Here is a 72,089-nt window from a genome sequence, read left to right as displayed (position 1 = left end):
GGTCGTCGGATTAAGAAAGAGAAAGAGATAGAGATAGAGAGACAGAGACAGAGACAAAGGTAGAGGTAGAGATAGAGACAGAGATAGAGACAGAGACAGAGATAGAGACAGAGACAGAGATAGAGATAGAGACAGAGACAGAGAGATAGAGATAGAGACAGAGACAGAGAGATAGAGATAGAGATAAAGAGACAGAGACAGAGATAGAGATAGAGATAGAGACAGAGACAGAGAGATAGAGACAGAGACAGAGACAGAGACAGAGATAGAAATAGAGATAGAGACATCACAATCACTGCTTTCTGAAGCTGGTTGCTAAGCAAGCATGAGGACCTGGTCTCAGAACCCCAGCACCCACACATAAGGAGAGCATGACAGTTCCGATGGAGCCCCAGTGCTCAAGCTCAGACATAGGAGGATCCCTGGGGCTTGCTGACCAGCCAGTCTAAACGAGTTAATGAGCACCAGGGTCAGAAAGAAACCCTGACTTTCAAAAATAAGTTTCATAAGCAACTGGAGAAGATACTTGACATCTATCTCTGGCACATACATACATGGGCAGGCATGTATACACACATATGAATACCTACACAGAAAATAAATGAATGATATATGGTAATAGATGATGGATAGACAGACAGACAAATAGATGATAAAATAATTGATGCTCAAATTTTTCAAAAACTCTTACTTTGTTACATATGTGTGTGTGCATACGTACAGATATATATATATATATATATATATATATATATATATATATATATATATATATATATATATATATATATATATATACATAACTGCTTGGGAATTCAATATTTGCAAGATAGTTACAGGCTCTCTTACAGTTTCTGGCACCCCTGAGGCTTATGGCAAAGTTGCAGAATCCATTCATTCTATTTACATATAGTGCTTCAAAAGTTTAGCTTTCATAGGTGGAAATGCATAGGTCACTGCTAATCCCAACTAGAGGTAGAAGAGAAATTTCCCGCAGGAACTGGCCAAGAAGGACTTAAAGAAATGTTCAAAGTTCTTGGTCATCAGGGAAATGAACGTCAAAACGACCCTGAGATTCCACCATACACCAGTCAGAATGGCTGAGATCAAAAACTCAGGTGACAGCACGTGCTGGGAAGGATGTGCAGAAAGAGAACATGCTGCCACTGCTGGTGGGGTTGCAAGCTGGTGTACAACCACTCGAGAAATTAATCTTCTGGCTTCTCAGAAAACTGAAAATTGTTCTACCTGAAGACCCAGCTACACCACTCTTGGGCATGTACCCAAAAGATGCTCTACACATCACAAGGACACATGCTCCACTATGTTCACAGCAGCCTTATTTGTAATATCTAGAAGCTGGAAACAACCCAGATGTCTCTCAGCTAAAGAGTGGATAAAGAAAATCTTTATTTAGACAATGGAATACTATTCAGCTGTTAAAAACAAAGACATAATGAATTTTACAGGCAAATGGGTGGAGCTAGAAAACATCCTGAGTGAGGTACCCAGACCCAAAAGGACATGCATGTTATGTACTCACTGAGAAGTGAATATTAGCCCAAAAGTACAAAACACCTAGGATAAAATCCACAGACCTTAAGAAGTGTAACAAGCACAGAGGGCTTGAGTGAGGAAACTTCAATCCCACTGAGAAAGGGGAGGAAAATAATCAAAGGAGTCAGAGAGAGGGAGGGACCTGGGTAAGAGACCGGTGGGGAAAGGGGAACAGGATCAGGTATGGAGGGGGACAGGAGAGAAGCCCACAGGCCATGAAAATGAATGAGGGTAAGTAACCTCGGAGTGAGAGAAGGGGGAACCTCTAGAAAATACCAGAGACCTGGGAGGTGAGAGACTCTCGGGACTCAATGGGGCCATCCTTAGCCAAAATGCCCTACATTGGGGAATGGAAACTGAAAGAGTTCACCTCCAGTAGACAGACAGGGCCTCGAGTAGAGGGATGGAGTTACTAACCTACAGTCAAAATTTCTGACCCAGAACTGTTCCTGTCTAAAAGAACTGCAGGGAGAAAACTGGAGAAGAGACAGAAGGAGACGGGGTTCGATGATAGACCCAACTTGGGATTACTCTCATGGGCGAGGGGTATACCAAGGTCTGATGGTATAATGTGCTTAGACAGGAGTCTAGCATGACTGTCCTCTAAGAAGCCCTACCAGCAGCTGACTGAGACAGGCCCAGATACTTACACCCAACCACCAGACTGAAGTTGGGGATTCCTATGACTGAATTAGAGGAAAGGATTGAAAAAAAGTGACCCCATAGGAAGACCAGCACTATAAACCAATCCAGACCCAGAGACTGGGCCACCAACCAGGCAGCACACATGGGCTGGTCAGAGGCCCATTCCCTAGCACATATATAGCAGAGAACTGTCTGGTCTGGCCTCAGTGGAAGAAAATATGCCTAATTCTCAAAATACTTGAGACCCCAGGGAAAGAGGGGATCTTGTGAGAGAGAACAGCAGGTGGGGGAAATTGGGATGAAGAACTGTGGGAGAGGGTAACGGGAAAGGGGACAACAGCTGGACTGTAAATAAATAAAATAATTAAAAATTAATTATTTTTAAGAAAAGAACATTTTCTACTAAGATCCTAGGAATTGAGTAGCATTAAAATCACTCTGTGCACTTGGTAAATATTTACTGTGCAGTAGGGCATCAGGGGCACTCGGTTCTTGAGGAGAAGTGTCAGGATAAATGAGTTGGGCAATACATCTCTTTGTAGCAGACCTACACATCTCCCAATTTTAATCGACACACTTGTGCTTTGCTAATATTGAGTTCAGGAGCAACTTGTCAGAACAAACTAGCATCCCAACACAGCAAACAGAACACAGACGCTCTCAAACACCTCCCCTAGAAGAGAGAAGAAATTAAGTCTCATCTGTCTCACCAGGGCTGGATGGTTGAAGACCTCCTGTGGAAAAGTTGAAAAACAAGAATGGAGATAGGCTATGAAACCAACTCCTAACGATTTAGCATCACACCCATAGATCAGGTTTCATTCAACACTCATCGGAGGGGTTTCTCTTTACCGTGATCAACACAGAGACCTACAACTGATCAAGACACCGAGAATTAGAGGCTATAAAACACTCAGTCTTAAATGGAACATCTACATCACACCGCTTCACCCAAGGGATCCTGGTAAAAGAGAGGAGAGAAAGGTTATAAGACCCATGGGAAAGAGTGTTTTCTGAATGTAACAGATCAACTGCAATATGAACTCACATACGTGGTCACAACATGCATAAAATTTACACAGGCTCATGCCAGAGAAAGGTCCAGCACGGAGAGAAGTGGACACAGAGACCCACCTCTAGCTAAGTGGTTATTGGAAGGTGGCAGCTACCTAGTGAAGAAGAAGGGGTTTTCTGTGAGATTGTGTCCCTGGTAAGTAGCCCAGCCTCTGGAGAAGATCACACATCCGGGAGTGCAAGGACAGTGCAAACAGAAGGACTTAAAAGAGAAAAGGACACAAGGGTGGGTTGGCAGGAAAGAAGAGATGGATTCTGGAAGAGTAAGCAAATGTGAACAAAGGTGCTTTGTATGAAATTCTCAAAGAAATAATAAAACAAAGAACGTTGGGAGTCACTTGAACATAGCCTTGAGATTGTGTGATGTTTTCATTCTCCCTTTTTGAAAAATGAAATGTTAAGTCCAAGCAAACATTCAGTGGTAAGGGGTTTAAGTCTGTGGATGAATGACCATGGAAAATAGTAAGGAAAGATGCATGCAAACAATCTCCCAAAGACTATGGAATGCAAAGATCTCCGGCACCTTAACGGAGAGAAATAAGGTTTTGCTGTGCTAGCCAGTGGTTTGCCATGGAAAGCTTTTTTCTAGTGGGTGATGGTGATTTTACATTAAAGAGTTTATAATAGCTGAGTAGTACTCCAGTGTGTAAATGCACCACATTTTCTGTATTCTTTCCTCTCTTGAGGAACACATTTATACAATGCAGGACTCAACTATTAAAAACAGTGACTTTGTGAAATTCTCGGGCAAATGGATGGAACTAGAAAATATCCTGAGTGAGGTAACCCAGTCACAAAAGCACACACAAGGTATGTACTCACTGATAAGTGAATAGTAGGAAAAAAGCTCAGAATATCCACAATACAACTTACAGACAATATGAAGCTCAAGAAAAAGGAAAACCAAAGTGTGGATGCTTCCGTCCTATTTAGAAGGGGGAACAAAATAATCCCAAAAGGTAGAGAGTAGGAAGGATTTGGGAGGAAGAGATGGGGGTATGGGGTAAAGGGAGGTAGGATAAGGTATGGGAGGAGACAGGGAAGATATATAGAGGGTCAGAAAATTGAACAGAGATGTGTAGTAATGGGAGATAGGGAACTGGGGGCAGCCACCAGAAGTGCCAGATGCCAGGAAAGCAAGTGGCTCCCAGAATCCAACAGGAAGGACATTAATTGAAATGCCCAACAAAGGGAAGAGAGAACCAATAGAGACCATATCCAGAGGTTAGGCAAGGCTATTGGTTGAGGTTTGAGACTACCCACCCATCTCAAAAATTTTAGTCCAGAATTGTTTCTCTCTAAAGGAAATATAGGGACAGAGAATGGAGCAGAAAGGCCATCGAGAAACTGCCCCACCTGGTAATTCATCCCATATGGAAACACCAAACCCAGACATTATTGCTGATGCCAAGAAGTGCTTTGCTGACAGGAGCCTGATATAGCTGTCTTCTGAGAGGCTCTGCCAAACCCTGAATACAGATGGGGATGCTTACAGCCAACCATCAGACTGAGCCTGGGGACCACAGTGGAGGAACTAGGGGAAGGACTGAAGGATCTGAAGGGGTTTGCAACCCCATAGGAGGAATAACAGTATCAACCAACCAGACTAACCCCCCCCCAGAGCTCCCAGGGACTAAACCACCAAACAAAGAGTGCAATGGAGAGACCAATGGCTCCAACTGCATATGTAGCAGAGAATGGCCTTTTCTGGCATCAGTGGGGAGGGGGGCTTCTTGGTCCTCTGAAGGCTTGATGCCCCAATGTAGGGGAATGCTAGGGTGGTGAGGTGGGACTGGATGGGTAGGCAGGGGAGCATCCTCATAGAAGCGGGGGAGGGGGGATAGGAATGAGATAGGAAGTTTGCATAGGGGTAACTTGAAAAGGGAATAACATTTGAAATGTAAATAAATACAATAACCCAATAACCGGTAAGAAAACATTAAAGAGTTTAACCACACAGAAATGGTATCAATTACTACAGCATTGTACTTCATAATAAGAGAGACATATGTAATTTAGAGATTTGAACTTGCTGTTTGTGGTTTATAAAACTAAATAGCATCTAAACTGTTCAAACGCCACACAGCTTTGCCGTTTTGCAGGACTTTGAGGTTTTCTTATGGTTACTTAAGTGTTAAGTCTTATTCCTTGCCATCCCCCACCCCACTCTGGTATGAAAGACATCTCTGGATCTGAAGGAGGAAGAATTTATGAAAAGTAAGTAGCACATTACCAGAAGAAAAAGCAGAATAAAAATATAATTTTCAGAGAATAGTTAATAATGGGGACTTTACAAATATGCTTCTTTGTAATTTTTTATATAGTTGTATTTTCTTTTACAAATCAAAGTTAGAGGATTTGGGGTGAATATGCTCTTTTAGAAAGAAGACTAATGCAATTTTACCTTTGTTTGTATTATTTGCTATTTGTTCTCTTCGTCTGAATGAACAAATCCGTGCCCAAATGTTGTTTAAATGTCCTATTTGCCTTAGGATCTAAATCTCTTCTTATATTAAAAAAATTAAAGAATGTACTTGACAAAATATCTACACAAAATGCCTACAACTACTTAGAACAAACTCATAGATCTGAGAGACATGGGGTCACAGTAGAAAGTCTTCATTAATTTTTACAATAATGTATTTTGAAAAAGTGTCAGAGTGGAGTGATACAATGACACTTATGATATTCTGCGGTACTCATAGATAAGTGCCTTGTTCAAGTATCATCCATCAGAGATCCTTCTGTTGAGGGACTTTAATCCAGCAGTGTAGCCACTCTTGCTGGGATACAGACAAGCCCTTAGCACACCTCTTTAATCTCAAACAATGAAGGGAAAGTTAGTTTGTAGAGAGAAGTGCCTAACGTAGTGGCAGACAAGCTGATGAACCAGAGAAAGATTTGACAGACTAGGCTATGGCCGACTCTCAGGAGAAGAGAGAGGAAAGGGAACCTAAATGAAAGAGCAGTACTGAGAGGGAGGCCGTTCTACCAGGAGAGTTTTACAGACACAGGTTACAGAAAGAACAAGCTAGACATGCGTGAAAACAGAATAAACCAGAGAATGAGGAACCAGAAGATTAGAACAGATTGCCAAAATTAGTATGAAGCCAAGCAGAGTCACTCAGAAGCTGAGAGAAGCCAGATTGAATCAGTCAGCTGAGAGAAGAGTTTTAAGCCAGACAGCTCATTTTACCAGTCAGCCAGAGTTTGGAAAGAACTAGAAAGGATGAGCTTATTGCGCAGTAACTCTCAGAGACTAAAAACATTCTAGGTCTATGTTAGATTAGAGGCTAGACACTTCCAGGAGTGGGCAGTAGTCCTCAGAGATGATAATTACCTCGGACAAATAAAAGTTACTTTTACAAGCTTTCTCCTGCAACAAATGGGAACAAATCCAGGGAGCTACAACAAGAGCTTAAGCAGAGAATGAGACCTTGGAACACTCAGCTCTGTGCGGAGGCAACCATCAAATCCTTGCCCTCAGAGATCTAGCAGCAGAAAGAATTTGGAGATGTGAGCTCTCAGTTATTCCTGCTGGCATACCCCTGTTCCACCATCATGGAGTCTAAACCCTCTGAACTGTAAGGCCAATTAAACATTTTATTTTCTAGCTTTCCTCCGTCATGGTGTTTTACCATGATGATAATAGAAAAATAATGAATACGATATACCTAGATGCAATTTGACTAGCTGCCTGGAGCTCCTGTTCCTGTGAATTCTCCCAAAACAATGGGCAATACCTTTAACTATGAGCTAAAATAAATCTTTTTTCCTTTGAGTACCTTTTCTAAGAATATATCACCAAAGCAACTAGAAGAAAAACTAAAACATTGTTACTAGTCCTTATAAGTGGAGATTTTATCAAAGTACACATTAATACGAAGGTAAATATTATGAAAATATATTAATTGTGCAAAGAGCAGGCATTTATAAAAAACTGTATTTTTCTTCTATATCTACACTGGAATTGCAGTTAGACTTTTGTGTGTGTCTGTACAATATATGTACATGTGCCAACACATAGACACATACATGTAGTGAAGATATGCTTCTCTATGTGCATTTCCAGATCTTTTGTTTCACTTAAAAAAATTGTTTATAGTTGAAAACTTGGCAGTGACATGGAGATCATCACAGGGTCCCAGGGTTGTGCTGATGGAAGTGGAGGTTAAAAGTCAGGCCAGGAGACATCCAGACATGGGTGGGGAAAGATACCCAGACACCTGCCCTCTGCTGCACACTTCAGGCAGCTCGTAGACACTCAGAGCTCTGCTTGCTTCCAGGCAACACAGTGAGGTTGGAGGAAGATATCCAAAGACCGGCCTACCACCATGACCTGAGGTATGGGCAGAAGAGATGCCCAGATACCTTCCTGAGACACCTAGACTTACCCACTTACATGCAATGTGTTGCAGAAAGGGAAGGCTGCCCAACCATATTGCCTACCTGCAGCGGGAGCCGCTACAATGTGCAAGTATGTGTTGGCCAGATGGAGAAGAAAGAAAGGCGGAACAGTTTGAGCCTTGTGAAGGGAACTGGAACTGGAGACAAATAGCCCATTGGGATTCGCCAACAGGCCACCTAGGGAAATAGTGAAGTCCTCTTCCAGTGCGTGCTGCCGCTGAGAGCCATGTCTGGGTTCGTGGCTGTGTGGCCAAAGGGGTTCATGTCAATGCCTGTGGATCATATTACCACTAGAGACCCTAAGGACATCCCTGTCCTGGGCAACTACCTAGGACCATATAGATGTTCAGGGGCTGAGCTGAATCTGCCCCATCTCTCACCAGCTACGGCACTTTGGAGAGCTTGGCCCCATCTCTCACCAGCAGGGAGTATGAGTCTGTAACTGACAAAAAGGGTTCTATAGATGTGACATTAGCAAATGTCTAAGCTAAAAAATCACTTAAAAACTATCATCATCATCATCATCAACCAATCACTACTACTGCTAATAATAATAATAATAATAATAATAATAAATAATAATAATAATAATACTCAGTGTGTACAATGGGAGGAACATATGTGTGTATACCAGATGGCAAACTTTGTGAAGTTGATTCTCTTGCCATCTTTACATGGGTTTCAGGAATCAAACTCTTGTCACCATGCTTGCATAGCAGGTGACTTAATCTGCTGAGGTATCCTATTAAGCTCATTAAAAATTAGTCTCTACTTGGACTCTTCAAATACATGCTCTTGACATAAGATGTGGCATATCATACAATGGCCATAATGATGCCAAGAAGACCAAGAGCCTGAATGAGGAAGCTGTACAAAGCTAGAGTTAGGTCAACTATACCAGCACAGGTTTCAGCTATGCAGATGAGTAAATCAAATGATTGGGACAATCCTATCAGGTTCATCCTATCAGATGAAGCATCAAATAGTTAAAGCTAGGCTTAACCACCATTAAGCCATCTCAGCTAACTGAAAGTGCCTAGTTCCTCCTCCCCTTCCTCCTCCTCTTACACACACACACACACACACACAGGCACACACATCACCTCAGTGTTGATTAAACACAAGCCATCTCCCATGAGCTCTGCCCAACCTTCTTACCTACAAATTGGTAAGTGTAATAAGATGGTTCTTTTACTCTACCAAGTGCAGCTTGTTATGCACAAACAAGTAACAGAAACAAACCTGGTCCCCACAAGCACATGAATAGCTGTTTCTCAAGATGTTTAGCCTTTGAAATTACCCATATTTCCCCGGAATCCTATGCGTAGCTCTCCCACAAAGCTTTGCGTTGCCGGTAGATCTCGAAACATCTACACTTGCATTCACAATTATCCCTTTTAAAATAATTGTCCCTTACTACATTACACAAAAGGAAAGAAATAGTCTACTGGCAAATGTCACAACAGAAGCAAAATCCCTCAGTGGTATAAAAATGCCAGCCACAAGGGTTAAGAGAGAGTTAGGAACATCTATTGGCAGATGTCTAAGTGGAGGGTAGGGTCAGTTGGAAAAAAGAATCTAAATTTCCAAAAGCTATAACTAAAGTAAATTGCCAGAGCATAATAGGTGGTTTGAGACCTAGCTATTTCCTGGGATTTTCTCTGTGCTTAGAGCAGAAAAACAGCAATCTACTTTCTTGACCTTCTTGCCCAGTAAGTGGGTGTTTCTTTTCCAGCTAGTCAAGGAAGCAGCTAAGTGCTTCAGGATAAGTCGTAAGAGTATGTTCCTTTTAAAGTGCAATAAAAGCTGAAACTTCATTTTCAAAATTAAAAGCCAATTATTGAATAGTCTCTGACACACTTGAAAACTGACCTGGAACTATGTTATATAGACTGTATAAAATAGTAGAAATAATAATGCAATTAAGGAGAGGGTGTAAAAGCGGGTTATCTTGTGATCAGAATGTGAAATATGCCTTATATGCTCATGTGTTTAAACACTTGGTCTCATGACAGGGGTACTATTGTGAAACCTTGAGGAGGTAAAGCATAGATAAAGCAAGTAGTCCAGAAGGGAGTGTGTTTAAGATTTCATAACTCATTGCTGCTCCCTGTCCTACACTGCTTCCTGTCCTACACTGCTTCCTGTCCTACACTGCTTCCTGTCCTACACTGCTCCCTGTCCTACACTGCTTCCTGTCCTACACTACTTCCTGTCCTACACTGCTTCCTGTCCTACACTGCTTCCTGTCCTACACTGCTTCCTGTCCTACACTGCTTCCTGTCCTACACTGCCTCCTCTCCTACACTGCTTCCTGTCATACACTGCTTCCTGTCCTACACTGCTTCCTGTCCTACACTGCTTTCTGCCCTACACTGCTTCCTGATCTACACTGCTTCCTGTCCTACACTGCTTCCTGTCCTACACTGCTTCCTGTCCTACACTGCTTCCTGTCCTACACTGCTTCCTGTCCTACACTGCTTCCTGTCCTACACTGCTTCCTGTCCTACACTGCTCCCTGTCCTACACTGCTTCCTGTCCTACACTACTTCCTGTCCTACACTGCTTCCTGTCCTACACTGCTTCCTGTCCTACACTGCTTCCTGTCCTACACTGCTTCCTGTCCTACACTGCCTCCTCTCCTACACTGCTTCCTGTCATACACTGCTTCCTGTCCTACACTGCTTCCTCTCCTACACTGCTTCCTGCCCTACACTGCTTCCTGATCTACACTGCTTCCTGTCCTACACTGCTTCCTGTCCTACACTGCTTCCTGTCATACACTGCTTCCTGTCATACACTGCTTCCTGTCCTACACTGCTTCCTGCCCTACACTGCTTCCTGATCTACACAAGTGTGAACAAGCAGCCTCACACGAAGTTATGGATGAGAACCACATCATGCCTTTCCCACCAAAATGGACTATATCTTTAGGCTATAAACTAAAATAAGTCCTCCCTCCTTTAATTGCTTCTTCTTGGGTAAATGGTCATGGTAATGAAAAAAAAAATGTATGGATAACATTTCAATTATTTTTCTTTTTTCCCTATTACATTTTTGGAAATTTCTTTGCTGGTTCTTATTTAAGACCAAGCTATTATTGTTAGGGTGTGTAGTCTCAGGGAAAGACTGAATAAATTTTTGACCATGTGACATAAACTGAAGTGAACTTGGTCAAGAAATGGTAAATAATATCTGAGCAGCAGTTTGGGTATTTGATTTTCCTTGGCTAGGATTAGTAAGATTATACCAGACTTCAGTAGAAATGACACATAGTTATCTGGCACTTGACAAAATGTTAGGCTGCTCTGCTGGTTATTTGAACACAATCATTGCAGAACTACAGTCTGAAGGATGAGCTCCTAACTAGTCGGTGAGTGAGGAGCATACACAGTCTGGAAATGCTAGATAAAATGATAATTCACATTCCTGGTTGAATCTGGTAAGATAATGTGAGACTTTATCTCACAACATAGAGTGCTGTGAAATGTAAATCTGACAGCATGCATGTTTCTGGAACTTTCTGTTTACCCCTTTGGCCATGTATAACTGCATAGTGGTTGCCAGATGGTTGGTGTTGAGGGAAATTTTGGGATTGAGTCTGATACCTAGCGAGGGTCACCATGTGTTTCTGCTCGTCTCCCTTTGAGTAACCACCCAGGCTTTATTTCCAAACAGACATCTATCCCTGAAGAGAACAGTGTTCTCTCCCATTCTGGCCTCTGCTTTATTGCTTAGATAGTTAGACAGATTTGGTTTTTTTGTTTTTGTTTTTCGAGAGTGTCTGAGCTCTTTTACACTTTACAAGAGCAATACATATTAACCTCTATTTGCACTTCTTTGTTTTCATTTTATGATTTTGGGAGCTGTTACAGTTCAGATAGAAATGTCCTCCATAGGCTCCTGTGTTTGAACATTTGATATACTAAACAGTAGAGCAACAGAAAGAAAACTAAACCAGAAGCATTTCTCTAATTATCTAAGGGCATCCTACTAGGTCCCACTTCTCAAAAGACTCACAGTCCTCTACTGGTGCTACACTATTGACTAAGACTTCAACCTATAAGCTTGATGGGCATTCAAGCTACATATCTTAACATGCTACCACAGATCTCAAAGGTTCATGTCCACATCACCATACAAAATGTATCGATTCCATCTCAAGGGTCAAAAATTCACATTGTCCCAGCCTTGGTCAAATGTCCAAATTCAAAGTCTGTTTTGAAAAAATCAACCATAAATTAAAAAAAAAAAAATATGTTATTCCCACAATGCAATGGTGACAAAGTACAGAATATATATATATATATGTGTGTGTGTGTGTGTGTGTGTGTGTGTGTGTGTGTGCGTATGTATATATATATATATATATATATATATATATATATATATATATATACAATATATATATATATACACAATATATATATATATATATATATATATATATATATATATATATATATATATATATATATATATTCCTATTTCAAAAGGAAGGGGAAAAAATGACTTATGGCCCCGAGATAAAGTCAAAACCAAGTAAGCAAGATTTTATTTTTAGATTTCCATGTCAGTATTCAGAACATTATGTACTGTTGGACCACTAGCTTAGTAACCCTGCACCCTGGACCCTTCTTGGTCATAGCTAACGACGTCACTCTATTAATCTGGGCAGGTGCCACATGCCTCTGATCTCTCTTTCCTTCTGGGATCTCCATGGTGGCTTTAGCTTCTCTCCAGTTCCAGACACAGCCTCATGAAGGGTTTCTTGCAAAGACCCACACTTCATGACATGCAGCCTATTTTTCCAGGCTTCTTTCTGAGATCATGGTGGGAACCTTCCTGACCCTGTAACTCTAGCAGCTCTCTTTCCCAATGCCTTCTAAGAAATCAGAAGCTATGCTAGAGATTGCTGAACACTTAATGTCAGAGAATCCACCTGTCTTCAATCAGGTCTAAACCGTTGACTAATTCCAAAGAGAGACATCTTCAGGCTATTCTTTGTTCTTCTTTTTTTAAATCATCCATTCTTCAAACTAAAAAATTCTACAGAGGAAACTCAAGTGTGTATTTTCCAGTTAGAGAATCTACCTATATAGCATTCCTTTAAGAGTGTATAGAAAGGATATAATGTTTAATTCCATAATTTCAGAAAAGTTTATCATGTTCAGAAATAGACAGGATCTACATAAAAAAGTTTGTTTAGGCAAAGATACACAAAAATTAGACTGAAGACCACTGAAATCCTCCCTAGGAACATTCCCAAAGACACAGTGAAATCATGAGGGAGACCATCCAGTAACAGAAAGATGAGCAATGACACAAAATAAAAGAGTGATTTTATGTGCAACTGTGTCTCTCAAAACTTGGTTTGCATAGCTCTTGGCCTATCTAAAACAAACTCGAGAGTGGGATTTTATCAATTCCCCTAAGCTAATAATTTTCTCCAGGTTGATCTGGGTATTTTTTGTGTCTTTGGGACCTGAATGTTTTCCTTAGAGAAAGTCTTGGCTCGATATATATTTTGTAGACAGATTGTGTTACCTGTTGAAGTCTGCTTGAGCACAGACAGCCATTGAATCAATCCTGAGCCACTCCGCAAGGTTTATTAAAAATTAATTTGTAACCACTTGACAGTCTCTCTGTTCAGGATATACCCTGAGATTCATTTCTACATTAATTCTCATTTGTAAACTACATTCGTCTTTCCTGAAGGCAAGAATAGATTGGGGAATCTAATGTGTTTGTGATTTAATGGACTTTATTATAAAGAGAAACTGTATACAGGGTTGTAGTAGGTCAGAGAGCATATTCCCAGAGAGAATGAGGAAAGAGGAAATTAGAATGCAGCCGACCCTGAATTCAACTCTTTCACCACAGTGGAGCAATATGGTGACAGGTAGGGATAGAACACAGAATAAGGACAGAAACTCAAAGACACCCTGTGATGCCGAGCCTACATGAGTTTGCTGAGCTCATCTTAAAGGCATATGATAAATTACACATGCCAGATTTAAAGATGGACATTTCAATGCCCCAGGAGACTATGAGGAAATGAACTGCCGTCCTACTCGCCCACCTAAGAATAGAGAAAAGTACTAGGGGGTTAAATGTGTCTTCTTCCTTAGCATGAGTCACAGGCAGCAACCAGGGCTCTGTGTCCATACTCTACCTGGGCAATGGAGAAGGATGGTCAGGTTGGGAAAGACCCATGAGAAATACAAGATCGTAGAAAGGAAATTCTGGTTAAAGATCAGTGACTTCTTGTGTGCCTTGAAAAAGTAGATGGATAGAAAGTGTCTTTAGGAGCCAGAGAACTGGCTCATTGACTAAAGGTGCTTGTTGCTAATACTAACCAACCTTAGTTCAATACCCATGCCAGGAAGGAATCAACTTCTGAAAGTTGTCCTCGGATGACCCAAACCAGCACAAATACGGTACCAAATAATGAGTTGTGGCAGAGGAGGAGGACCAAAGATGAGAAATTATAAATACAAAAGCAAAAGCTGTGCAATTTGATGGGTTATTCCAAGCAAGTTTATTAAGAAGTACAACATATACATACTGTTTGTAGAGCAGAGATAGGCCAAGATCGACAGAAAGCTAAATCAAACACTGTTGGCAAAGAACACAGGAACCTCACACACAGCTGCCTTGGGACTGATAACCACAACTCTTCAGAGGAAAAATCCAGGTTCCCTGAAACCAGAACTTTTAACTCCTCAAGGCCCTGACCCCAGCCACATGCCAGACCTTTTGAAATCTGCCCCTGGGCAAGGACATGAAACTAGCATACTCTTCATCCTTTTACAGGGCCTCTGAGAAAGCCTTGGATCAGTCTGGCTCTCAACACTCTTACTTCCACATGTGTGTTCACACAAAATAAATATGTAATAAAAGCCTTAGTGGCTTCATTTTGAAACCTCAGATTACATCCTTTAGAAAGAAAGGACCCTACAACCATGTAGGTAATCGTGTTGGGATATACAAATAAGCTAGCTACATCCATTCCCAAATCTGGCACAGGTAACTTACATTGTTTTGATAATATTAATTCTCTAACCACAAGGGAAAATGGTATCTGAGAGCCCTGTTGGTTTTTCTGACTGAAGACACAGTGAGCCCCTGTGTTTATTGACACTTGTTTTAGCAACCTATTTCATTGCTCTGGCAAAACACTTGGCCAGAATCAAGTCAGGGAGGAGGACTGATTTTGACTCACAGTCTGGACATACAGCATTAGGGCTGAGTGGCTACAGGTTCAGACTGAGGCTGTAGCATTTACTTGTTTTATCCTATTCTCATAGACTACGGATTAGAGAAAGGACAGTTGGAAACTACAGGGTCCACCCACTGAAGCCTGTGTCCTCCAACAGCCACACACACACACACACACACACACACACACACACACACACACACACACACACACACATGTTCTACAGTGTCCTGATACAGTACTACCATTTTCTTGGATGAAGTGTTCAAAGGCAAGAGCGGATATAGGTGTGGGATGGGTGATAACATTTCCATCCAAGTTACAGAAGTCTCCCTCAAAATCAAATGTGGGTATAAAATAGAAGTGTGTGTTTACATTGCCCTTATAAAGTGGAAAGAGTCCATATACTCCCAAGAAACTGTTTATCCATCTAAACAATAAAGCAAAGGCTAGCATGGGAGAAATTGTGCACAGTTCTCCTCAGGGACAGAAGTCTGGACATGTAGCCCAAGTGAATACTCAGAATGAGACAATCAGAAACTATGTGGTGACACTTGCTAGATGTCAGACTCACTTCCAGTAGCTCCCCCAGCACCACCACCACCACACATACACACCAACAATCTGGTGTCTACTGTTGCACTTACACTTGTGAAAACAAAGAGGTTAACAGAGAAACAAAAGTCCTGTTCATTTTATATTATACGGTCTTCTAAATTATGAGACAAAAAAAAAAAAAAAAAAAAAAAAAAAACGTGAGAAAAAAAAACCCCTCACAGTAATGCTAGCAGCTTCTACAGGGACTGAGACTCCTCTTGTCGACTGTTTTCATGCTGTGTATGCTACACACTGACTGACTAGTTAGGAGATGCCTCATCCATCAGGCTGTATACCACAGTGTTTGTGTTTTTAAAAACTGGAAGGGCCTTTCACTTGCCTCCTCCCATCTCATCAGCCAGGCAGGCACATGTTCACAGCATAAGATAAGAAGGGTGAGCATGGGCCAGGGAGATGGCTCAGTGGGTAAATGCGCTCACCTCCAAGCCTGACCACCTGAGTCTGGTCACTGGAACACAAGTACTCAAGTGTTTGAAGGAGATGAAGGAGAGAATTGACTCCAGCATGTTTGCCTTTGACTTCCATGTGTACTGCGGAGTGCCTCATGTACCCCCACCTCATACACACACACACAACAATGTTTACACAACAATGTTTACAAATTGTAAAGGGGTGAATCAAGTCCAAAACTTGTTATAAAGGACACATTCACAGAGACCTCACCATGGTATAGTATTTCAGTTGCCCCTCTTTGTTATTGATTCATCCATTTCTTGAGCCTACTGTATTGATTAAGCTTTGTCATAGACAAAATACATGTAGGGTTTAGACAGTACTTATATGTTCAGGTATACCTGTGGTTTCAGGCATTCTCTGAAAATCTTGGAAGTTATCATTCATGAATAGGGACCGTCTTAGCTAAGGTTTTACTGCTGGGAACAGACACCATGACCAAGGCAACTCTTACAAGAACAACATTTAATTGGGGCTGGCTTACATGTGCAGATGTTCAGTCCATTATCATCAAGGCAGGAACATGGCAGCATCCAGGCAGGTATGGGGAAAGAGGAGCTGAGAGGAGCTACATCTTCAGCTGCAGGCTGCTGGCAGAATACTAGCTTTTAGGCAGCTAAAATGAGAGTCTTAAAGCCCAAGCCAATAGAGACATACCTACTCTAATAAGGCCACACCTACTCCAACAAAATCAAACTTCCTAATATTGCCAACAAATGGGTCAAGCATATATACAAAGCATCACATTCTACTCCCTGTCCCCCATAGGCTTGTTCAAACACATGAGTCTATGGTAGCCACACTTAGCCATAGCATAATAAAAAAAAAAGTACATTGCAACTTATAAAACCCCGTAGTCTATAGCAGTCTCAATGATATTAGAAGTCCACAGTTCAATGTTTTTCTGAGATTCCAATCATGTAACTGTAATCCCCAAAGCAAGACAGGAAATCAGGTAGCAAACTCCAAACTCTGCACCTCCATGTCTGATGTCAAAGGATGTCTTCAGATCTCCAATTCTTTTTTTATCTTTGTTGACTACAACAAAGTTCTCTCTCCTGGGATGGTTCCACATCCTGTTAATAGTTTCCCTGGTCAGGTATTCCATGGCCCTGTCATCTGGAACATTTTGGGGTTTCCAAATCAACTTCAGCTTCATATCTTCTTGTTACAAAGTCTGGGATCTACACATGATCTTCTGGGCTCCTCCAAAGGGCTGGCATCACTTCTCCAGCTCTGCCCTCTGTAGCACTCTAGGCTCTGGTTGACTCCACTGCTGCTGCTGTTCTTGGTGATCATCCCATGCCACTGGCATCTCCAATACGTTGGGGTCTTCTGCTGCAACAAGGCTTCACCAATATTCTCTCATAGGCTGTCTTTATGACACCAAACTTCAACTTCTTTGCATGACCCTTTCTTTAGTGCTGGGCTGTCAACTGCAACAGAGGCTTCACCATCACCAATGGCCTTTTCTAGCCTCTCACAGTGCCAAGCCTCATCTGCTCTCCATGACACCTTTATGTCTTCAAAACCAGTACTACCTAGGTTATTCTTTCACATTACCAAGTACAGCTGCACCATGAGGTACAACCTTGACTATCTCTGGAACACAACTTCATTGTGGTCTCAGAAAACACTTCCCAGAAGAGTTCACCTCATTGATGCTGGTCTCTTCTTAATCACTGATAATGTCTTAGCTCCATCTGACCAACACCAATTGTCCCAGTAGTCTCCTTCTCACTTGACTCTAAAGCCAGACACATGACAGAAGCTGCCAAAGTTCTGCTGCTTGTTAGAGCTGGAACACGCCTCCTTGTTCTATTACATCATCACCAGCTTCTGTTTTCCTACTTCTTCATACTGCCTAGCTTGGCTATCCTAAAACTTGCTTTGCAAATTGACCTTGAATTCAGAAATCGGCATAGCTGTGTCTCCTGAATGCTGTGATTAAAGATATTTGATGTCATGCCTGGACTTCAGCTTTTCTCTACTTGCAAATTGTTCTGTGCCAGGCTGGCCTTGAACTCAAGAGACCTGTTTGCCTTGGTCTCCTAGGATTCCACCAAGCCTGGACCTAAACTTAGCTGGGTGAGATCTTACCCCAAAGTGACCACTCCCTTAATTCAATTTAACATCCTTGAACATAAGATTCAGCTCCATTCTACTTCCTGGTACCCCTTTAATATTTGAACCATACAGTATATTTTTCCTTTCTCAGCTTGCTCATTTTCATAATAGTGAGCTTTAGTAAGTACACAGCAGAATTTATTTAAACCAGGCTGTTTTGACACTCCCTTTTTCAGAGTAATTAATCTAAATCTCTTCACCTTAGCCTCAGGCAGGCTCTTCAGACAATGGCAAAAAGCAGCCACATTCTTTAGCAAAATACCACCAAAAAAAGTTTCTATGGCTCTTCTTCATTGAAACACTTGGGCCAGGTCTGCACACTAAGAAAGTCTTCCATGGTCCATTGAGTCCAACTTTAAGCATTCCACTGCTTTCCAAACCCAAAGTCTCAAAATCCACATTCTTCCAAACAAAGGTATGGTTAAGCCTATCATAACAATACACCAGGCCCTGGTACAAACTTCTGGCTTTGTAAGGGTTTTACTACTGTGAACAGACACCATGACCAAGGCAACTCTTATAAGAACAACATTTAATTGGGGCTGGCTTACATATTCAGAGGTTCAGTCCATTGCCCTCAAGGCAGGAACATGGCAGCATCCAGATAGGCATGGTGCAGGAGGAGCTGAGAGCTCTACATCTTCATTTTAAGGCTGCTAGCAAAATACTAGTTTCTAGACACCTAAAATGAGTCTTAAAGCCCAAGCCAACAGTGACACACCTACTCCAACAAGACCAAACCTCCTGAAAGTTTCACTAACTAGAACAAGCATATATAAACTATTACAAAGACCTATGTCTATCTAAATTCTATACAATGTCCTGACTGAATTATATACCAGTGGAACTATGGTCTATTTATGTAATAGTGTAACCCAGTATCAATTTCTTAACTGCCACTAGATCATCATTATGCAACAGGCTGATGTTAAAGAAAGCTAGGAGACACATATACAGGAAATCATGACTACTATTTTTCCTATTTGAGGAAATGTAAAATTATCGAGGGGTGTGGTACACTTAGAAGAAGTTGATCACAGGCACAAAAGTTCTCCATTTCAGTTAGAACTATGATCACCAGACAGTGATAAAAATCCTATATCCTTTGCCATAGGCACCACCATCTGCAGTGAGTCTCTAACCTCCTTGTTCCTCCTAATCAGTTAGCACAATGTGAATGTGGGCATACTGAAAACCAAGTACACACAGTCATGGGGTAGGCAAAAGGAAAACTAGTGGAAATCACCAGGCTCAACAGTTACAAAGAAAATAAGCCACCATGGATAACCAAAGATTCCACGAGGAATAGGAGAAAAAAAATGAAAATGTCTAATCCTTTTTGTCAGACACATTTCAGAGAGTTTTCTACTTGTAGACCAAACTCAAGGACTCATGGAACAGGGTAGATTAGGGCCAGCATTTATGGGCCAAGGCAGACCAAGAACAAACACCCATGGAACAAGGTAGACCAAGAGCAAGTACCTATGGCTCAAAGTGGACCAAGAGCAACTATCCTTATAGAAAAGTGGACAAAGAATAAGTACCCATGGAGCAAGCTGAACCAAAAGCAAGCACCTTTAGAGGAAGGTGGAGAGATAGAGTATTATAGGATTTGACCCAGTAAATTAAAATCTAAACATAAGGAATTCTCTGAGAATGTGGAAGAGAGGTGTAGTTGTGGTGACTTAGAGGTTGTAACAACACAAGTTATCAAGTATCTACATGAGTATTTCTGTGTCCTTAAATCCTCTTTATGATTCTGTTGAGTTTTGAAAACAGCGGTGATATTTTCTCCCTGGGGGTATGCTATCTTTTGCTTATACATTTATATTATCTTTAACAACAACCTTCAAAATCAATCTGCATGCTGGGCATGTGGCTCAGCTGATAGAGCACTTACCTAGCATGCACAGAGCCCCATGTTTCATCCCCAGCATCACATAATCCCAACACTACAGAGGTAGAGGCAAGCGGATCAGTTCACCCTGGTTAGGTTACACAGTAAATCTAAGGCCAGGTCATTGTACCTGCAATCAGTCTCAAAAACATCAGTTTTTTATGAAAACTTATCTTTCTTAGCTTGGTTATCCTTTTTCCTTCAGTTAGAAACAGAAGTGGACACAGAGATCAACATACAGGCTAACAAACACAGGAAGGTGAAAATGCACAAAGATTGTGTGTGTGTATGTATGTATATATATATATATATATATATAGATAGATAGATAGATAGATATAGATATAGATATACATATATACATATACATATACATATACATATACATATACATATACATATACATATACATATACATATACATATACATATACATATACATATACATATACATATACATATACATATACATATACATATACATATACATATACATATACATATACATATACATAAAATTTGTTGTGACTATCTATGTGATTCATATACATACAGATACAATCATCCTGCACTTTTACCTTCCTGTCACAAGATTTTCTTTAGTAGGCATGCTATGTATGCATGTGAGGTAAATACTAGAAATGAGATTTAAATCTTCTGAACGTAATGCTGAAATTAGGAAGGGCATCTATAGTTAGAGATGAGCCTCCTCCTCCCTCCAGTTCATATCTAAGAGCTTTATCATAAAGAGGTACGTGTTGAGATATTATTAATAAAAATGAAAGGATTATCTAGCTAAATACATGAGAAGAGGTTGTTTCTTAAACAGCCTCCCCAAGGAGGCATGCTATGCAGCCAACTCAAAATAAAAGGGCTGGTAATGATGCAAAAAAAAAAAAAAAAATGTGCATTTTAACAGAACAGATTGCAAAATAATATAAGTAGAGTGGCTTTTATTTTAAAGTTTTGAGATGCTTACAATTTGTAATTTCTCTTTAATTTGTCTTCATGTCTATGAGTGTTTTTCCTTCATGCAGCAAGTCTGTGTAGTGTATATGTGGCTGATGCCTATAAAGGGAGTCCAGAAGAAATCAGATCCCCTGTAACAGAAGTTATAGACAGTTGTGTAGCAGAGAATCAAACCTGGATCTTTTGGATAGACAGCCACTGAGCCATGTCTCCAGAAACCTTTAAAAAATTAATTATGTTATATGCATGTGTGCTTGGGTGTATTGCCCTCAGAGGCCAGAAGAGGGTATTACATGCCCCTGGAGCTGGTTGTCAACTGCCTAACATGGTCCTGGCAGCTGAATTCAAGCCCTCTGAGACATCAGCAAGCACTCTTAACGACGGAGCCATCTCTCCATCCCTACGTCATAGTAGGCGTATATGTGCATTATACATACATGTGCTCAGGTAATATTAATAAGATAAAAATGCTTTATTGTCATTTTCTCTGAGACCAAAGTCTCAGTGTGTTTGTGTTTCTTTTTGTTCCTTTATTTTTAATTTCATTGCAATGTATTTTTATTTTAAACAGGATCTTGTAGCTCTTCAGCTGGCCAACTTGTTATATGGCCAAAGATGACCTCTGAACTTCGGATTCTTCTATTGTTTGCTACCTCCTGAGAACGGGAGTGACTTGTCATCACCATGGCAAATTTGCATGATGATGGAGACAAATTGAAGGCTTAATGCTTGCTACACCTAAGCCACACCTTTAGCTCCCGTGCACGCACAGTCTATATAAGTTTGCTTTAGAAGTACAAAGTCTTCAAAGCTGCACACACCATGGACAAAAGGCTGGTGGTCTCTTTGTGTGCTGCTGTAGTTGCTCCCGACAGTCAGGCCCCACCCTCCTTCCCTACTCTGAAAGGCAGCAAAGCCAAACAGGGAAGATGCTGAGCCTTTCTGAATTCTTTTCAATGTAACTTTTTCTCTTCTTCTTGACACAGGTGCATTTTGCTGCTGTCTAAGAGTAAGCAAACATTTTTGTTCTTGCCAATTTTATCTTCCCTTCCCACTTCAAAAGTCACGGGAACTAAGACTTAAGAGTCGCTGGTTGTCATGTGTTGTTTTCCTTGAGTGTCCCCCTTCCAATCCTAAATTCCATTGCTCTGATCATATCCAGCAGAGCCTCTCAAAGACGTCTTATATAATTCAAAAGCCTTCTGTGACTAAAACGTCAACACAACTTCTCCACAAGCCCTCAGCAAACCAGTGTCAAACACGCTGGCACTGCAGGGTAGAGAGTAAATGATTTTTACATGTTGCGTGTGCTTTTATTCCTTAACAAAAGCTTAGAGAGGAGACCATTTCCTCTTCCCTCCTCTCTCCCCTTCCCCAGACATTTTTTCTCTTTCTTCTGCCTCCAGTGTCATTGAAAGCTGTATTGAACCTGACAAAGGATAGACTAGCAGGGAGTGGGAGAAACTAAAGTTACCAAGGGGTTCTGACTCCCTGTCTGAGTCTGTTTAGATGGCACCTGGGTCACCCCCTCTAGTGGGCTTTACTCTGCACCTCCTTGTGTTTTTGTCCCTTGCTGGGGAGCGCTGCTCTATTGAGTTCCAGTGTCTTCCCTTGCCTCTTGCCACCTCATTTTGTTTGAAGAAACTGCCTTTCCAGTTTCATCCGTGATCACCCAAAACAGTCTCCCCCTTGGTTCGCACGGTGACCTTTCCATCTGAGGAAGGGTGAGACGTGTCTCGAAACCCAAACTAACTTTGGCGGAGAGGTCTTTAACAACAACAACAAAATAAAAAGGAACAGAGGCCTCCCCACACAGAAATAAATACTGCTGCTTTCATTGCGATGCGCCGCATGTTTCACTTTGCATTATGCTTGGGAGATTTCAAAGGACAATAGGAGTGTTCAGAAATGAATGCGACATCACAGGCTGGAGCTTCCCTGGGGTACTGTGGTAGTCCAAGCCTGGCCTTGGAGTTATTTTTATCTATTGGAAGAGGGTTGGGTTAAGAGGGAGGCTTTCGATCCTGCCAACATCAAGTGATTTCAAGAGTACGCAGCTGGGCAGTCACCTTGGGAGGAAAGGAGCAGAAAAGTTTGGCTCGAGACCCGAGACCCGACGGTGAGGACGCGAAGCTTACCCGCATATCACATACAATAAAGAAGAAACCCCGGGCCTTCCCAGCCTTATGCTGAAACTCTACTTTAAAGAAAAAGATACATATATTCAAAATGGAGAATTAGAACCCTTTTTAAACAATGGAGAACCCGTCCTTTTCCAAAAGTCCCTTAGCACAGCCATTATACAGCCTGAGTACGCACATGCAGTGAGACCCAGGGAGGGACAACACAAATTGGATGTGGATGAATGGTCAAAGGAGGGACTTTCAAGGTTTTCAGCTATGAAATTTGAAGGGGCAGCTAGAAAGACTGACCCTCCCTCCCATCTTCCCTCCCTGCAGGGAAGCTTTCAGATGTCACCCTGGGCTATGACCTGGCCCTTGGATGGGTTCCTTTCTTCCCAGGAACATAAGGAGTCAACTTGCTGAGCACCCCACAAGTTGAAATAAAATATTCTATTGAGGGTGTTAAAAAACATGTATTGAGATTGCTAGTCAAAGAAAAATAAATAAATAAATCAAGATGGCTCTATAGAACCACTCCAGTGTATAATAGAGTGCTCTGAATAGCATTGAGAAAAATGTATTGTAAGATGTCTTTCCACCTCAAATGAGCAAATTCCAACACATGAAGAAGAGCATATCTAAAAATATCATCCTTTTGTCAAATTCTACAGTTTCCAATGAGTACAGAACTATTTGGTGTTTAACATGTACTCTCCCCCAAAAAATAAAAATGTCAAGTCACTACAACAGGTAGCCCTCCAAGTTCAAGAGCCATAAGAATTGTAATGCTCAGTGTAGAATACATGTGCCCCAAACTCATCACCATCAGCATCCTCACCTACCTCATCATCCTCATCATCATGGCTTCTCCAAATATTCAGGGCGCCGATCTGGACCAATATATGCAAACAAGAACAGAGAGACTTCCCAGGCGAAGGCACAGTGACTATGATGGTCCAGGCCAGGGAGCGATACTCATCCCTCTCACCCAGACTTCACATAGGTATAAAGGGCCCTGGAGAAAGATGGGGGAGTGGGACTTCTCATTATGAAGATGGAAATCAAGGACTCGCCGCAGAGTCATTGTGTCTGCTCAAGGGCCCAAGTGATCACCCCGATCAATAGTTTTCAAAATAACTTACTTGAAAACCCAAGAATCCCACACACTGTCGTCGAAGCCTTCTGAGAAACCATGTAAATGGCAAGGTTCTAGGTAATAATAACCCAAAGCGTAAACTAACAGCAAAAGTCTCCACTGAGACAAACAGATTGTTGTTCAAACAAAAACAAGGGAAATTGGCTAAATCTTCCATGTTGGTGCATCCCAAATAGTCTATGGAAGCTTTCCACTGCTGGAGAATGGGCTCTCTGTGGTTCTTTTTCAAGGAGAACACGATGGAGAAGCAGATGTGGGGGATGGATTACTTGGTGGGGACATAAGATAGATACCACTTCAGCCAAACAACCAAGTCATCATCCACAGGACTGAGTCGTGCTGGTAATGTGCACAGCCTTATATGTTACAAACATGCAGCTAACTCTGGCTTCTTCTCAAGCCAATCTGTTCCTTCCGGTGTGACCATGGGGAAAACCATCTGATAGATCTCATTTGAAGTTTATAGCGAGACAGCTCAGCTGATCCAGGCATTTCTCACCAAGCCTGACAAGCCAACCTCTGCAAATTGTCCTCTGACCTCGACATGCATATTTTGGCACTAACCCTCCTTCCCCCCCACACACACAAACACGTGAATAAGCAATCTCATGTTTTTAAACCTTGGGTCAGAAGTTATCTGCGACATATCTGAGCAGTCCCATTCAAGAGCAGGGATTGTGATGGGTGGGGCAGGGTAGCAGAGCTAAGGAAATGTGACACCAGGGTGTGCTGCAGTACACTACCTGCAGCCTGAAACAGAAGGGGTCTGTTTCAGGGGTCTGTCCTGGGCAAAGAGGAAGGGAATCAAATGACAAGTATTGGTCCATCTTTAAATGACTTTCATAGAACCACAGGCAATGCTTTTTCTATTTCCGGGAAGCTTCTCTCTTGCTTAGGTTGCAGAAGTCCTTTTGATGAGAGGCTTCTATGGCCAAATGCTGCCACCATTGCCATGAAGACTCTGCACGGTGACTGAGAGGCCACATCCACAGTGACAGAAAAGCTGAGTTCAAGTCTCAGAAAGCTTATCATTGCTAAATATTATGATTTAATATTTTTCAGATTAACAGGCAAAAGTAGTTTTTTTTTGTTTTTTTTTTTTTTTAATCAAAGCTGTTTTAATGTACTTGCCTGGTTGTGAATAAAGCCAAGCATTTATGTCTTCTATTTGGGGCATTTTCTAGTCTTTGTTGTGGGATTACTTATGGTAGTCTTTGTTCGTTTTTCTTTTGCTCATTTCCATTAAGCTCATATTTTTAGAAGACTTTTTATGTTTCGGTGCAGATTAAACTATTATATATGCTGCAGTATTTCAGAAAATATTTTAGTATACGGGTATTGAATTTTACATATAATTACAACGTTTTGTCTATGTGTTCCAGTTTTATTTATCTCTGTAGGTCACTAGCATTCTACACCTTTATAGTATGTAGCTGAACCATTAAACTTTACCTTGAGGGTTTGTCTTTGATCTAGGTTTAAATCCGATCAATAAAAGATTCTCTGTTGCATATCCTGCTGTAGGCTCTGTACAAAAGACAGGAAGAATGGCTGGGGTGGTGAAAGAGAGGCAGCAAGGTAAGAAGATCGAGGGCAAAGCAAAGGGCTACATAAGGGTGTGACAGCTGGTTTCGAAAATGACATGGTCAAGTAAAATAAAATAAAAATAAATAATAAAATAAATAAATAAAATCCAAAATAAAAGGCCATATACATTTCAGACAGAGACATATATCGTCCTCAAAAACCACAATGTCCTTTTTTTACTTAAAAACCATAAGGTAATAAATTTCTGTTGTGTTAAGTCAGTAAATTCCTTGCAATCTGATCGAGCAAATCTGGGAAATGAAATAAACTGATGAACGACAGACACGTAGATGACAGGCAATAAAATTCTGATAGGTAAAAATATGCATAGATAGTAGATAAGTAATATATAGATTAATGCTATATAGACCATAGTAAGGCAATAGGTGATGTATGAATAAGCAATGGGTAATACATAGGTTGATACACAAATAGATATTACATACATAGATGGCAGATAGATGGTTGGTAGATGATTGAGAGATAGAAAGACAGATTACAGAACACAGATAAGTGATAGATAACAAACATAGATAGTATACACTACATAGATATATGTTTGCTTGATTGATTTAGACAGTATAGGTTAATAGTAAGTAGGTGATAGATAAATAGACACTACACCCTACACAGATAGACAGACAGATAGTTAATAGATGGTACATAGACAGGTGATGAGGATTAAACAAAAAGTATACAGATAGTGATGGTAGATAGATAGATAGATAGATGGATAGATGGATAGATAGATAGATAGATAGATAGATAGATAGATAGATAGATAGATAGATGGATGGATGGATGGATGGATGGATGGATGGATGGATGGATGGATGGATGGATGGATAGATAGATAGATAGATAGATAGAGAGTTGATAGAGAATTGATAGATAAATAATATATAAGCCACAGATAAATCATAAATCATAAATGTATAAAAATATGACAAATGTATATATAGACACTATAAAAGCATAGGTTACAGGCAATTGGTGAGTAGGTGATACAGAATATAAAGATACATATATAATATACAAATAGATCATTGATATGGTGAGAGGCAGATGTGTTAAACTGAAGAACAAGGGTGAGGTTGTTTCCAGAGGATTTAGCTGAGTGGTGGAGATCATGGGATGGGATTTCTGTGTGAATAGAAAACTAAAGAAGAGAGTTGTGGAGCTGCAACATGGCTGTCTGAGTAGCCACAATGTGACAGCCACCTACTACGCCTCCCCCTGTGATGGATAAACCTGCAAACTGTGAGCCAAAATACGCTTTTCCTCCTTACATTGCCTTCTGTGTGGTGTTCTGTTAGGGTTATGAGTAAAGTAACTGAGATAGTACCTAAGAGTTATAGGTTATGAATGTGTGGTAGTTTGGATAAAACTGTCCCTCCATAGAGTCATGTGTTTAAATAATGGGCCATAGGAAGTGGAGGTATGGCCTTGGTGGGGGAAGTATTCACTATGGAGGCGAACTTTAAGGTAATATATGCTCAAACTATGCCAAATGTGGAGCATGTCCCCTTCTGCTGCCTGCTGGTCCAGATGTGGAATTATCAGCTTCTTCACCAGTACCATTCTGTGTCTGCAGGCAACCATGATGATATGGGCTAAACCTCGGAAACTGTGAGCCAGCCCCCCAGTTAAGTGTTGACCTTGATAAGAGTTGCTGTGGTCATGGTGCCTGCTCACAGCAATAGAAACCCTAACTAAGACCAGATTTATTCTATTTCCTTTGAAACTGTATGCACTTCCCAACTTTTCTACAACAGCTTTTGGTCATAGGTTGAATAACGACCTAAAAAGTCTCACCATGGAATTTATCAATGTCATTTATTGAGAAATAGAATATTAGCAAATATAATTGCCAGCACAAGACTAGACCCACCGGTGTTTCAGCATAAATAGAGAAGGGACTCATGAGGGATGTCCCTGAAGAACAGCTACTGGTTGCTGGTTGCTGAGGAATAGATAGTCATACTCGCTATTGATGTAGCTGCTGGAAAGCTGCCCTTGTTCTCATAGATGACTCCCACTCACGCTCATGTGAGCACGCTAATTAAATGCCAACGGAACACACAAAAAAGGAAAGAGACATGAAAGTAAAAGGGACATGTGTTGGCAGGAGGAAGGGGTCAGGTGGGAGATTTGGCACAGAGATAAGAGTGGCCGAAGTTGGAATACAAAAATACATATATACTATACATCTGAAATTGTGAAAGATTCTAAATGTTAAGCTAATCTGGGGGAGATCGTTTTTTAATTACCTGGATGGGCATGAGGCACCACCACACATGTCCTTATAAGAAGGACAAGGAGAGACACATGGAGTAAGAAACAGAACTCTCAGCTCAGAGGCAGAGAGCACAGTAGTGAGCCTGCAAGCCACGGAACACTGGGTAGCACCAGAGAACAAGAGGCCAAGAACAAATCCTCCCTTGTAGGATTTCTAAAGAAAGAGTTTCCCTGGGTACCCTGTCTCCAGATCTGAGTCTCCAGAGCTGTGACAAAAGAACCTCTGTTTCTGGGGACCATGGAGGTTATGGTGATTTGTTAGCAGAAGTCTTACTAGACACACAATAAAGGATATTGGAACCAGTGAATCTGAGCAGCTCTTTTAAGCTCCTGTTTGTGTTGTTATATGAAATTATACTCAAGGCTCCTAAAAATGTAAGTGTGCCTTTAAATTACTTCAATGCATTTATTTTCAATTTATTGTTAATTATCTTTCAGTTTGCTGCTGTAATTAGGTGATGTTTATAACCCTTATAATTTCTAACTAGTTATTAATGGTATAAAAAGTTATTGACTTTTATATATTTGTTTTATAACACACCATCTCAATAAGCCCTCTTTGAGATTCTAACAGCTTTTCAATATCTTTTCATGGCTTTTCCAGGTATAGGACATGTCACTCATAATTTAAAATAACCTGTTGTCTTTACAATATTTAGACTCTTTCTTTGCCTTTATTGTTTTGTTCAAAGGGACCAAAACAACAGAAGTAACTGTATTAGCCATCTTTGCTTATCCTTGGATGCTTTTTCTAGGGTAATCAAGGATGCTACTGACTGCAGCTTTTAGATACTTTTAAATATCCTTCCCTGATACTCTCAAAGTTTACTTCTTTTTAATTTTGAAGATTTATTTTTATTTTATGAGAGTTTTGCCTACACCCTTGTCAATACGACAAATTTATGCAGTACCCATAAATGACAAAAGACTGTGTCACATACCCTGGAACTGGAGTAACAGACACTTGAAAGCTGAGATTTGAGTGCTGGAAACCGAACCCAGGTTCTGTGGAGAAACAGGAGGTGCTGAGCTCTTGGCTGCTGAGCCACCCATCTCTCCAGACCCTATTTTTTTTTTCTTTCAATACATAATGTATGTTTACTCTTATCTCATCTCTATAAAGTACAGACTGTAGATCTGTTTCTGCCTTCCTTAATCTTTCCTTGTTTCCTGCATTAAACTAATCCTGGCCACCAAAATAACAAACACATTATATTGTTAATATTGTATTTAGAACTCATATTACCAGCTAGGGTATATGTGCAGTTATCCAACTGAAAGTATTAAAAAGGTTTTATTTATATGAGAAGATACTTAATCTCCAGGCCTAAGAACATTTTGTATTTATTTCCTTCTTTAGGGTTATTTTTATGTTTATCAGACAATAAGATATATAACCAGAACATGGACATTTTTCTAAAAGGTGTCTAAGGAAATGAAATATCTTTCAAGTCAAAAATTTAGTATCCTTTATACCCAATTCTACTTCCATCTTTTTTAATGGTTTTTTTTCCTGCTATTTATCTTGGCAATTCCATATAATTATTGCTTCTGTTCTTCCTTAGTTCACCAAGTATGATTGGTGATTTCTAATTTTCACATTAGGAGAAGTTGTATTTGCACAGTGCGGGAACCTTGCCTTTCTTTGCATACTCAGTAGAACTGGTTGTTTAAAGTAATAAGTTGTGATGGTGTACAACTGGGAATGTCCTGTGAGCTTGCCTTTTTCCTGCCATAGTCTTTCCTGTCACCAAAATGCAGTTCTCATGCCAAGCAAGATGATGCACTCGTGAAATCATTCCGGCCCAGCCCTATATGATAGGAGACAAGTGAGCTTATGAGCTGTCCCCTGATTTCCACACACATGCCATGTCATATGCATAAGCTTGAACATGCATGGACAGACAAGTTAATCAATGTAATAAAAATAATAAGTTTTTCATTAGTAGACCCCAATTCTTGGATTTCTGCTGTTCACACTGACTTGCTGTTTTCTAGGCCCTCTGACAATGAGGACCTCAAATGAGGATACCACATCATTAATATGCCTGTTGCTAGCAGATCGACAGAGCATCCATAGCTCACGTTTTTTTTTTCCTTTCACATTTCCAACTGTGCCTGCATTAGAAAGCAGGGTATCCCAGGCCACACTCCTTTTGAAGGCCATAATTTGTTCCTGGATACTGCTGGCTTCTGGTGATGCCAGGTGGTCTGTAGCTTATGACCTCACCACTGCAATGCCTGCCCCCACCCCAACCCCACCCCAGGGAGTTCCTTTGATTTTCTGTTTCTCTGTTGGTTTCTGTCATGAAAAGAGAATGTTAATATCTCATGTCTTTTCATCTTAACACATCCTTGTGCTGAAATTCTGTTCTCTGTCTTCCTACTTTCTTTTGACGTAGACAGTCTCCAGAACATCTGTCACTGAATCTGAGTATTATCAACTGCTAAGGTTCTATTTAAATTATCCATTAAACTTTGTTTAATTACTTAATAACTTTGTGTCCCAACTCCATGACAACTGGGAAGGTGGCCCTGTCAGTCTTTGAGGCCAAAGTCTGACATAACCAGAAAGCCCTGAGATCGGTGCAAAATGGCCGACACCCTTTCTCAGTAGGGCTTCCTCCTCTCAACCTAGGAAATTCCAAACCCCCACACCGTCTTGGTGAGATGACAAGTTCATCTTCATTTTTCCCTAAAAGAACCTGTCCAGTAAACACTTGAGATTCCTAAAGTGCCTCCCCCGTGCTAACAAAGCATTTCGGGAGCTTAGTCTTGGGCCAATGACTTTTGCCCACTCTGAATATTCCTAACCCCTTCTGGAAAACACTTAATTCTCCCAAAGTAAAGTTGATCTGTCTCCAGGAAGCTGATCCCAGTGTGATGTCACTGGACCATACTCACAGGCCATCCAAAGTGTGTGCAACTCTACTCCCTTCATCCTCATGGGTCAGTGGCCAACAACCCCATGGAGAAGGAATGGGTTTTATCCAATGGATTCATGAAAAAAATATCAAATGTCTATGTCAGCTTAGTCACCATATGCATACATGCAACACCAGTGCTATAAAGGGTGGGGACAGGCAGACTAAGGAGCGTGCTGCCAGTCTGATTTCATGTTCAGTGAGAGATCCTGCTTCAAAAGTAAGAGTAAATATGATAGAGTAAGACATGGGTGCCTTCCACTATTCCTTATCCAGAAGCCTGGGCAAATACGCCATAGATATAAACCGCACGCGCACACACACACACATGCACATTCTCTCTCTCTCTCTCTCTCTCTCTCTCTCTCTCTCTCTCTCTCTCTCTCTCTCTCTCTCTCTCACACACACACACACACACACACACACACACACACACGCACGCACGCACATGTTACATTCCATTGTTCTCCTAGATCACTGTGGTTTTCTTTCTCATGAATATGCAATAACAACCTTCTTAGCAACTGGGGTCACTTTGCTAACACTCCAAAATCACACCTTTTTACTAAACCGTGGCTAATAGTTCCTAATGTAGTTCTTAGTGGGTCACAGTTCCAGAAGAATTTTACTCAGGGGAAACGTATTGGCCTTTGTTTCTCTACAGAATAAGACAGGAACCATCAGCCATGTTTGTAAGAGAGTCCTTACATAATATCCCAGACTCCAGAAGCTGCTAACAAATGCTCTGCTTTCTAAAGAAACTTCAAGAGAATAATCCAAAAACCTCTAACATCATAAAATATAAAATATTTTTCCATAATATTTTTATTGATTATTTGTAAATTTCACACCATGAACCCAGAGCTCACTCTTCCCAGCTCTCCCAGGTCTGGCTTCAACACTTGTCACCTACACATGTGCACACACACACACACACACACACACACACACACATACACACACACACATGCAAGCACATGAACATGCACACAACAAAAAGAAGGAAAACAAAAAACCAAGTCCAATTTACGTTGTCCATATAATTACTGGAGTATGGTCAAACTCCTGGTGGCCATCCCCATGAAGAAAACTGAATCCTTCCCCACCCCCACTCCCACCACAAGCCATCAGTTGTGGAGAGCTACAGCATCCTTATCACAGTTTGTTTTCTTTTTATTTTTAGTTAATTAGATATTGTATTTATTTGCATTTCAAATGTTTGCCCCTTTGCTGGTTTTCCCTCTGGAAACCCCCTATCTCGTCTCCCTTACTACGCTTCTATGAGGGTGTTCCTCTACCCACCCACCCACTCTTGCCTCACAACCTTAGCATTCCTCTACACTGGGGCATCAAGCCTTCACAGGAACATGGTTTATAACCTGGAAGTCATAGTGAGGTTTCACATGGGCAAGAACCTCAAGTACCCTGAAACTACTCTGAGTGAGGACTTCCACCCAAGTAGCATACTCTCAACTCTGTGTCCTGTGGTGCATCTCCTAAGTCCTGATGGGCAAACCTCTGAGCATCTCTGAAACAGTCCCCCATGCTACCCTGCAGAACCCAGGTTTTCTTGGCTGCTCTCCTCCCCAAGGCAGGCAGGCTTCATCTTCTAGATGCCAGCTGCTATTTCTCATCCATTTTTTGCTCTTCTTCCTAATTTACATATATTAATTGTAACAAAAAATGGTTTCTTTTTAACACTTAATTTATGTATGAATGGGTTATTGTCAGTTTTAAAATTAGAAGGTGCTTTGATTGACACTTTCTTAACTACCTGTAATTTTATTACATGGTGCTCAGAGACTGTGGCTCCATGACTCCTGATATAGGCCTCATTTTAAGATTTTCTTCGTGGTCCAGTGCCTGTGTGCTGGGATTTGCAAGAAGCAGATTCAGCTGTAGGCAGTCAACTGCTTACCTTAAGCCAAAATCTCCTGGAACATTTTTAAACACTATTAACAAAAGACACGCCTTAGAATGTTTGATAAAAATTACCCATGATGCAATTTTATGCCATTTAGGCCAAATAGTTTTTTTAAGAACTAGCTGTAGGTTTTTCCCCCATTCTATTTCTTTTATACATTCGGCTTTTATTTCTTAAATTATAGCCTAGTTGTTGATATTTTCCTAGAACGTCTATTTCGTCAGCATTTGAAGATTTTAGGAAAGCACTGAATACAGTCGTGGGCTGTCCAGAAACTGTCTCTCCATAGATGGTCTTTGCCCGCTCTTACTTTTGCCCCACAATGGTTCTACTTCTGACACCTTTGAAATACACCGTCATCCTGCTGCACATTAGCCTCCTCAGCCCCTTTTATTTCCCATTATGTTATTAACTCTCTCAGGAACAAATGCTTTTGCTGAATGCTTTAAATAGCTAGGCCTTAGAAATCATATATACATATATATATATATATATATATATATGAATGATTCATATATATAATATATACATATATAATCATATATGTTTGTTAGCCTAAATCATTGTTATTTTTCCTACATTTTATATGCTTGTTTTACTGCAATTCTTCATAAACTCATTAGTAAAATGTGTGATTTACCTACTTTATTGCCGCGGGTTTACGTAACAGCGCCTGTACCTCCGTGAGTCATTTGTGTCCTCCGTAGGCCACAAAGGAAATTTGGGGTTCTCGTTGATCTGGCAGTTATCTGTAAACATGCCCTTTATTTCTGTTGTTATTATTTTATTATCTTGAGGTTTTGAAACAGCAGCATTCTCTAATGAGCACATCTTGGGTACCTGTAATTTTGTCATGTGACGGCCAGAGATTGTGGTCTTCATTTTTTTTTTTTTTTTTTTTTTTACTTTGAAATCATTTCAAGTACTTCATCTGTAATCCCACAATAGAGAGAGGGCTTTCTAAGTGTTCTATGGGAGCTAAATATATGTCCTTTCTTCATAAAGTCTATACTTAGATGTATTTATTAAGTCACCCCATTGCTTTGCTCTGTAATTTTGCTAAAATACGTGTGCCAGTAGTGTCGTGAGAATAAAAGCAATGAAAGGAGATGCAATGGGTTCCCTAGTGTCTAAAAACAGCCTTGTTTCCACACTTGATTGGTGACTGGGTTGGATAGACAATTATGTATTGGGAATAATTTGAAAGCCTTGCTCCACTGTGTTCTGGCACCCACAGTCATTTATGAGTTCTGCATACAGATTTATATTTGTCTGCTTTATTTGGCAATGACCCAGAGAGGTTTCAGAGTCTCTCCAGATATTGCGTTTCTGTCAAATTATCCTTGTATGCACAACATTTTCTCTGTGTGTGTTTCACTGTAATCTTATTTGCAGAATAAAGGTTCATGCAACTTCATTCATCATGAAGACTCCTCTTTATTATAAAATAACATTCACTGTCCTACTTAGCATTTTTTCCTGTAAATGTTATCTTTGTGTCTGAATTTTATCACATGTGTTTACCTAACATAACTTTGAGCACTGACTAGAAATATTCTGCATAGTCTTGTTTTAGCAATATCCTTTCCGGTGAGGAAGAGATGGTTCAATTTTATTCTTCAAGCAAAGAAAATATATTTTCTCATAGATGATCTTTTCCCTTTTCTGCCTGTTGTTCCTTTATGTCTGATGCCTTCTCTGACACAATTTTGGTTAAAATAATTACAGCCTTTTCATCTTTCTATATCGTTGCTGTGTTCAATTTCATTCCTTTGTGATTTTTTTTTCGGTGTAGGCATTTAATATTCACTTAACGAATACTGAACTTGAACACTGTTATTCTCTTAAGATTATATATGTGTACATGTGTGAGTCCTGAAGAGGCCATCTGGTCTCCAGGAGCTGAAGTTGGAGGTGATTGCAAACCATCCCACGTGGGTACCTAGAATTAAAATCCCCATCTTTTTCAAGAAGGATGGCTACTCTTCACTACTGGGCCATCTCTCCTGCCCCAGAAAATTCTTCCTTCCAAGACTCCATTTAAGTCACTTTTTAACATTTATTTCATTACTTAATTTTGAGTTGAGATAAAATTATTCCATTTCTCTTTTATATAGTTTTACACTTATAATATTATATAAAAAAAAATCTTGTTTAGCCACAGCCATTGCTCCACAAATGCACCATAAGTCCCTTCTGGGCACTTGCTGACACTTTCTGAAATCCTCACCACTGGGCTACACTGTTCGAAAAACCACTAAGTGCCACTTTATTGGGCTTTCTCTCTTTCTCCATAGAATAAAACCCACAAAACGACAGTAGCATTTACAACGAAAGCACTTGCCTAAATAGCCAGGCCTGTTTCAAGCCATACACCAGCGCCCTGGCTCATTACAGATAATTTTCACCGGAAAATTACTTATGCTCACCAAGGGACGTTTCATCGTTTCCCACTGACAACTTATCCATGTGTCTGTGTCACATGTGCACTTAAAAAGTTAGTAGACCATGACATCCCGTAAAGCGACATTAGCAATAGTGAGCACCGTCACTCTGACAGGACTTTTCTTCTTGAAAATGCATGTGCCGTCAAATATTTATACAGCAGGAATAACCTTTGTTGCAAGAAATTTGCACACAAGATCATGAGAACATTTTTAAAGAGTAATGTTAATGTTTTTAAATTTCTGTGACTGTGTATATGTATGTCAGGTGTATTAGTGCCCAAGGAGTCCAAAAACAGGACAAGTCCTCCAGAGCTGGAGTGACAGGTGGCTTCAAGTCACCTCACACAGCACTGGGAACTGCACTTGGGTTGTCTATGATCAGGAGGAGCTCTTCATTCCTGGGCCTTCTCTCCAGCCAACGGTGACAGCTTGTTTGTTTGTTTGTGTTTTTGTGTGAATATGCTGTCTGCATGTATGTGTGTGCACCCTGTGTGGCTGGTGTCTGTGGAGGTCAGAAGGCTGTAATGTTTATGAACCATCATGTGGGTGCTGAGAACATGACCCACGTCCTCTGCAAAAGCAACAAGTGTTCTTAATTCTAAGCCATCTCTCCATCCCCCTGTATGGTCACTTTTCATGAATTCAAAGGGCAGGTTGAGATGGGGGAATAAGACTTCTTGTCATTCAGTCTAAATTAAAGCCAGCCAAAGTTCCCGACTTCTGTCACTCGATTCTAACCTCATGTTGATAAATTAGAGAAAATAAATAAGAAGAAAACTTGGAGTTGATTTTGACTTCTACCTATGATGGCACTACAACTTTATCAGGTTTTTTTTCTCTTTTTTCCATACTATACCATTTACAAAATGGTGTCAGGTTTTACAACATGTCTCGGTATCCATGCCTGCTGTAAGTCATTAATCGGTGCCCTGAATCATCACAGATAATTTTCACTGGAAAATTATTTGTTTACTTATCACCATATCCAGCTTACACTCCTATTAAGAAAATCTCCATCAAATGTTTACAAGCTTTAAAAGAGAAATAATGTCTATTTGAAGAATTGGGGAACTGCAAAGACAACCAGATCAGACAAAGCCAGAATAACAGAAAAGGAGCTAGACAGTATGGGGACATTGGATGATCTGAGGTTTTTAGTTATTTAAGGGGAGAGTGTTGGGGATTTCCCTTTCTTCAAAACCTTGCAGACTCCGGGTAGCATAGAATTGACCAGTACAGGAATAGGCCAGACACGGGTTCTACATGGAATGGAACCCTTCAGACCTTTCTGAAGGTTTCACATCACGAAGAGGAAAAAAAAATGGCATCACTTCAGACGAGATGCCCAAGACATCAGGATCCCATCCAAAAGGCAATCTCAGCACAAGCAGCCTGGCTCTTGATGGAGTTCTCTTCCCAGTTAGCAGGATGAACAGATGAAGATGCTGGGAAGAAGCTATTCCAGAGAGCGGGTTCTGAGATCTCATCGAAGATCTGAGGGAGTAAAGATTAGAGTTCAGAGCACTCCCAAGGAGGCCAGCTGTGACTCCTGAAACATCCCCAAGGAAGTGAGCTGTGGTTCCTGAAGGATTAGCAAAAAAAAAAAAGCAAACACAAACTGTCAACTAATAGAGATGTACAAATAGAACATCTCAACCTCCAGCCAACAAATTCTTACAAATCTAGATATAGAACAGGTGACCCTATACCCACCCCACCTGTGACAACAGTTCTCTTGAGGAAGATATTACCATTCCCCAAATTCTATACAATGTCTACACAGCGTCTGGCATCCCACTAAAACAAACAAGGCAATGAGAAATTAAACAATAGAAATGGATTCACAGATGGCTTAGGAACTGCCCAAAACAAATATGTACCTAAAAGCAAACTACGGAGCCAACAAGATGGCTCAATGGGTAAAGATGCTCCCAAACAAGATGACATGAGTTCAATACCCAAGACCTCATCTCATGGTGGGAAGAGAAAACTGAAACCAGCACAGACACATAGCATATGTGCAAAATAAATAAAAATATAGTAACATCAAAATCAAAATCAAAAGCAATTATGGAGATAAAGATGTAGCATAGTTGTAGAGTGGTGCCTAGTGTATGAAAACCTACGTTCCAACCCTAGCACCACATAAAACTGTATATGGAGCATGATACTGTCATCCCCACACCTGGGAGGTGGAGGCAGGAGGATAAGACATGAGGATGATCCTCAGGTATCCAGTGAGGTTGAGGCCAACCTAGGATGTATGAAGCCCTGTCTCACAATGAAATTTTAAAAATAAATGAATAAATAAATAATACGCAACTGTAAATTATGTGATCAATAATGAAGAAAATGGACATGAAAAATATTTCAGCTGAAAATCAAATTAAACCCTGTAAGTAAAAAAAAAAATGAAATTGAGCATTGAGCTGATAAGCAGGAGAACTGATCACACCCATCATTAAAAAAACAAAACAAACAAAACAAGAACTAAGAATGCATGAAGTGAGGAGACAGCCACTTAGTGACCATTTGGATCATCTGTGAATCAAAATCAAGCATTTGCTCATCCCACAGAGCATACGTCAGTACGCCATAGCCTCTGAGTCTAACTCTCCTTTGAAATGTCAACACAATGGCAAAGCCACCTCAGAGTTAAATTCTCAGGATGAAGACCCAACCTTTGGTAAACATGGCTCTCCGTAAGATGTCTCAGCTAAAGTTTAGAGAGGAAAATACAGAAAAGAATGCATACTAAGATGGCCAAGCATCATATTGGAGTATTAGAATAAAGAAGAAGACAAGAAGCCATGTATGAAGACAGGAAGCCATGTATGAAGACAGGAAGCCATGTATGAAGAGACAAGGGAACCAGAGAGAGGTGCAGAGTAAATACTGTTCATGCAAAGAACTCAGGGTTGGCTCCCAACTTCCAGCAAATCCAGTGGCAGGAGATGTAATGTTCTCTTCTGGCCTTGTAAGCATTACACTCATGTGCATCTATCACACACACACACACACACACACACAATTTAAAAATAAAATACATCTTTTAAAAGATAGATAACTATTTAAAGGTTTCCAAACATGATTAAAGAAAGAACTTCATAGGAAACTCTTTATTGAAATCATACATGTGTTTCCAGGGACACTTGAAGATCCTTGATCAAGCCAGAATGGAATGAACTATGTGTAGATTAACAGAGTTTCATGTCGATGTATCTAATGAGAACACACCAAGAGAGAAGACATAGCAGCTTGCCAGTGTTGCTTTAGAACCGTACCTATAGAATCAGAGTTTGGTGGCACACATCTGTAATCCTGTACTAGGGAGGTAGAGGCAAGAACATCAGAAGTTCAAAGCCAGCTTTGGTTACATAGCAACTTCAAGTAGTCTACATGAGACCGTGTCTCAATAAAAAGAAAAAAAAAGAGTTAATAAATATGACCAGCAAGATGGGTCAGTGGGCAAAGGGCTCTTTCAGCAAAATCCCAGCAACCAGAGTTTGATCCCTGGTATCCATGGGAAGGCAGAAGGAAAGAATAAGTTCCACAAAGTTTTCCCCTGGTTTCTACACATGTCATGACGTGTGCACACATACATACAATCATAAATTTCAATGTACAGAGTACTGAAATGTTCTCTGTAATGTTCTCAAGGACACGACCTGATTTATAATCTGATCACATAACCTTGCTCCGGCTTCATAGTTTGTGAGCCAAACTCTGAAATCTGAAATCATTTGGAGCTGAAATCAGGGCCAGCCTTATAACTGAAGCAGGGCTCCTGATCCTTGTATGGGGAAAGGGGGCATCCTGTTAATCCAGGCTTGCCAGGGCTTGATGCTTCCACTCTGTCTCAGACCAGCCTTTCTGTGAGCATTTGCAGCCTTCTGTTCAAACAATCCACAAAATCGGCACAGACTTTTTCCAAAGGCCCCGCGGATCCCCACACAGATTTATTTTAAAAGACGGCTTGACACACTAGAGTAAGATTACCAAACACTGCAAACAGCTGACATGGTAGATCTTCATTGCCCAGAGGTAGGGAGATGAGTCTGGAAAGCCAGCTTGTGCTTTTCAAATTGTCTCTAGCGCTGTTGTGAGGTTTGCACATTTTAATGAAAAAATAAGTAAACGGATACCAGTGTGTTTCTTTGTCTTTATTCCTGGAGGAGATTATTTTTCACTGCAAACATTTGCTTTCTTGCCTCTATCCCTCAATCCCCAGCATGTACACACACACACACACACACACACACACACACACACACACACACACATACAACCTGTTTTCATCAGTATGACCTAAGATGAAGTTCAGTTTTGTACTTAGGAACATGCTCACAATTTCAGGTTTGACTGTTCCCATTTATATCAGTGTGGATACCTGGTATAAAAAGGGAACAGAAAGGTCCTGAGAGTTAGCAAAAGAACCCTTAGATGCCTCAGTTCCCTGTTTCCTCCCTGGTTTCTGCTAAGAATTCAGAGGACACTCTACTACAGGTGGCTAGGAGACCTGGCCTCATCTCCAAAGATGTGTTGAAGGCTTTGTTCTGAAGAGGGACCCCAGATCTCAAAGAAGAGGGAAAATCACCAGAACATGAAGACAGAAATGGAAAAAAAAAAAATCCTCTAATGATTCCTTCTTGGCATTAGAGTAGACAGATGCTTAGTGGATGACAATCTTTGCTGTGTAAATATGAGAATCTGAGTTCAAATCCTACCACCTGAGTAGAAAGTCAGTAATGGCTATGTTTACCAGTAACCCAAACATTTGAGGGGTCTAAGACAGGCAGACCCTGGAGCTCCCGGCCCAGCCAGACTAGACAAAGTAATGAGTTTCTAGTTCAGCAAAGACCCTGTCTAAAGGCATCAGTTGGAAGCAAGAGGACAGCATATAATGAACTACTCTGGCCTCCGAATGGTGGCATGGGTGACTACCTGCACACTCACATGCGTACAACACACACAAATAAGGCAACACATACAAATAAGGTAGCACACACAGAGACCATATTTAAAAAGCAGCCTTCACTAGCTTTAGCTTATGCAATAAGATGGTAACATTCAGAGTCTAAACAATCACATGCTTTTATCATCTTATAGGTAGCTACAGGTTTATGGCTGATTTCATCACTGAATTATGGTCATAAAATGTAATACCCACATGTTTATGGGCTTCTGTGAGACTGGTTTGTATAGATGCTGTGGTTTCAGGTTTTTCTCTTTCCAAACAAGAGCAATATCGCCTCTTCTTTAACTGTTTAAAACCCTACATCCTATGCCTCTGTGAGTTATTGAGAAAACATCTTCTATATTCTGTAGTTTTTAAAGGTATCCTTTCTCCAGGCATGTTTATTAGCTCTGCTTGAAGCAATAATCACACCCCTACAGATGGAGAGCAAAGAAAATCTTTCTTTTTAAAAGTTAACTTTTCTGACGGTTTTATGTATGTTTGTAATGAATTTTCACCATTTTCACACATGCCCACATTCCCCTCATCTCGTCCCTTTTGCTCAAACCCTTCTCTCTTAGCTCCCTCTACCACATCTAACTTAGCTCTATGTCTTTTGTGCACATGTGAATCCCTGAGTTCAGTAGGTATTGCTTGCACGACCATGGCTGAGAGATTATTTACCAGAGCACGGACAACTGACAGGGGGTTACAGCACTGAAGAAAGTGACACCTCCTTCCCCAGCAACTCCTAACCTCAGGAAAGGGTCAGATCTCATCCGCTCCTCCTCTACCCATGATGAAGTGTGAATAGGCCCAGTCTGGTGCTGGTCTTATACTGGTAACCATAGCTACTGTGGTTTCATGAGGGCAGCAGCCAACTCACACCTAAAAGATGGTTTATTGTAAAACACCCTCTACCCCCAGGCGTTCCATTCTCTCTCCCCTTCTATGATGTTCCCTGCGTGTCTAAGTCACTTTTCTATTGCGGTTACAAAATACCACAATCAAGGCAAACTTCCAGAATCAAGGGTTTATTTGGCCTTAGTATCCAAAAGGATGAGACCATCACCATCACACCAGGAAATGTGCCATCAGCTAGAAAGGTCCCATCGTAAATTATAAGCAGGCAAAGAAAGCCAGTACTCTCAAAATCCACCCTCAGTGACATATGTCATCCAGCAAGGCCACACCTCGTCAACTGACCAAACAGTGCCTCCAACTGGGGAATCATTCAAACTACTACACCGAACAAGATAAATATAAGGTACTTGACCCCAACCCCACTGACTATAAAATCACTATATATGTATATGTATATATATGTAATAATATATATGTATATATGTGTATAAAACAAATAAAAACTTGACTTGGTGATACAGAAAAATGGAATGAGCCTAGGAATCCGTATGTTCTTTATCTGTATGTTCTTAATCTGTATGCAAAAGGCTAAAATCCCTTCAGCCGCTTCTGCTGAGCCTCCAGGATGAGTATCCATTATTCTGGCATAGTAATGACTTTTTAACAGTAACACCGAAACATCAGGTCAAGAAGAGACAAACAATGGTTTCTATGCTGTGCTGACTGATTACTTCTCACTCAACAGAGATGTTTGGTACAGGTTCACTCTGCATGATGACATTATTTTGTGTCTTGGTATACATGTTTGCCTATATCCCTGTGGGCACACACAGGTGTGTGTATGTGTGCACATGTGTGCATGTGTGTGCATGCAAGTGTGCATAAGTGTGGTGCACATGTGTATGGAGGCCTAAGGACAACCTCTGATGCCTTATTTTGAGACAGCATCTCAGTGGCTTGGGGCTCAAAGGGTACCAGTCCTTCTTCTATTGCCACCTCCTCCCCCAGTGCCAAGAGGACAAGCACTTGCCAATATATTCATCATTTTTTAACAAAGTACATCATTGATTGAGCCATTTACCCAGCCTTGATGAAATTCTTAAGATAGGAAACAATTAATAAAAATTAAATTATTTTTGTTGAGAGGGATCCTCAGCCTCAGACATTGGCAGCATCACCGGGGGGCAGGGGGATGATGATGTAGACAGTCCTGAACTGACGGGTAACTGTAGGTTGATGTCTATATGCAGGTGACACTTTGTGTTTAGAAAATGGAGTCTGTCTGACCCATTTAAATTGCGTTATGGTAGCTGGAGAGATGGCTCACAGATGAAGACTGCTTTTCCATAAGATCCAATTTCAGTTTTCAGTATTCACATGGGGTTACAATTTCCTGTAACTCTAGCCCTAGGGGATCCTGAACTCTCTTCTGACCTTCTCTGGAACAGCATTCATGGACACAGTCCCACACACAGTCATGCACGTAACACATACAACTTTAAATAATAAAACCTTAAATTTTATTATGAACTAAAACATACATTTTGCCAATAGGGATTAATAACTCAGATTTTTGCCAATTGAGAGAGTGAAAGAAAAAGAGGGAGAGGAAAGAAAAATCTGTATGTGATGATCCCAGCTACCTCCATCTTAGACAAACCCCAGGCCTCCCACAGTGCTAAAGCTTTCTACCTGCATCTCCTCTATCTCTCTTCACTGTCCAAGAAACCCCTCCTTTATGTTCAAATCTAATTGAAATGCCATCTATACAAACCCTCTTAGAACCGTTTTTTGTGGAGTGGATCTGCTTGCTTCCCTGCTCTTTCCTTTTCCTCTTCTTTCTTTGACTACCTAACTCTTGCTGGGAAGGGAGAGAGCTCTGGTTTCTGTCCAGTGGTCTGGTTGGACTGTATTCACAGAGGAGCCTCTCCGCTGTGATCACACAGAGGCTCACACTGTGGGTAGCTGCTGTTGTCCAGGATGTGACAGTCAGGCTGCGCTTCCCTGTGTCACATGTGCTGATGTGATGAGGTCCACACAAGGCTCTCTGGAGACTTTCTTATCAAAGGTTGACTTTAGAACATACAGGATGGGTTATAAGAAGTCATGTGCTCCTTTTTAAATAATACCTCTATTTATCCATGAGAAATCCCCGACATCATTCTCTCTCTCTCTCTCTCTCTCTCTCTCTCTCTCTCTCTCTCTCTCTCTCTCTCTCTCTCTCTCTCCCCCCCCCCCCTCTCTCCCTCTCTTTCTCTCTCCAGTGTGACATCTTGGTTGTGAACATGACATACCTGGGAGGAGGGGACCTCATCTGAGGAATTGCTTCCACAGACTAACCTGTGGCCATGTCTGTGGAGAGTTTTCTTGATTGCTAATTGATGGGAGTTGGGAAGCCATACATGGTGGGCTGACCTATCACTAGGCCAATTGTGGGAGAATGGCAGCCGGAAGTGAGCCAGGGAGCGAGTCGGTAAGCTCTGCTCCCCATAGTCTCTGCTTGATTTTCCTCAGAGATGGATTTGTACTTGGAAGCATAAGATGAAATAAGCCCTTCCTTGCCTAACTTGCTTTCCTGATGATGTTTTTTACTACAGCAACAAAAAAGCAAAGTAGAACATAGCCCCTTCAATTCGTCCTGGCACCTCACCAACACACCTTCTTCCTGACTTCCTGCCTTCTTTTTAATTAAATAATAATTATTTTTAACTCACTGAGGCCAATTAGTGTTCCCCACCCCATATATGCAGTAGTATGGGGTCATCCACCCCATCAAGTGCAATTTACCAGTGGTCCCCTCTCCCCCCAAAAATGGTTCTCCCTCTGTAAGGAACTATCACCTCTTCTTGGTTAAATAAATAGTTGTTTCAGATACTTTAGTCTGAATGTTAATGTTTAAAAATTGTACTTGAAGATTTCTTTGCTTTTTTATGTCTGACTTTTTGAAAAACTAACTAGCATTTGAGGGAAACTTGCTTTATAAATATATTTAAGTTAAATACTGCTGAAGCAGTAATTTCAAGTTGAGAAGGGGCTTGTGAGCAAAGGGTTAAAGAGAAAGACTTCCAAGTGTTCTCTTATCCCCAAAAGCAAGCAGACAGCTGGCAGGGGTCAGCCTCTGTTGGTTCAGAAGTGTGGCAGTCCACGGAAGGTGCGCAACATCCCGAGAGCATTTATTCCCAAATCACAGCTGAATCTACACATCTTAATCATCCCACTCTTGTGCCTAGGTTCTCCAATTCTGCAACTGCCTGGAAAGCCAATAGTCTGACAGTTTTTCTGGGGTGCAAAATGAAGCTGGAGTTTATACAAGGCCTCCAGAAGATGCCTCATGGAGGAGACCCTTTATCTGCCACTCCCACCCCAGGCATCTGCATGGAAGAATTCTGCTGATTGTTTAACGTCATGGCTGCCTATGATAGTAGATGATGTTGGAGCAAATACACACTAAAGATTTAGAAAGGAACAGGAAAATCCCAGGAAAGAGGAGCACACAATAGCTTTGAACAGCCTAACTCTATGGAATCCCAGGAGTGTCGTGGGTCCACGCAAATGCTGGCGCCTATGAGGCCCCATGAATGATAAAGAAGACATCAAATGCAACTTACAGATGACTTTCAGGAAGATACGGCAGAGGCTTGAGAGGTGGCTCACAGTTGAAATGTGTGCTGCTCTTGCAGAGCCTAAGTTCAGTTCCCAGCACCAACTTCGGTCATCTTGCAACTGCAGCTTAGAGGATCTAGTGCCCTCTTCTGCCCTCCTCACGCAACTGCACTCAAACTCACACATTACGTGCACATATGCATAATTAGAAAATAAATTCTTCCTTAAAAGAAATAAAAATAATCTTTTTTTAACCACCAAGCCTAACAATCAAGAACGTCCACAGTCACACAAGTGGAAGAATACAGACCGAATATAAGCTCAGAAAAGTTGCTAAGCATTTGGGGTAGTCTTCTAGTCTAGGAGGGTTGATCCCAATGTGCTGAAAAATAAACCTCTTGCTTTGGCATTTAAAAAAGTTGCTAAGCAAAAGCTAACAGCTCTACACCTTGGTAAAAAGACCTTTATGTTGCCCCACAAATAGAATTACTAGTAAAGTTATTGAGAAAGGATTACAAGAGATTCAAAAAACAAAGAAAGAGTAGCCCTGGAGTTCTGGCACTGTTAGGAACCCTACAGAGCTGGGGTTCTCTTCCTGACCGGAGTAGGTACAAACCACAACCAAACACCTTGTTTGAACAGAGAGATTCTTTATTAAGAGGACCCTTTGTTTATTTCTTAAAGTGGCTTTAAGTGTAGCTTTTAAGAAGAGGAAAGGGAAGCTTGTGTTGGAATGAGCTAGCATATGATGGTATATTTTGATTGGGCATTTAATTCGGTGAACCAAGGTGGCCTTTTGACTGTTGGACTTCAAAACTTTGATAGGTAGAATTTAGTAGTCAGCCTCAGGAGGATGTGGCCAAATAAAGGAATGAACCTTGGTGGCTGGCTTTAGGAATGTAATCTAATGGTTTTTAGCAAGGCAGAGGGGATGAGGGAGAACAGCAAGGCCTGTCAGAGCCATGCCGGCCAGAGTCCTGCAAGGCACACACCTGTAGTCCTAGCATTCTGTGGCTTAGGCAAAAATATCCTGAGTTCAAAGCTGACCTGAATAAGACCTTTGCAAAAATGAAAGAAGAAAGGAGGGAGGGGGACAAGATGGCAGGAAGGGACAGAAATAGGAAGGGAAGACCATACATCCAAGAAATACAGAGTAATAGAAACTAAAGAAACTGAGACAGTGAACTTAAATAAATCACTTTAAATCACTTAAATTTTATAATTTTAATTGCTTTATTTTAATAAATATTAAGTAATTTTACTGAATATCTAATAATAAATATGTAATATAAATATATAAAAATAAATAATTTTAATTATTTAATAAAATAATCACTTTATTCAGACAGCTGATGGTAAGCATGAAAAGTGCCCCATCAACTAAGAATATCAGTACACAGAAGGCAAATGTTTATCTAAAGAGCCATTGGAAAATAATGGTGCTGATATTATAACTGAAATCCACTAGAGCTGCTGACCAAACTAAGAGAAGAGAAAGTGGGGAAGAGCCTCAAATGCACGGGCACAGAATTTTTCCTGAATAGAATACCAATGACTTATGCTCTAAGATCAACAATCTATAAATGGAACCTCATAAAATCAGAAAGCTTCTGCAAGGCAAAGGACACTGTCAAAAAAACAAAATGGCAACCAACAGATTGGGAAAAGATCTTTACCAATCCTACATCTGGTAGAGGGCTAATATCCAATATGTACAAAGAAATCAAGTTAGACTCCAGAGAATCAAATAACCCTATTTAGAAATGAGGTACAGAGCTAAATAGAAATTCTCAACTGAGGAATATCAAATAGCCAAGAAGCACCTAAAGAAATGTTCTTAGTTATCAAGGAACTGTAAATCAAAACAACCATGAGGTTCACCTTATATCATTCAGAATGGCTAAGATCAAAATCTCAGGTGACAGCAGATGCTGGAAAGGATGTGGAAAAAAAGGAACACTCCTCCATTGTTGATGAGATTGTAAGCTGATACAACCACTCTAGAAATCAGTCTGGCAGTGCCTCAGAAAATTAGACATAGTACTACCTGAAGACCCAGCTATACCACTCCTGGGCATATACCCAAAAGATGCACCAACACATAGGAAGGACACATGCTCCACTATGTTCATGGCAGCCATATTTATAATAGCTAGAAGCTGGAAAGAACTGAGATGTCCTTCAGCAGATGAATGGATTCAGAAAATGTGGTACATTTACACAATGGAGCACTACTCAGCTATTAAAAACAATGACTTCATGTAATTCTTAGGCAAATGGATGGAACTAGAAAATATTATCCTGAGTGAAGAAACCCAATCACAAAAGAACAAATGTGATATGTACTCACTAATAAATGGATATTAGCCCAAAAGTTGGGATACCCAAGATAACAATTCATAGACCACATGAAGCTCAAGAAGAAGGAAGACCAAAATGTGGATGCTTCATTCCTTCTTAGAAGGGGGAACAAAAGACTCACAAAAGAAAATACAAAGTATGGAGCAGAGACTGAAGGAAAGGCCATCCAGAGACTGCCCCACCTGGGGATTTATCCCATATACAGTCACCAAACCCAGACACTATTTCAGATGCCAAAAAGTATATGCTGACGGGAGCCCGAATTTAGATGATTCCTGAGAGGCTCTGCCAGAGTTTGACAAATACAGAGGCAAATGCTAGCAGCCAACCACTGGACTGAGCACAAGGTCCCCAATAGAGAATTAGGGGGAGGACTGAAAGATCTGAAGGAGTTTGCACTCCATAGGAAGAACAATAATAGTCACTAACCAGACCTCCTAGATCTCCCAGGGGCTAAAGTACCAACCAACAGGTCCACATGGCAGGACCCATGGCTACAGCTGCTTACATAGCAGAGGATGGCCTTATCTGGCATCAGTGGGAGGAGAGGCTCTTGGTCCTATAAAGGTTTGATTCGCCAGTGTAAGGGAATGCTAGGGCAGGAAGTGGGAGGGATTGAGTGGGTGGTAAGGGAGCACCCTTGTAGAAGCAGGGGAAGGGAGATGGAATCGGGTGTTTCGGGAGGGGAAACCTGGAAAGGGGATAACATTTGATATGTAAATAAAGAAAACATCCAGTAAAGGAAAAGAGAATATACAGAAGGAATACTTGAAGAAATTATGCTGAAAAATGTTTCAGACTTTAGGAGAAGCTTCTTCATTACACAACTAAGAAGCTCAGTGAACTGAAGGTGGGTTAATCTCAGAGTCATGAGCTTTGACAGTCATTAGCTATGAGTACTCAAAGAGAAAGGAGAGTGCTGAAAACAGCAAGAGGAAAGCAAGTTGCCACTCACTGATTCCCTACATCACTATACAGCGCAGTCAGCACTGACCACTGACTCCTGATACAGATAAGACAAAATAGTTCCTTGGAGGGAAAAACAGTACCAGAACTAATAGATAGTTACACACACACACACACACACACACACACACACACACACACACAGGCACACACACAATGAAGACGGTTTTGGTCACACACAATATATAAAATTTTGACTCTAAATGGATCAAAAAAAAAAAAAAAAACCTACTTAAAAGACCTACAACCGCATAAGACTCCGAAGAAAATGGAAGTATAAATCCTTGTGACTTTGGGCCAGAAAATGGCATCTTATTTATTACTATGGGACTCACTAAGGGAAAAAAAATACATTTACCCCCCAAAAAAAGATAAATACAAAGAAAAACACAATTTTATAAAGAAAATAGTTATTAAACTATTAAAACTTTTTGTGCTTCAGAAGACACTATCAAAAAATTAGATCTTTCTACCATTTCCCATGCTACCCCAGTGGCAAGCACAAAGGCCCAGGCGGATGCTGTCTGGAGTACCAACAAAGCTGAAAAGGACATACATGCCAGCTCCTTTGCCAGCTTTGCTTCTCAACAGTAGCTCTCAATTGATCTGACCGTCTTAGGAACCTCCAACCATAAATTTCTTCTCATCCCTACCTCATGACTTTATTTTTGTAACTGAGTGGTATCTCAGTGTTGGGGACAGAACAGATAAAAGAACTTGTCCTCAATACTGCTGTTTTGACTTCAGGCTCCATTTTACCTATAGCAGGAACAAAGTTCAATTTCTCAGGCCCTGGGGGAGCTGAGGACTTTCAGGAAGCTGACCAACTCCCCTCTAAGAAACAATGGTTCCCCATGACATAGTATGGGTTCCTAACAACAAAAGGAGCAAATGATTTTGATTGGTTGGACATAAACAGTTACAAGCAATGTCAGTTGACAATGATGGGAAGCTTGGGGAAGTCCCTAATGCAGGAGTTCTGATTGTAACTGTAACTTAGCCCTGATGTTTACAGTTTCTTATGTTTATAAACCCTGCTTCAGTGCCTGCTCAGGGCTGCCAGAAGAAGCAGGGCTCCCAGGTACTTGTTTGGTGGCTCTGATGAGTCAGCAACTCTGTTTATGTGGTGGCAATGAGAGGAAAGCTTTGCTTGTTTCATGAGCCCATTGGTGTGTTTGCTCCCCTTCCTCTTGGCACAGAATGGACATGGTGTGACAATTCCTAAGCCCATCGGAAATGTCACGACCCGTAAGTTGAGAACAGCTGTGCAGAAGTTATTGTCCAGTTTTAACTGTGATGTTGACACATGGCTACATTTGGTGAATTTGAAAATCACTGCTGATCACACATTTGAGAAAAATCACCACAAACCTCTCAGGCAAGTTAAAGAAATGTGGGGTGAAGAGTCCCAGTCCAAAGACCTAGAAAAATGCCTGGATGATCTGCTGCCTTCTTATTGATTTCTTCCTTTGTTATGACAGTCTCGGTTGAGATCATGGACCATGAAGAAGCAAGACAAAAACACACAGGAGAAAAACACCTGTGATTGCTTATCTGAGGATATAAAACATATGTGTAAATTAAGTGCCTCAGTGGGGGAAAAAAGAAAGCAGAAAGATGATCCAGGAAAGGGAAGAAAATGTGCCAGTTGTACAGCGGATGAGTCAGACATCTAGTGTGTGGATTATTATACAAAGAACTACCGCCACTCGACAGTGTAAAGAGAAAATTATCTGAATAGAAAAATGAGTAGAAGATCCAGATACTTCTACAAGAAGATAAAGAAAATGGCCAAGTAAGTACAGAAGAGGCATTATACCCCATTCATTATGGAAAGGGGGAATCAAAGCTGCAGCGAGCTACTGATTCACACCACCAAGATGCCTCTAATCACAGAAATGACCACTGTGGGGAAACTGAAATTGTCATTCTCTGCCGAAGAGGACGTAAAACAGTAATAGCTGCTTTACAAAATACTAAGGCACTTTTAAAAATTGAATGTACGGAGAGAATAAGATGTAGCACTTCCATGCAAGAATGAATATCTATATATATGTATATAGAGATATCTCTCTCTCATATATATATATATATATATATATATATATATATATATATATATATATATGGGTGTGTGCCAGTGTAACTAAAGTATGTTCATAGCAGCATAAGATATAGAGAAGTTGGGATGATGCTAATGTCATCAGTTTGTTAAGTGAGTCCATAGGCTGATAGTTGTGTGCTCACATAAAGTAGATAATATTCAGCTATAAAAAGCCTTTGGACCAGGCTATACCATTGATAAACCTGGAAAGTTTATGTTAAGTGAATAAAAACAGGCAAAATGATAAACAATGTGTGTATTCTCTATTGTGCAACGTGTCTGATAGCAAACCCATAGGGGCAGAAAGTAGATTAAAGGTCATCATAGAGGGAAAAAAGTCATCATAGGGGGAATGTAACTTCTTTGGAGAACAAAAAAATATTCTGGGATCAGAAGACAGTGGTGTTTGCACAACTGTTGGACTATCTGAAAAAATATTGATGGCAGGCTTCAAAAGACAAATGCTACCTATGTGTCTTAGCAAAAATGAAAGAATAAAGACTGAGTATGGGCACTTTATTTTAGTCATGGTTAGAGACACTTGGGTTTCAGCTGGGGTAGTTTCAGTCTGATATATATACATATTTTCTTCACCACATGCTGGCCCTTGAGCAGATGTGTGTCCTTATTCTAAATGTTCCTCCTGGGAGTTGCAGAGCAGTTCAGGAAGACATTTACATAATAATCTCCCAGCTTCAAAGGAAAAGAAAAGAAAAAAAGGCCAAACTTGTCGGTAGGGAGCTTAGCCTGCCCTGGCCCAAGAAGTCCCATATAGAATAAATAACAGGTCAGTTAAAGAGATGGAGACCTTTCTTCATCATCCTAGAGGGAAAAGAACCCAGGGTGGCACCACAGGTCTGGAAGGTAGAAGTCGGAGGATTGGGAGTCCAACACTTCACTACAGGGTAAGTTTAAGGTCAGCCTGAGAGACAGAAAACCAATACTAAAAAACACGGGGAGGGTTGGGGATGCAAAGCCACCGTACTGCTCTATGCACCCCTTGTTAAAATCTTCAAGTATAGTAATCCTCACATGAATTGTTGTGGAAACCATGAGGCGAGACTTCAAAAATCAGCAGGGGAGAGAGTGGGGTCTGTTCCTGGGAAGCAGGTTATCAAGGTCGGTGGTTTAAGAGGAGGCATGACCAGCCTCGGTCAGCAAATCTAGGCCAGAAGGAGATGTGGCTTCCATTTGTCTGTGCACTGCAGCTGCTACTGTCATGACCTAGCACCTCCTTCCCTGTTCCCCCTCCCCCAAGCCCCTCCCTCCTGCTTCTATGAGGGAGCTCCCCACTACCCACCCACTCCCACCTCACTGCCCTGGCATTCCCTTACACTGGGACATCCACAGAACCAAGGGCCTCCTGTTCCATTGCTGCCAGATAAAGCCATCCTCTGCTACATGTGCAGCTGGAGCTATGGGTCCCTCCATGTGTACTCTTTGGTAGGTGGTTTAGTCCCTGAGAGCTCTGGGGTGTATGGTTGGTTAATATTGTTTTTCCTGTGAGGTTGCAAACTCCTTCAGCTCCTTCATTCCTTCCCCTAACTCCTCCACTGAAGTTCCTGTGCTCAGTCTCATAGTTGGCTTCGAGCACAGGCATCTGTATTGGTCAGGCTCTGGCAGTGTGATTTTGTTTTTAAACATTGAGTCCCTAAAGTTTTCTCTGCCCTTAATACAAAACAAAACCAAACAACAACAAACCCTTTATTAAATGTTAACCATGGCCTTCTCATTTCATTAAAATGTAAACTAATAAAAGTATGTCTGCTTCATTCTGTCAATAATTAGTGAAATTATTAGCAATTGGTGTCCATGACACCAGTATCACGGTGGGCAGGGATGGGACAGATATACTTGGGCAGAACAGGAAAGGAGTCCTTTCTACAAGGAGAACCTTCCATGGCTGAACTGGATAGTCCAGTCTTATTTTGCTAATGGGAAATAATTAAAAGAAAGAAATCCAAGAGGGGACTAAAGATATGGCTCAGTGGGTAGGAACACTGGTGTTTAAACTTAGGGCCTGGAGTTTAGGTTCTAACATCCGTATAAAAAGCTAAATGTAGCAAAGCTTACCTGTAACCCTAATACTGTGGGGTGCAGACAGGATGGCTAGGGCTTTTCTTGCCACCAGTTTAGCCCCAATTTCAGCAAGAGCTGCAATCTCAAAGAAAAGACAGAGATTAATAAAGGAGGGCATCCAGCATAAAACATAGAGAGGGGGAAGTGAGGGGGATAGAGAGAGTGCCCTTGAGAAACATGGCATGGCAGAAAACAGGTCGGAAAGATTGTAGAAGAAAAAGAGAGATCCGGAAATATTCTAAGATACTTGCTAATTCCAGAAAATGAAATGACATTTTAAATATGCTTGATTTCATCACATCCCCAAATATATATGCCAAAAAAACATTTAAGTACCAATCTTTTTTTTTTTAGATTTATTTTATGTATAGGAGTACACTGTCACTGTCTTCAAACACCCCAGAAGAGGGCATCAGATCCCATTGCAGATGGTTGTGAGCCACCATGTGGTTGCTGGGAATTGAACTCAGGACCTCTGGAAGAGCAGTCAGAGCTCTTAACCACTGAGCCATCTCTCCAGCCCCAAGTCCCTATCTTGATATGTATATTGAAACCAGGTGTCAGTCATATGGCATCTCTACCTGCCACCATCATAGTTGTAGTCCCCTGCCCCCCAATCACCTGCTGCACATCGGTGGTCTTATGGAGAGGAGCAGGGAGGAGCAGGGAGGAGCAGGGTGAATACGGTGGGTTCACTGTGTCAGAGGACTGTTACTGAAATAGAGCAGCTAGGTTATATAGCTGGAGTCACGGGTGAGACGAGAAGAGAAGGGACAAGGAGGAAGTGCTACGGTGGGGGCAGGAATTTCCAAGCACATCAGCTAGACTGCCAGAAACATGGTTTCTGGGAAGCCAGTTCTCTGGCTGAGAAACAGAAGTTTAACTGGATGTGACCTTTGTCTCTACAGAGTTGAGTAGGGCCAAGCCTGATTTGGGTGGGGAGTGACCCCCATCTCTGCCATGTTCTCTGGGTATGGCAGCACTCTACCATCCCTCAAATGGCTTGGGACCCCAGAGCACAGTCGATGGATCTACTCTACTTTGTTTATAACACTGATTTGTTGAGCCCTTTCTCCATCTCCCTCCTCCAGGCAGCCATCATGATTAAAAACATGTCTACGCTGTCTGTGTTCCTCAAACTCTAATAAAATAGTCCTTGGGCTTCAGAAAAAAACAAACAAAACAAAACAAACAAGATATTTAGAAGAAAAATTTAAGGGTGTGGCTGCGTACACTCAACCCAAGTTCTTCTTCTGCATCCAATAAAATAAGCTTGAGGACCAATGTCAAGGGCTTAGCACTAAGAACAAAGTGTCTTATCCATAAAGTTAGCAAAACCAATGAGATGGGACAATGGCTTCTCAAACAATGCCATCGGTCCCAGCATCTGAAGAGTCTCTTGAGCACTCAAGTCAGTGAAGTGCCATCTTCACGAGGCATTTTATAAGATAGGTGGCCACTCATTTGCATATGAGGAGAATGCCATGATTTATGGTGTGCATAGAATCTAAGATCCAAATCAGTATTAATACGCTGCCTAATGATTTAATTATGTAGATATCTAAATTAAGCAGCTTGCCTACCACACTTTCTCCATTAAGGAGACAGAAAGGCATTTGATCTGTGTAGTAACCTCTACTCCAAGGGCATGGGAAATAGCAAATCTCAGAATGGTTCTGTTCAAATGCTACAGGGGCAAGTCATATTCTGTGCATATAACAAGAGTGGGTCATTCTAATATACTCTAGACTGGGGTATATATATATATATATATATATATATATATATATATATATATATATATATATATATAATTTCATTCCTCATGCTAACCAGGCTTTAGTTAAAGAGTGGGGTATTCTCTCTTCTCTATTTTCTTTGTGTAGCCTTGCTGAGCCACTGTTTCCCCTGCATGTTCACTGAGTATTTCCTCCTTTAACCTACATAATTGTTGCTCTCTTGCAACATTCTGTGTGAGGTTTGCTTCTTTCTGCTTTACGCTCCCTGGTGATTTCTTAGTAAAGTCTAATCAGCATAAGTGGGTTTCTATCTCTGTACCTTGATGCTGCTTCAGTTTCAGGCATTTGTTTGCTTTTCTCTGAGTGGTGCCCGGGAATGAACCCTCCAGAAACAGTTGATACACAAGCCCATAGATGAATGTCTCCACACAGAAGCTCAACGAACATGAAAAATCCCAGCAATGTAACTCACCCAAAAGAGTGCATATAGCTCGTCAACTACAGAGCTGAAAGGTGTTGACTTCAGAAGTTCACTGGTGAAAATAATCAGTGTCCTCAGAATGCAAACAAGCAGATGATCTCAGCACAGGATCTGGAGAGTAGAAACAAAAGCTTAGGAAAATGAAAGGGAAGATCAACAACATATGAAAAAACTGCAAGAAATAGAAGTTAGGGAAATGAAAAACTTAGTGAGTAAATCAAACTTTAAATACACGCACACACACACACAGAGAGAGAGGAGAGAGAGAGAGAGAGAGAGAGAGAGAGAGAGAGAGAGAGAGTAAAAGCATCACCAAAAGTCAAGTTTTACAGAAGAAATAAAGGACAGTATCAAGGAAATGCTGTGCTCAAATATCCCTAAAGGAAAAAAAAATAGGTAAAGAAAAAGCATAATGTCCAAGAATGATCAAGAGTCTAAGCCAAAGATAGAAAAGACATACATTGAAAACTAAAGCGTGGAGAATCTATTTCATAAAATTATAGCAGAAAATTCATGGAAGCAACCAACCACTCTCATGATTGAATTGAAGGCCCACCTCACAAGTTGAAACCCATATTTCACACTGCCATGGGGCCAAGAACTGATATTTGGACAATTCACAATCTCTGGGAGAGAATCAAGTAGGACCACTCTGCTAAATAGACATACTACTAACTTAGTCAACTGATAACACCATTTTACACATAGAATAGTACATCTCTCAGTCCTCACCAGAGAAGCTTCCTTTCATACTAGTTGGCGATTAACTCAGAGACACCCCTGTTCCCCCAACCGATCAAGGCATAGGGAATTAGAGAGGAGGGAATGTTCAAGTAGGACATCTGTATCACACGTGCGCACACACACACCAAGGCTCAAGGGCAGTAGGATCACAAGAGCCATAGGTGATGAGTAAGCATAAGTAAACAGTGTTTTCTGGACAAAGCAAGGCAGCTGAACATGAACTCACAGCAGCTGAGACAGCACACACAGGGCCTGTGCAAACTTAATGACACAGACTCCAGACAAGATTCCATCACGGAGAGGAGAGAGTGGGTGAGGTGAGCACCAAATCCCACCTCTAAGAAGCTTATTGGCGATTGCTTCTTAGAGAAGAGGAGCAATTTTCCCTAAAGATGTGGTCCCTGGAAGTCTGACATACTCCAGTGGAAGGCGTTCCGTGCTTTGAATGAGAATGGTCCTCATAGGCTCAGTCTCGGTTGGTGGAACTGTTTTGAGGAAGTGTATCACTGGAATGGAGGCTGAGGTTTCAAAAGACTTCTTTGTTTCTCTCTCTCTCTCTCTCTCTCTCTCTCTCTCTCTCTCTCTCTCTCTCTCTCTCACACACACACACACACACACACACACACACACACATAGTTGAGGATCAAGATATTTGAGCTCTTGGCTCTTCCCTCATAGCATCATCAAAGTTAAATGAACAGCAAATAGAAAAATCAAACAGACATGGCAGATGAGGAAAAAGATGTGGATGTATATGTACTGACACTGTGGTCAAAAGAAAAAACAAAGTAATGGGATGCACAGCCAAACAGAAGAAAAGTTAGGTTCATGGACTTGATTTGATTGCAATATAGTGGACATTATCTAGATGACAGGGTTTGGGTTGTAGGGTGTGTTACATTGTGGTACTAACCCAGTAGGAAATCCTAAGTTAGATAAAGAGTTGTGAGCATGTGAGAAAGGCTGGTGTGGGCAAGCAAAATCTTTTTCTTGAACTCTAACCAAACATAAATTTAGATGTCCTAAGCTTTACACCCTGTAAATTCCAACAAGTAGAAACTGTAACTGCTCTCTCCAAGAAACACATGGGGAAAAGAAAAGAAAGAAAATAACACATTTCCTATCATCTCTACTTAAAATTTATCTTATGTGCTCCTGTGGAGCAACTGAAGATAAAATTAGCAATGCCTGGAAACTTACATAATTAGCAAAAGATCTTACACTTTTGGTTTTAGTGCCTCTTAAGCCAGCCTTTCATTTTCCTTAAAATAAATGCTATTGTCTTCTTGTTACAAAAATAATCCATGAGTTTTACCCTGTTCTAGCAGCTATTTAAAAATCTGGTTGGCTTAGACAACATCAATTTAATTTCTAGAGGTCTGGAGGCTAAAGTCAGGCCAAAGATCAAGGCCCTTGCAAGGTTAAGTAAGATCTGTCTTCCTGACTTGCAGGTAGCTACCTTCATACTCTGTCTATATAGAGGTGAAAAAGGAATTGGGTGCCCAATTCTTATAAAGGCACTAATGCTATTGGGACCAGGTCTCATCCTTATGACCTTGGCTAACCTTAATTAGTCCCTTTTCTGAGTATAGTAGCATTGTGGGTTAGCACTTTAAAATAGAAATTTGGTATGGCATGCAAAGTTTCAGCTCCCAGCATTCTGTTCAGTTTGGAAAATGAAGGCAGCATGAATAAGCAGATGGCTATAAAAACCTTCTTGGTTCCCACGGTAGACTGCCATCAACACTACTTCCCTCCCAGGTCTCCTCCTGACCTATAGAAAAATAAAATTACTAATAGTCTTCCACTAATTGCAGTGTCTCCCAGGTACTTATTTTTTACTAGAAATTCTGAGAATTTTTAGCAAGGGAAATGCTGTAGACATTACCTAACAGGACGGAGTCAATGGGCAAACCAGCGTCAGTTCTTGTCAGTTCTTAGATTCATGTGCCATGTGATTCCAAGCAAAAGTCATGGGGGGAAGGTGGGGCGTGTCTGGGAAAACCTACCAATCAAAACACAAGGAGGTCTGTTGGTTTAATTTTTGACAACAGGGCACAAGCAATTTAGTGGGAAATATATAGCTATATTAGTCCCCTCTCTCTCTCTTTCTTCTCTCCCTCACTCCCCTTTCCTTCCTCAGTCTCCCTGTCTGCCCCTTCTCTCTCCTCTCCCCTCCTCCCCCACCTCCCTCCCTCTCCCCCTCCCACCCCTTCTCACAGAATTTATTACAAGTAACCTATAGTTGGATATTGACAAGGCAGGAGAGACTTCCAATGAAAAAAATAGATAAAATCAAAAGTCATAATTGACTATCATACTATATTGTAAATCCTGAGAATAAAAGTTTGGTTCAATGCTGTACCCCCAGCCCACTGGCTGGTCCTCCCTTTCGGTCTCACAAGTGCATTGGCCTTTCCCCTCAGCCATTCATGGCAACTTGAACTTCTGAACCTGAGAAGGAGATGTTGCACCTTCTGAAACCCATGAAAGAGACCACCTTCTGAGCCATGGCAGCACTCCCAACCTCAAAGCTTCCTCCAAAATTATTCTTCCACTTCTTTTGAAGGGCAGCATGGTCACAGGGGTAGCTCTACTGACTAATCAAACAGAATCCAAGAAACCTATAGGCCTTCCTCCATGTTATTTCTTCAGACATGAAACAAAGAAACACATTGACTTTTGAATGTAGCACTGGGTAGCCAATACATCAGACACAGAGGTCTTCACAGCCCTTTCCTGAGACCTGCTAAGGTTTTCAAATACATTTATGAGTTATCCCCCCTTTTTGCGTATTATTCAATACTGATAGGTTAAGAACATTCTGTCTTTTGAATTCTCATTCTTTTGTACTTAAAAATATATATGTTTTGATTTTTTTTCTCTTTCTGCTTATATTTTTCTATAGGCGGTAAGGGAAATACTAAGCCATGCCTTCAATATTTTGATTAGAAATTTACTCACAAAGGGTATTGTTCAAAGGGCTTTAAGTCTGACTATAGAATAACTCACACATCCATGGTCACCCCTGCATACACTAGCTGAGAGATAGAATCAGCCAGGATACCAGAAAATACATGACTGGTCAAAGAATATTGGAAGCACATGAACTGCAGAATTTTTGAGGTATAAAGAAAAATTAATATTTTCAGGAAAATAAATTTAACTGAAAAAATTTTACTAAGCAAAACAGGCTAAAACCAGGAGGAGTCAAATGTCATATTTTCTTTTATGTATAGGATCCTAGATTTTAATTTTTCTTCCGTGTGTGTGCGTGTGTGTGCGTGTGTGTGTGTGTGTGTGTGTGTGTGTGTGTGTGTGTGTGTGAATATGTAAGGGTATGACACAAGGAATGAGAACATAGGAAAAGGACAGGAGAGAAGCAAGGTGAGGAGACAGATGAATGGGGAGGGGAGCCAGCTGGGGATAGAGATTCCACAGAAGAAAGGCAACCATGGGGAATGACCACTACTGTTCCTCTGCCTGACAGTTATGTAGGCACATTGACCTCTAAATATTTGCATTTATACAAACAGACCTGGGCTGCTCTCAGTCCTAATCATAAGCTTCTTTTTGTAGTGGGCAGCATCAGTAGAGAAATGAATGACTGGTCACGGTGCTCAGCTCTGAATTATTATTCTTAGAACTCCCAACTCTCAATTGAACATCCTTATTGTCCCCATAACCCTGTGCCAAGTTTTGGGGAACATCTCAGAAGTGGAGACAGGAAAAATCTAAGAGTTGCAGGATTGGGGGAAGTGCTGTGAAATGCTGTTCTCTGGATATGGACATGATGAGATCCAGCCACCCAGACTTACAGCATAGATGGGGTAGATCTTTTCCAGGCCCCGCACCTTACTGGGAAACTTTTGGTATTTGTTCTCCACTATAGGAAGACACGACTTCACTGATAGACATCCCACACTCTGGTGAATGACCTTGTAGTCACACATTCCCTGCCTCGGAAGCTATTGGTAGTTAGTGGTTGCTGTGGAAGAGGGAGTTGTTTCCTCCAATGGTGTAGTGGTGACTAGGCTGTCTGTGCAGCACTAAGTGACCCCTTACCTAAGGCTCCTATAAGCAAATCTGCTTAAACTTGGTAGTTTACAAGAAAGAAAGAGAGAGAAAGAAAGAAAGAAAGAAAGAGAGAGAGAGAGAAAAAAAGAGTGAAAGAAAGAAAGAAAAAAGAAAGAGAAAGAAAGAATGAGAGAAAGAAAAAAAAGAGTGAGAGAAAGAGAGAAAGAGTGAGAGAAAGAGAGAAAGAAAGAGTGAAAGAAAGAAAGAAAGAAAGAAAGAAAGAAAGAGAAATAGTGAGAGAAAGAGAGAGAGAAAGAAAGAAAGAGAGAGAGAAAGAAAAAAAGAAAGAAAGAAAGAAAGAAAGAAAGAAAGAAAGAAAGGAAGGAAGGAAGGAAGGAAGGAAGGAAGGAAGAAAGGAAGAAAGAAAGGAGGGGAAATAAGACATGGAAATGGGAGAAGGGCTTATAGGGTGGGGGATGAGAGGTGTGGGAATGAGAGAGGTGATGGGGAATGGAAGTAGCAAATTCCATGACATAGTTGCATGAAAAGTTCAAAGAGTGACATTTTTAAAAGAACAGAGTGATCTTGGTTGTCAAAGGTTAAGGTGCAGCAAGAGTCTGCTAGGAAAGAACTGCCCTAAACCAGTTTCCTGGAGTGACAGAATTAACAATTCTGGGCCCTGGTTTTGCTGATGGTTACAAAAATCTATTTATGTATCACAGAGCACAGGATGACTCGGAAGAAAAGAAATCAATTTCACTGTATACTAGCAATAGAAATAAAGCTATCAACGTTTTCAAAGGAACTTAATCTCTTATGGTCAAAAGTTCTAACCCTGCTGTATAGAAACTATGCTCTCCTCAACAAAATTCTCACTGTATGTGTGATCACAGACGAGCCCCGCTGAGACTGACAGCCTCTGACAGGACCTACATTGCCACCTTTGAACCTTTCAAGGTTCTAATGAGAATTAATATCAGAGGCGTATGTCCAAGAGTAGCACGGCTGCACATGCAGGAGTCACCAGACACACCCATGCAAGAAGGGCCATGAGGAAGAGAAGTAAACAAAGACCACTTAAAGGGACCGTTTCAGGGGCTCATGGCTGATTCTTACATCCGGGTCTAAATGAATAATCATTTCTTGATGTATGCTCTGCTCAGAATCCCACACGCTGTTTCTCTGGAAGTCAAATGCAAGGGCTCACTACCTGGATCACGGAAGAAAGGCAGGTGTGCCACAGAGTGAGCAGGAAAGTCTGTCTCCCAGTGACTGGTACATCACATGACTGCTTCTTCCGCATTTCTCAAGGCAAATGGCTCCCAACTTTTGATGGATTTGTTATGCAAGTTTCAGGTCTGCCTGCTCAGCATCCTTCAGTCACATGCAAAGTCCAACCGGTGTTATGCCCCCATGGCTTCACGCAACATCACATTCCCTTCCAAAGCAAGAATAGGGTGATCATTAACTCCCCTATTGGGAAGGCTATGCCCTTCCAATCGGAAACATCCCCTTTGGAGAAGGGGTAAGTTCACGAGAGTCAGGAAGCTTTTGAAACTCAGGAGACTCAGTGTTATCCTCAAGGTTTTGAAAGCTGTAAACTCAAGCAAGAAGGTAGAGGTGCTCTTCCGTGGAACTGCCCGAGAGCTGGGTAGGTTCTGTGAATCATCACCACCTCTGCTGGGTGGGCCTCTTGGTAATGCGGCTGCCTGGGAGCAACCCATGCTATGTAACCCTTCACTCAACCTCCCAATAAGCAATATACTCATTGGTTCATCAACCTACACTTGGGTGGGCCTGTTTCTCTGGTCTCTCCCTGGTGTGTTATGCAGGGGTAAAAAGACCATAGTTCATACCTTCCCATGGAAAGTCACCAAACACTAACACATTCTCATTGAACCTTAGGCCCTCACAACTAATGGCTGGCATCTTCCAGAGCCATGGGAGAACATATGAAACACTGCGGACTGAAACATGATGCCATTACATCTAAGATGTTTATCCTCCACCACTAATTAAACCACAGAGCAACTGGTCCTGAGTTCCAACCTGTTGTCATAAACAATCCATTTATGTACCCCCAGTGTGAACCCCAGGCTCCTTCTCTTGCATATGCAGTTGAGATTACAGCACCACCCATCCCTGCTCCACATCTTTCTCTAACTGCCCAACGCACTCATTAAGTAGGAAGGGCCGGAGATGTTGGATATCCCACATTATGAAAGGATTTCTAATCTGGATAGGAACTCACAAGCACAACCCCATGTTCTGAATTGCATTGCTGATTCCCATCCACAAAGGCCAAAGATGTGTTGGAGAGTCGTCTCATGGGTTATACAAAAACAAACATGCTTTGGGAGAGCACAAACACAGACCAGAATGGTTTCTACTGTTCACTTCCCGCGCACACATTGTAGTTAGTCATGCTCTAATGCAACACTAAGATACCCTCGCTATCAAAAATCAATATTACAGGAACCCTTTTACAATTTTACACCTTTCCTCATTATTTCATTTTAGGAATTTTTTTGAGGGAGATTTGATATTCAACATCCAGTTGCTAAGAACTCAAAAGGGTTTTCCAGGAAAAAAAAATTTCTAATTATCTTCCTGCCAACAATAAAAGACTGTCACCTAGAAGCAGGAATTATCACTCATTTTTAATCATTGGCCCTTGAAGAAAGAAGAATGCTGACTCTCTTTCAATAATTTCTGTTTCAATGATTATTCATTAGTATGGATCCAAGATAAATTTTATATGCCCTCAGTCCTTTTTATTTTATTATTGGTGTATTCTTATATGTGGAGTGTGTGTGTGTATGTATGTATGTGTATGATATGCATCTGTGTGGTGTGTCTGTGTGTGTGTGTGTGTGTGTGTGTGTGTGTGTGTGTGTGTGTGTGTATGATATGCATCTGTGTGAGTATGGATATTCTCACCACAGAGTGAAGATGGTAGTCAGAGAAAAGCTTTTGGGAGCTGCTTCTCTTCTTCAATCAAAGGGTCAAGGGATTAAACACAGGTCACTAGGCTTGTGCAGCACTACGACTCCTGAGCTGTCTTGACACCCTCCACCAGTCTTTTGATTGCCCCTCAGTTAGCTGAGCTATTCACATCTTTTACATGCTTTTTTATTATTCAGAGTGACAACTTTGCATATGCTAATGATATTAAGTATGACTTTACAAAGTGTACACTAAACTTACAATCTCAATCAAAGCTTGGTGGTGATGCCTTTGGAACTTAATAGCCTAATTGTAACATTAATTTGGAAGAATAAACACATAGAGCCGAAATACTTTCTCATAAAAGAGAAGGTCCTTCCCTACTGAATATATATTATACAACAGCCTTTAAACACTACCCATAAGGAGACCAGTGTCTTCCTTCTTTCATGGGATGTAACGACAAAAGCAGTGATACCAATGAGAATTGGTTAAACATGGAAATCCAAACTATGAACAACCTCAAATGGTAGAGATGCTTTAATCAAACTTGTAATTCTAAGATCATTTTAGATTTATAAAAGTGTTTCATATGTTCATATAAGTGTATAGATATATGGAGAGAAAGAGAGAAGAGGGGTGGAGGAAGAGGAGAGAGAGAGAGAGAGAGAGAGAGAGAGAGAGAGAGAGAGAGAGAGAGAGAGAGCCCTGTCAAATCCTCATACGGTTTTTCTTTAATGTTAATGTCTGTTGTAAATCAAAAAAAATTAGTGAAAGGTTGGTATGATATAACTAAGTAGCCGTGAGATTAACTCAGATTTTTTTTTCTGGTTTTCCACTGTTGCCAATTTGGTTTGTATGATGGGAAATCTTAAGATGGTGGGATGCTTTGCTGAGGAAGACAGAAAACTCAGTGACCCTAAAGATGGTGCTTTGGGCAGACACTCTTTTTTTTTTCTACCTGGAAACCGCTTTGTGGTAAGTAACAAGCCCATAAAAAGTGACCAACTAGAAAAGCTTAGACATGTACACTTCTCACCACGTGTCCCTGTCCTTCGTATAACTAAATGTAAAGTTCATATCAGTACCTCAGCGATGGGGCTAAGCACTACCCCTCTGTGTGTATTCCTCTTTCCAAGGTATTCATATCTTCCTTCTGCTTTTGGCAATTATTCATGATTTTGATGGACATAGTAGAACATCTGCTAGAATCTAGGGTTCTAGGCTTTTGGGCTAAACACATCCTCTATCACTGTTCCGTAAATGAAAGTATATGTACACCCCCTATATTAAAGAGTAACATAGTAGGTATTATGATTTAAAAACATTTGTTTCCTAATGTGCAATATTCATGATCAAGAACATAATCACAATTTCTAGAGCACAGAAATGACTGCTCTAACTCATCGTTGCTAAGCAACAGACAGTGGATCCAGAGAAGGAAGAAAGTCACAGAGTGCCTATTCACGAGGACCTATAGAAAACTGAAACATTATCGATGAATGATATGTTAATGAAAGTAAAAGAGATCATATATAAGAAGGAAGAAGCCTGTACACATGCATGTGTCAGGGTAGGGGCAGTGTTCCAGATACCAAACCTGTTCTCACACAGATAACAAGGTTAGACAAAGTGAGAGAATTCCATCCCAGTTGAAATCATTTGTACTTTGAATCTGAAACATCCTTGCTGGCTCATGTGCTGAGGGTTTAGAACAGAGTGGGCAGTGCTATTTGGGGAGGTTCTAGAAATGCCAATAGGTGGGGCCTCTAGGAAGTAGGTTTCTGGGAGACTGTATTTTTAGATTTTTTTTTCTTTACTGTATGTATGCGTGTGTGCGTGTGCGTGTGTGTGCGCATGTGTGCACACATATGCTTGTGAATAAAATGCTCACAGAGGCCATAAAAAGACATCAGATTCTCTGGGACTAGAGTTATAGGCAATGCTGACCAACTCAATATGGGTGAAACTAGACTTGGGTCTTCTGGAAGTGTTCTTAACTGCTGAACCATCTCTCCATTTCTGAGAGAGCTTTTGAGTTGTGAACCTCATCCCTGGACCTTCCCTCTGTTCTCCTCTGTGCTTCCTGCCCACATAAGTTGCTCTGCCATGCTTCACCAAGTGCTCCCACCACCAAACTCACCTCACCACTGGCTCACAGCAATGGAGATAGCTGACTGTGGGCTGAAACCTCTAAAACCACCCCCTCCCCAAACTATGTTCTCAAGTATCCTTCACAGTGATGATAAATTCCCATAAAACGGTTATATGATTGTTTTCCTCTATAATTGAAACACTTTATCCTGCAGGAAAGCTCCTTAAACATCAAAGCAAACAACTCAAAATAGCTTTAGGAAGTCCCTAAAACTGACCAGATTCACTAGGCCCCTTCCTGCAAGAATAGGCAATGAAAGCTCAGATAAGCCAAGCTGCAAAAAAAGATTCTGCCTGGAAAAAGCAGAACCCAGATGAGCTGTACTGAAGAGCTTTAGACCTACCTATTACTTGGAAAGGATACTCCCCAACCTGTTGAGCTGCCTGCAGGCTATCCAGGCTTCCAAGATTTTGTCACCACTGCTGCAGTGGGCTTTGGGGATGCATCTGTCTTTTAGTCATTTCTGCAGGTGTAAGAAATCCTTCACCCATATTCTTGTAAGTAACACCAAAAACATTATTAGGTCACCAAACTGGGTTTGGTTATAGTTGTACTTTGGCCTGTAAAATAGACATGTGCTGCTCAGGAAAAAAATTTGCATCTCCCAGGGGAAAAAATTGTTACACAACAAAGATCTAAGAAGTAACACGGGACAGAGAGAAAAGCTTGGAAGGACCAATATTGGGCTTTATTAACTTGACTTCTGTTTTATTTTCCTTTGACTCTACTGAATATATGATGGGCTAGAATATAATATTCCTGATATGTGCAGCATGCACAAAAACAATATTATAAGCAACTATATAAAGAAAAAAGTATATATAAAGAAAAATATTGATTAAATCTGAGATCCTTTGCTCTCCCAGGGAAAAATAAGGGACGATATTTCTTCTCTTCCTTTTCCTTGAAGGATTTTCTTTAGAATGCTTTCAGTAGAAAGGTCCTTTTCCCTTCTTTGAAATGTGTATAAATCCTTCTGAAAACTAGATAGGCCTTTTGTCAGGTTTATGTTCCAGGCACATCTTTCTCAAGGACCTGGAAGCCATCCTTTTGCGATGTAATAATCAAGGCAGAAAGAACACTGGTTTTCACCGACAGCTACAAGTTTAACTGTGGGGCATCTTGCTCAAGTTTTAAAACTCGTTTTTTGTGAAGCTATGTTTGTTTCCTTTTTGGATACAACTAGCACAGAGAAACACCTCAATTAGCCAGTGAATCTGGCTGGATTTGATATGACAAATGCTACCTTTAGATCTTATTACTTGAAGGGTAGTTATTGTTCAGCTTGAATACACGAATTCAATGGCTTGCATGTTTGCCTACATAGAATGTTAAAATGTCTCCACTTAGTCAACTGCTTGTGGCAAGCATCACCTCAGGTTTAATGCTCATTCAGTAGGAAAACTGTCTCTTCTGCTACCTTTACAGAGTGGATTTCTCTGAGCTGGGAAAAGCTTTTGTTTCTCATTTTCTTTCTCCAACACAGACAATATAAAAATGGATGCTATACAACAGGCATCTGATGCATTTAGCCTAAGGTCTGTTTGCGACTCAGGTTATCAATGAGAAATTTAATTCTATAGTTAACATGAAGCAACCCGGTGATCCAAGACAAAAGAACATTCATGTGCAAATAACAGAAGAGAAAAAAAGATTACCTGGAAGGCTTCACAGTCTTTCTAGTGATTTGAGATGCAGCTGGGACAAGGGGGAAGCATGGGAACCTGAGCAAGGAAGGAACTCTAGGAAAGAAGGCTGCCATGTTAGTTACTCTTCTCTGTGTAACAAATCCCTGACAAGGCAGCTTAAATGAAGTGCATTAGTTACCTTTCTGATGCTGTGATGAAATACCGTGACCAGAAGCCACTTGTAGAAGGAATAGTTTTAGCTGATGGTTCTAGATAGGGAGTCCATGATGGTCAGGGAGGCAGAACAAGAGATGGTTGAGAAGGAAACTGAGAGAGTGCATCTGCACCCACCAACAATCAGCTTCTACCAAGTTGACGTAAAACTAGCCAGGACGCAAAGCAGAGGGAGATGACCCCTGATGTGCTCAGCTTGATTTCTTCTTGGTACTGAGTCCAAGACCCCAGTCTATGGGATAGTGCTTCTCAGGGTTAGAGTGGGTCTTCCTACTCCAGTTAACGAAATCTAGACAATGCCGTACACGTATGCTCGGATGTGTGATTCATGATTCTAGACCCTGTCAAGTTGATAACATTAGTGAGGCACAGAGGACAAATAACCAGATGGACGGGCATATTTTCTATTTTGAGCTTTATCAAAGAAAGAGAAAGACGTATTATATGGTTGGAGGCAACTGTAAAAGCAAGAGTGCCATTGCTGCATGTTTCAAAATCTAGAGGGAGCCTTCCACACTTCTTCCCTCCTCTACCCAGGTCAGAACCTCACAGCCAGTTGGCAGCTTACCTAGACAAAGAATTGGCACTTTTCAACCCACTTTCAAGCACCAGGTGGTAGACACTGCATTATCAATCATGAGATTTACTACATCACAAAACGCTGGCCTTGGAACAGAACCTGGGCAGAAATGTCCTCAGTAAACTTCTGAAGGAGGCAGCACTCTTACAAGGTCCTGCAGCCAATCGACTCTGAAGAGGTAAGACATCGTGTTCTTTCCAGTGATGTGATAAATATCATGACTAAAAACAGCTTGGCAAGGAGAGGGCTTATTTGAATTATAATTCTAGGTCACAATCCATCATAGAGGAAAGTCAGGACAGGAACTCACGGCAGGGGCAGGAGGCAGAAACCAGGAAGGGAATGCACTTTCTGGCTTCTTCACTTACCAACTCCCAGTCACCTAGCTTTTTTCTATAATCCAGGGCCACCTAATGAGGGAACAATGCCATTCATTGTGCACTGGGCCCTTCTACATCAGTCTTCAATCAAGATACTGCCTCAAGGACATGCCTGAGAGCCATTTTAAATAGAACAACTCAATTGAGGCTTCTCTTTCCATATAAGTCTACATTGTGCCACAGGGACAATAAAAACTAACCAAGATGTCCATGAATATCACTGAGTTCTTACCAAGCCAAGAGAGGAAAAATAGTTGGGATATCAGCAGGATATTCCAAGCAGCCATAAATATCAGCAGGGCAAGAGCCTGTCCGCCACTCCATCTGCAAAACTAGCTCAACTCTTCCAAAATCCACAATGCATTTGAAAACCCTTACCCAAAAACTCCATTCCTAGGACATCTGCCCTACAGAAATCCTTGTACCTGTGCATAAAACATTTCAAAATAGAATTGTCTACCAATCCGAACTGGGAAGAAATGTAACTCCTAAACAGAGGAAAGCAAAATATCAGTACAGCAAGATATCAGTCGCAAACATTACGCACAAAATAACTCGATTGTCATAAAAAGTCGTGTTTATTTTTTTAATTTTTAAAAAATGTATTTTGTGTGTGTTTGCTGTGAGTGGATGCTGGGGTCAGAGGTCAGCCTCACATCTGTCACTCTTCCTCTTGCTTTTTAGGCGGGGTCTTTCACTGAATCTAGGACTCACTAATTGGCTGATGAACTCGAGGGATCCTTTTGTCTTCACTGTGGGAACTGGACGGAGGACAGGGGAAATGAGAGACAATGGAGTCACATGATGAATCCTGGAAATCACACTCCCACACTCCGAAGACCAGCATCAGGGTGATCAGCGTGCAGATCTGAGTGCAAATGAGTTTATATCCGGTGTTTGAGCCAATCCCTAGCCCCAAAGAAAGCCATGCATGATGAGGTGGTCCAGAAGGATTGGGGGGAGCATCAACACCTGTTAAGATGTCCATGAAGACGGGAGAAGCACCCAGCACCCTGGCTTCAGTTCCTGTTTGCTGTATCACTGGTGTCCCAGGAGCTATCTTACATCAAATGCCATGTACCGCACGCAGGTCAGGATTCTGAGGCACTGCAAGAGCCAGTAGTGCCTTGCTCTCCATCCCACTTTTCCCTTCACAAAGTTCACCTCCACATCCCCCACTCTTCACCCCACTGGCAGCAAGATTAGGGTAGCCGTTACCATGTCTGGTGTTTATGTAGACATTGAGGATTCAAACTCAGGTCCCCATACATTCACGGCAAGCACTTATCTGACCAATCCAACAGTGACAGGTTTAGGTTTGCACTTCTTTTGTGGACTTGAATGGGTGACCCCATGTGCAAGAGAATAAAGTTTTTCTTCCTTCAGCACTACTAACATACGACCCGGCAATGTTACTCTGTTGTAACAAAAAATAGTTAAATAAACAACAAAAAAGAGTGCCACCATGACTTAAGAAGGAATAGTCGAGGGGAAACAATGGGGACAGCCAAACGGCCATGCTCCTCACTAATCAAAGCCGAGGTTTCTTCCAAGGCATTGCCTCCCATCCACCCGAGCACGGCTGCATCTTACAGTTCAACTGTGTAATGTCCTTGTCCCAAAGGGCATGTCTGATGTCCTAAGTGGCACACTGTGGACTGGAAACTATCACTCTCAGGCCCACACCTATCAGTGTCTGGGAGCCCAGCCTCCCCTCCATCACCATGGGACATCAAATGAGCTGTAGTGAGCAATGAGGGGTACCACACATGCACCACAGTTTCTACAGTGCTGAGCTATAGCATTTGAAAATGTATCACAATTTCCTCCATGGTGCTTCGGTTGCTAATCAGAGTCAGCGCAGTCCCAAGCATCCTTCACTGGGTTTTCCAGGCCGTTTCGCGTAGGCATCTTGTTTCATCTCCCGTTTTGGAATTCTTCATTTTAGTTTCTCAGCCGTCTCCAAACATCTCCTTGATTTATATTTTCCAGGTATGGCACTTTGGTAATTTGCTTTCTGGTTTCTTCCACATCTGAAAATGCCTCTCCAAGGCTCTTGTGAGCTATCTTTGTCAGGTAAACAGTATTGGGGGTCACAATTATTCTTGCTGCGATGACTCAATGTCTGCAGGAGCTGAGGAGTTCCAAGGGGGAAGTTTGATTGTCAGCATGAGAATTCCTGCCTTGAGAAAGAAACTTCAACATAGCTAAGTTCAGATCCTTTCCATTAACATCACCCTTCAGAAAATTCTGCATCTTTCCCTTACTTGTTTCATGCCTGGGCATTGAATTCTCTTATATTTGACCTTCTACATATGTTCATCAAAATTATTTTCAAACCCAGCTATTAGCTATACATCATTGTTCACTCCCATCTCAGCCCTGGGGCTCACCTTTACCCTTCTTCTGTAGGAAGCTGTTTCTGCAAATACACGGCCTCATAGGTGGGAAAGAAAATGTTTTTATTTTGTTAAAACTCAAAGAATAGAAGAGATCCAATATGATATTTTTATAATATAAAGAATGAATCTGTACTTTTTAGCATTCTTTTCTTTATCTGAATGTGTTTCCTCTTCTTAGGTGCAATGCACCTTTTTATGTGTTTGTAAAAATACAGAATAAAGTTTCTGAAGTTCCCCAGCTCCACGTAGTAAGTTGGCTTCCTGGGGAGGGTTTGCTTCTGCACATTAAATCCCTTTCGAATGAAGAAATGAGACGTTTTCATCCATCTGTTGATTCTTCTCTGTTTGCTCAGCCTTCAAATGTTAGTGACTGTTGGTGGCTGAGCAGTGGGGGCGAGGATTCACGCATTGTTCAGGAGTTGGAAGGATGTTTGTGAAAGATTGTCTTAGCCCCCTGGTCAATTCTTTATGGCTGTACTAGAGAAAGGCACCAGCACTGGACGCTGCTGTAGTCCCCTCACTGAGAAGTGCAGAACTGTGGGTTAGGAGAGAAGGAGAAAATGGAGGCAGAGGGAGCAGGCAACTCAGACTTTACTTGTAGCAGAGTTTCTTTCTCAAGTCTGCCCTTGAGTCACAAAATAAGTACAAAACCCACCCCTCTTCCTTCCTGGCTCCATTCGCCCTAGGCAGGGCTGTGTACTGGCCTCAATCACTCTTACAGGGATCGTCCAGAAAATACCAAAAGGTGTAACACTTTCTCCTTGGTGCCTTCTGAGAAGTGCTCTGCTTGCCTCATGAAAAGATATGTTTACATTGTGTAATATATTTTTCTATTTATATAAATGTGTTGTCCCAATGTAAGTCGGGTAAGACGTTGCATGAGACACTGATAAAGCAGTGGGTGAAGATCATACTGTATTCGTCAGGGTTCTATAGAATAAAAGAAATCTCTCTCTCTCTCTCCCTCTGTCTCTCTATCTCTCTCTGTGTCTCTGTCTGTCTCTCTTTCTCTACCTGTCTCTCTCTGTCTCTCTGTCTGTCTCTCTCTTTCTCTATCTGTCTCTCTCTGTGTCTCTCTGTCTGTCTCTCTTTCTCTATCTGTCTCTCTCTGTCTCTGTCCATCTCTCTCTGTCTCTCTCTTTCTCTATCTGAATCTCTGTCTCTCTCTTTGTCTCTCTCTGTCTCTCTCTGTCTGTCTCTCTCTCTATCTGTCTCTCTCTGTCTGTCTCGCTCTTTCTCTCTCTCCAAATGTATGTGTACATGTCTATGTAGACAAATAGAAGATACATGCATGCATACATACATATATAAATTTATTAGAATGACTTACAGGCTGTGTTCCCAATAATCAAACAACTGGCTATGAACAAAAAATTCAAAAATTGAGAAATTGCTGTGTCTACGAGGCTGGCTGTATCAGCTAGTCTTCAATAGACACTAGAATCCCAGAGAAGTAGGCTCTAATGCTGGTGAAGTAGTAAACTTGTTAGCAAGGCAAGAGCAATAAGGTGAAAAGTTTCCTTCTCTTGTGTCCCTTAAATGAGCCTCCAGCTGTTGTGGACCAGGTTAAAGGTGTGTCGGCCTACCTCGAGACCCAGATTAAAGTCCTTTATTATCCAGTTTAGAAGCATATCTTTGTACTTCAAATTAAGCAAGCTATCCATCACGGGTGTATCCCATCTGTAACAGTATGAAGCTAATCTGCTCTGAGCTCCAGGTGGGTGCACATGCCTCCTCTACACACATCAAAATTCTCTGGATTCTCAAATGAAAAGACACACACACACACACACACACACACTTTATACTTTAATATACCTTAGCTAACTCAATGGCTGAGCTACTCTTGAATCTCCACATGACTATCACATTTCCCTCTGACATTTCCAAGTCAACATTCATTAAATCTAAAGATTATATTTATTTTATGTATGTGAGTACACTGTAGCTGTCTTCAGACACACCAGAAGAGGTCACAGATCACATTACAGATGGTTGTGAGCCACCATGTGGTTGCTGGGATTTGAACTCAGAACCTCTGAGAGAGCAGTCAGTGCTCTTAACCACTGAGCCATCTCTCCAGCCAAACATTTGCTAAATCTATACTACATCTCTGTTACCCCAGACCCAACCACAGGAGTGACCCCTGGGGTCACTTTCCAGATTCTTACATGGTGGCAGGTTAAGTCTGATCTCTCTGTTTCCCTGCCATGGCAATTCTGCGTCTTCTCTCCACTGTGTTTCCTTCCCAGGAATCCTAAAAGTCCCACCTCTGTTCCCCCATTCAGACATGGACTGCTGGCTCTTTATTGATCAATGAAAAAGCAACTGGGGACAGGGACCCTCAACATCTGGAAATGTAGATTACAATGTGATTCTGGGAGGCAAATTAAGACAAAGCATTAGAACTAATACCTAGTA

The sequence above is a fragment of the Micromys minutus genome (assembly GCF_963924665.1).
Source record: "Micromys minutus genome assembly, chromosome: 18".
In the NCBI taxonomy this organism is placed as follows: Eukaryota; Metazoa; Chordata; class Mammalia; order Rodentia; family Muridae; genus Micromys; species Micromys minutus.
Note: the sequence above shows the minus strand (reverse complement) of the source record.